This window comes from Apteryx mantelli, chromosome 1 (genome assembly GCF_036417845.1).
Source record: "Apteryx mantelli isolate bAptMan1 chromosome 1, bAptMan1.hap1, whole genome shotgun sequence".
NCBI classification, from domain to species: Eukaryota; Metazoa; Chordata; class Aves; order Apterygiformes; family Apterygidae; genus Apteryx; species Apteryx mantelli.
The window spans coordinates 156623598-156695686 of record NC_089978.1 but is presented as its reverse complement, the minus strand read 5'-3'; the positions used below and the strand labels follow the sequence as shown (position 1 = coordinate 156695686).

The 72089-nt window shown below is 40.1% G+C and overlaps 1 long non-coding RNA gene across 1 annotated transcript; it reads right to left on the bottom strand.

Annotated features, from left to right (window-relative positions):
- Positions 1-46691: 46691 nt before the first annotated feature.
- LOC136993623 (uncharacterized) lies at positions 46692-71822 on the bottom strand. Its single transcript, XR_010886014.1, has 3 exons — positions 71681-71822; positions 69997-70059; positions 46692-46773 (listed from the first exon to the last, which is right to left on the bottom strand). It is a non-coding gene; the product is annotated as an uncharacterized lncRNA (long non-coding RNA).
- Between the last annotated feature and the right edge of the window lie 267 nt (positions 71823-72089).

Genomic DNA, 72089 nt, shown 5'->3' with positions numbered 1-72089 from the left:
TATAAAGTGCCACCTTCTTCAGCGAACTCTTTCTTCAGTCACTTTTTCTTCAGTGAAGGTTATGTGTGGGACTGGGCTTTCAGCACTGTAAGGTTAGCCTGTGGAATAAGCAGATCTTGACAATGCAGCATCCTTACTTTACAACATCCTTACTTTTGTTTTCCTTAACAATAGCCAAAAGACCATTGCACTATCTGATCCAAGTGTTCCAGAAAATCAGTTCTCAGACTACAGGACTATTAAATTGTGGAGACTGGCTTCCTAGTATGTGGATTAATTCTGAAATCTGGTCATTTACAAACTGATGGATGCTTAGTCATCAAGACAAAGTTTAGGCTTACCAGAAACGAGTTATTAGCTTGGAGTTTGGGGACAGTGATCCATTTCCATCATTATCATATTGATGATGATTTTAGTGGTGCTTCACTCCTGAAACATTTATAGAAAGTGTATAAGATTGTCCTTGGACACCTGAGTGGGCACAGCCCTGAACAACTTGTTCTAGTTGACCCTGTTTGGGGCAAGGGGCTTGGACTAGAGACTTCCAGAGGTCCCTTCCAACCTCAGCAGTGCTGTGATTCTGTGCATTTCTTTTGGCTTGACATTATGTTATTTGAGGATGCCTTGGTGCATTAATGATGGAGATTTGCAATGCTAGTGGGTATAAGAGATGGAATAAGGATGCAGTGGCAAGGGGCAATATTAGAGAACTATTTTGTTTAACTTTGGGATAAGGAGGGGAATCCTTCAGAGAAGAACTCAGGATCTCATAAATGAAGCTGCTGTCAGTGCTTTGCCAGTCCTCAAGTTTGTTGCAAAAGAAGTGGAGTTTTGGTGGTTAATTAACAGTGTGATTGTATGGTCTTATGTGTTGCTGGGGCTTTTTGCTAATGTTTTCTGTCAAAATGGAAACCAGGTTGACCCACATATTCTTGAGTAGACTGTGGAGGAGATTCCCCATAATACATTAGGGTTTTTAATGAGATTTCTGTGATGTCATACTGCTATTCATCCTGACTTCAATTGTTTTAAATTCCATTCTTTTTCTCCTAGCTACAGTTCCATGCAAAGCACAAAAATATTTTTCCATGGAATATTTACATATAAAAAATATTTACTCTGTGATATCTGTAAGGTAAATGTCGCTTTATAAATTGGAATATTTGTCACGCCATGGAGTTGTTTACCCTTCCCAGAAATATTTCTGCAGTACAATGAGAGTATTTACCCTTCAATTTACCCTGCAAATATTTGTAGGCCACCATCTTTTATGCCCACCAGCTGCTCTCAAGGCATCTCATTGCCAAATTATTTTAACTCTCATTTTTTAAAAACTTTTTGATAAGTTGTTTCCTTTAATATTTTCTTCTTGACCTGAACTGTCTGCTACCCATTTTCACCAAATTTCTGTGAACACAGCACCAAGAAATAGGGGCAGGTTTCTACATGGTTGTGGCAGAGCAACCCAGAGGATGACTTGCCGCCCTGTTCTATGACCACTCATCTCTGCATTTGCAAAGCAAAAACCCCCAAGATAGTGTTATTTTGTAGGCACATGGCATTACTGGCTCAGGTAGAATTTGTTATCCAATATCCTTCAAGTCTCTTTCTGCTCTCTGACTTTGTAGGTTATTCCTCCAACTGAATAGTTGTTGGAGGCTATTTTTTGCCCTTAGATAAGTTTTTCTCCATTCTCCATTTTTGGAAAGCTCTCATTTTGCTACCCTTATTCATGTACAAGTTGTTCTGCTTCATTAAGAATACTTAACTAAACTTTTTTAAAATGTCACCTATATTTTTAAAAATAATATTCTCTGAGCTCTTTTAGAGTTCTTATACAATCCATTCACTTCCTAAAAAATGCCAATAATACAACAGCAACAACAACAACCTATATGCATAATACTCCAACAACTCTACCTGAATTATTTCTAAACCACATTAATGAAGACCATTATATGCTGTCAAGTTAGAGTCCTAAATCCCTTGGTAGAATCTGAAATTGCTGTTCAAGAGTTTAAAAAACCACTGATGACTTATAAGCTGAAGGTTTCCTTTTGCTCTTCACTAGAATCATGGTCTCTGTGACTTTTTGATTTCTGCTTCCAAACCAGAAAGAAAAACTCTCTCCTATTCTGTGTATTGTTCATCTGAGTCACATAAAGATATTTTCACTGAACAGCATTTATAAGTCTAGATCAGTTCTAATTTAAACAGAAATATATCCTTATATCAAACTTCACACTTTCTACTGGAGCTTAACAGTAAACTTGTTATAGGATTGCCAATTCAGAAATTATTTGTTTTTTGGACAGGTGCAGAACTAGTGACCACAGAAGCATTTTCACATGCAAGACAATGGCAGGAACTATGCCTTTTCACTGTTCATCAGAAGGACACCCAGCCTACAAATTCATCCAAGGTACTGTATACTCCCATCGCTTTAATCTGAGCACCTTGGAAATGTTGGTAGACTTCTCCTCCTAGGATGTCTGCTCACCTTTATGGAACTGAAGCGGAGAGCAGGAGATTATGGGCCGGACCCAGAAGAGAATTTGGGGCTGACTTCTGGCGTGAAGGTCACAGTGGTGAATAAGGTGCTGATGGGGAATAGGGAGAGCCGAGTGCCTGGTCACTGGCCACAACAGTGAACATCCCAGATGTGTCACTTTTACACTGGAAAACAACTCATAGAAAATACTGACTTGCTTTCCTTCTGTCCAAAAGTTTTTTCTGCTGAAATTTAACTGTATGTGTCTGTATGTGTATGCCACATTAGGGAATGCCTCTGGTTGTCCTGTTGCATCATGTAGAAGTATGTGAAGAAGCATGTAGCTAGCTGAAAAGCCCCCAAGAGGACACCTGAGTATGGTAGGGAGGACTTTTGAAGGGGATAAGAAAGGCTAAGACAAGGCTGCATGCCTTTGGATGTCTGTGAAGGATTGCAATCTACAGCCTTCAGTGCAAGAGGCTCAAACAGTCCCTTATGTTCTGCTAGCAGAGAGAAATTGTCCTAATTGAAAACGCAGAGACACAAGCATCATTTTTTGCAACAAAGAAAAGGAAATATTTATAAATAATATATAGAAAAAATAATATTTTATCTGACCAGCTAACACATGCAGATTCCCTGATATGTTCCATTTCTGTAAATGGCATAAAACCCTGAAGCAGAGATTCTTCCCTGATACTTTTCCTGTGGTCAATAGGGAGTTAAATGTCCAAGAATAAAGAAAAATGCCATCCCTTTCCAATTTAAAGAGTGCTGAGCATGGAATATGAAGGCACAGGGAATGGAGGAAGGAAAGAGATGCTGTGTCAGGGTGTGTTACCTACCTAATAAGATTCACTACAGTGGGAAAAAATTATTCTTTTTTGAAGGAATGATCCATACCTGCTTACCAGCTGTCTAGGAGCAAAGCCTCCAGCACCAATAGCTTGTCTAGTAAGCTTTTAAACCAGTTAGAGGACATAACTGGTAAAGACTTTTAAAAATATACATTTATAATGTGTTCAGGAGAAGGAATTAGCTTTGAGTTGCTGAAGAAAAAAGCACTTACTGTGCTGCTGAATAATGGAGATTTTTGCCATTTCAAGAACAAGAGACACTGCTTTTGGATATGTGATTCTGATCTAAAATGGAATGCTTCAGACTGGAAATGCTTCAGACATTTAATGGTGTCACATTTTGATCACTCCAAGGATACTCCAAAGTGTGATATTTTTAATCTCACATTTAACCATTCACAAGCCTTCTAATATTAATAGGAGGCTCAATTCACTAGTTAGGAAGAAAATCTGATGTGGTAGAACTAATTACTTAGTTCTCCACATGTGCTTCTGTTTGTGCAAACTTTTCTATTATACAGTAAGTTCCTGTATACTTTCAACAATGTATAAATACTTCAAAGATCTAATAAATTTCTTGCCCAATAACCCTTCCTAGAAGGATTAATCAGGAATGCACCAATTTTCTAAATGTTACATTTTTTCAGCAGTTCTCTTCTTCTTCTTCTTCTTTTTTTTTTAATGAGGATAATTCTGGAGATTTCTTCATAATTATTTTACATATCTGATGGTTAGAAAGTCAAAAAGAGTATTTACAGAGGCCAAGATGTGGCTAAAACAGAGCTACCTTTGTCTAAAATGTGGTAAGTAGCACCCTGAGGAACAATTTAAGACAGTCGGTATAACTATTCATCTCCCTGTTATGCAATAACATGGTTTTGGTTGCTCCCAACAGGTGTTGTGCCTGGCCAGACATTTTCTGCAAGACAGCTTAAAAAACAAATTTCCTAACACCAATGTGATTTCAGGTATCCCTGCTGCTATCTCCTCAGTCCTGTGATCAGTTATACATCTGCAGCAATTCACTATCTTCTACCTCAAAATAAATCACATTTGACATAAGTTGGAGTGACATCAAAGACAGGGCTTACCTCTATTGACTTGAAGTCCAGGTTTTAGTCTTAGCTCACAAAAGTTTTCAGGCCATACTCTCTCATAGTGTATATGTTCAGGTCACTGAATACACTATGTTGGCTATCCTTCAGTGAATGCATTGTTCTTAAAAATCTCTCAGGCTTTTGACCTGAGACTGCCATCTTAAGTGAAGAAGGAAGGGAAGTTTTTTTGAGGATGTTCTCCCTGAAGAACAAGTCTCCATATTTTCTCTCATTAAAACCACATATTTCCAGAGGTAACAGCTGACAGCTTTCTGTTAACAGTAGTTTCCTCTCCCTTGACAGTCTGCTGTGGCCTGCACATGTGGGAGGTGAGCCTAGTCACCTCAGAGGGACCATCCACTTTTCCTTTTTGTTTATTTGTGACAAAGAGCGGCAGTCACCCTGCAGCTGCTTGCTGGAGCTAGCCAACGAGCTCCACCATTAAGAGCCTAAATCTATCCCTTGCACATGCATAGGGACCCATTCTTGTGTTGGCCTTGCCAAGGAGTGAGCAGTTTGAGCTATTTCTGGCAACAACTTGTGAACAGAGCACAGAGTGCCCTGTTCACCTTATAGCCAGAAACCCATGGTGGAGAGCATTTCACTGAGAATCATTCCAGAGGTTTTGCTAAATGAAAGCTCTGATATCTGTGAAGTTACCTTCATTTTCACCATACTTCTTGTGATGCACCAGCAAGCATGTAAACCATACCCACAAGATCATATGCTCACCATAAATCATAGAATCACAGAATGGTTGAGGTTGGAAGGGACCTCTGGAGATTGTCTAGTCCAACCCACCCCTGCTCAAGCAGGGTCACCTAGAGCACATTGCACAAGATCACGTCCAGGCAGGTTTTGAATATCTCCAGAGAAGGAGACTCCACAACCTCTCTGGGCAGCCTGTTCCAGTGCTCTGTCACCCTCACAGTGAAAAAGTTCTTCCTCATGTTCAGATGGAACTGTCTGTGTTTCAGTTTGTGCCCGTTGCCTCGCATCCTGTCGCTCGGCACCACTGAAAAGAGTCTGGTCCCATCCTCTTGACACCCTCCCTTTAGATATTTGTACACGTTGATAAGATCTCCTCTCAGCCTTCTCTTCTCCAGGCTGAACAGGCCAAGCTCTCTCAGCCTTTCCTCATATGAGAGATGTTCCAGTCCCCTAATCATCTTCGTAGCCCTCCGCTGGACTCTCTCCAGTAGTGCCACATCTCTCTCGTACTGGGGAGCTCAGAACTGGACACAGTACTCCAGATGTGGCCTCACCAGGGCTGAGTAGAGGGGGAGGATCACCTCCCTCGACCTGCTGGCAACACTCTTCCTGATGCACCCCAGGATGCCATTGGCCTTCTTGGCCACAAGAGCACATTGCTGCCTCATGGTCAACTTGCTGCCCACCAGGACTCCCAGGTCCTTCTCAGCAGAGCTGCTTTCCAGCAGGTCAACCCCCAACCTGAACTGGTGCCAGGGGTTATTCCTCCCCAGGTGCAGGACCCTGCACTTGCCTTTGTTGAACTTCATGAGGTTCCTCTCTGCCCACCTCTCCAGCCTGTCCAGGTCTCTCTGAATGGCAGCACAGCCCTCTGGTGTGTCCGCCACTCCTCCCAGTTTTGTATAATCAGCAAACTTGCTGAGGGTGCACTCTGTTCCTTCATCCAGGTCATTCATGAAGTTGAACAAGACTGGACCCAGGACTGACCCCTGGGGGACACCGCTAGCTACAGGCCTCCACTAGACTGCGCCAACTGATCACAACTCTCTGAGCTCTGCCATTCGGCCAGTACTCAATCTACCTCACTGTCCACTCATCTAGCCCACACTTCCTGAGCTTACCTATGAGGATGGTATGGGAGTTAGCGTCAAAAGCCTTGCTGAAGTCAAGGTAGACAACATCCACTGCTCTCCCCTCATCTACCCAGGCAGTCATTCCATCACAGAAGTCTATCAGATTGGTTAAGCATGATTTCCCCTTGGTGAATCCATGCTGACTACTCCTAATCATCTTCTTTTCCTCATCACTCTTTGGTTGGGGGCATCTGGTGGTCACATTTCTAGCTGACCAAAGACACTGGTCGAGGCAATGGGTTTGGCCAGGAAGCAGGGAGGATGTGACATAACTCACAGCATTGTTACTGGTTTGGCAACAGCCTGGCCAAGACCCTAATTCAGCCCTTCAGGCTGGCTGAGAGCACTAAAGCATGAAACAGAGAAACTGGATGAAAATTGATATTTTCTCTGATTCTTGACTGGACAATGGTTTCCTCCCCACCAGTATTGGAGCAATGAGAACTAGAGGGTTGAGAGCATTTTGAGTGTGTGATCAAGTGATGAAAAAATGGAAGGAGATAGCAGGAAAAATGATATAGTGATTGACCTGCTGGCAGATCCCTCATTTACAGGCCAGCTGTTACCTGTAAATAGCCTTCAGCTCTCAGTGGTGGCATAGGGTGGTACCTATAGTCCCTCCTCAGGGAGCTGAAAAACACCTGAAACATACTGATTCAAAAAAGAATATCACCATTCAAACTGTTTGTCATCAGATGAAGGATGATATTGCTTATTGATTTCACTCGAGGTTGATAGTGAATCTACCTGTAGGCTATTCTACAATAGACTGGGAATCCTCTTCCATCTTACTTATCTATTCTATCAGTAAATATCTGAGTAATATTAGACTGAATGGATACAAATATCCCAAAGTGATATTAATTTAGGTGTTTCTCTCTCAGAAGTACTCTAGACTACTTTTTTCCATTTTCTCTTCAGAATCCTTAACAAAACTGAATCACCTGATTTGATTTTGAGTCATTTGCACTGGAAATCTACCATCTTTTCTGGTTGGAGCTGAGCTTATCACACAAATACAAATAGCACACTCTAAACAGGCTGCCGAATTTTAGCAAAATACATTTGCATGGATTTCTTTCCCAGAGTAGAAATTCCTCTGTTTTCAATTGTGTACAATTTATGACCATCTAGAAAACATGAGCCGTGTTCTCTTCTCTTTTATACAGCATAAGCTTCAGTGAAATCAAATTACGCTGATGTAAAACCATTGTAAATGAGATCAGAATCAGAATCTACCTCACCCAAGACAACACTGTTCTGTGGCTAAATAATTTCACTTTGTGATTAATTCAATATTAGTGATGGGGCCCAAATATGTTCTGTAAACTGTTTTATGAATAAAATTTCATTCTCACAGGCCAGTGAAATACAAATGAAAAATATTCTATTATCAAAGGTGCTACAGTTTTTGTGACTATTTTTATTACACAAACTTTCTATTCTTGCTGACACCTGAACATTCCCTTTTAGAGATCCATTCACTTAAGGTGTAGATTTTGATTTATTTTTTGACTCTGCAAACCCATTTAGTTAGTTAGTTAGATGATTACTGCAGAAAACATTCACTGTTCTTGCTGTGCCCTCCTAGCTAAAGCCAAGGAGTTTTTTAACCAGTAAAAACAGTTCATATGTGTAGCCTGATCTCTCACTTTTATAATTAGCCAGCTAAACTAGCAGTTTATAAAATCACATTGGTGCACTGAAAATCTGCTTGGCTACAGAAGGACATGATGTACCCTGTGTTTGCAGAATACTAATTGTGACTAGAATAAATATTGATTATGCCCTTTATAAAATGACTGATAAACATTTCAGTATTCTTTGAACACAAGCTGTTTGTTCCTGATAGATTGCCATACTTTCCCTGAGGAAAAGAAGGGCCAAAAAGTTGAAGAAAGCTGCACTAGATCAGGAAAAATACTTAACAAATGATCTTGTTAATGGAAAATTGTGCAACCTTTACAAAATTTTAATTAGAATCTTATTTTTATTCTTTCCAAGCCTGAAAGTACATAAAAAGAGATGTGCTGGAGGAATTTTCATAAACTGCAAGCTGAAGATCAGACACTGTTCTACAGGAATAACTGTATCATGTATGTTAATATCAGACTCAGATCTGGTTTTGAACTGAGAAAAATAATATTAAAAATGTAACCTTTGCCGCTGTAGTTTATAATGCTGAGAGAAGTAAACAATGCCTTGCCTTTTGTTCTGTCCTGGTGTAATTAGAATGACAATGTATGTGTCCTGTTTTCTTTAGAAACTCACCATTCATACAGGTTTTGCCCCCTGACAAGCACAAAATGCTGGAAGATTTTATACAGAGAGAGATCACATTCTTCCAGTGATATTAAAAAATGTGATCTCCTTCCTAATATTCTACTTTTATATTAAAAAAGATTAACCTAATCTTCACTTGTGCTTGAAACTGAGGCATCTGTATGAGCTGTATTTCTTCCCCAAGTCAACAGGCTGCAAGGCTCCTCAGGTCAACCTCACCATCGAGAGTTAAACAACTGAAGACAACCTTCCAGAACACACGTTAGTAAAGTTTTTGAGGATTAAGGCAATTTTGAGAGAGAAAAAAAAAGAAATATTTCTGTCCACAAATTCATTGTCAGTCTTTGAATGTCCTCCTTCCCTGTTTTGATTTGATTTTGAGATAGGTTAGTGACCTTCCTTGCTGGGTTCCTTTAACTGATCACCATTTTGCCTTTTAAGAAACAACGTTCAGATCTCAGCATCCTCTCAGGCTCATTGAGTTTCAGCAGATCATTCACCATTTCCAGCTCTGAGCATCTAGATTTTATTTCAGGATGACAAGTTCCCTGAGGGGGAAACATGTGGTTAGAAAGAGACTTCAGTGTACAACAACCATGTATGCTGAAGAACTATCCAGGCTTCTCCAGTCCTCTGGAGTCCTATCACATAAACGCAGGACATAACCTTTAAAAAAAGTGCTTATTTGAATGTATATAGTTGTTTATTTGTGCTCATAGCACAGGAATGGCAGACAGGTATAAAGAGATATAAGGTTGTACTCATGGTTACATAAGTTGGGTCAAACCTTTCAAACACCCAGAAATCCAAATTTTATTAATAGGAATTTACAAAGATACAAATATATTTTGTGCATTCTTATGTACTAGAGAATGACACAAAAGGAAAATTAGTGGTTTCTTTAGTGTTGCTACTCCTAGTTGATATTCTGTTTAAATGAGGAAGGACAGATGAGTGGGATCCCTATATCTGTGTTCAAGGTTTCCAATATGTGTTGCTTCTGCTAAACTCACTGTAAAGGGACTGAGTCTTCCATGCAGTAACTTCTTCAGCTGATGCTGCTCCCGCCACTGGACATGATTTCTTTGTCAGTCTCCCAGAGGATCTAGTGAGAATTATATCAGCTTCTGAGAACAGAGATGTTTTCTTATTTTGTCATTCATAACCTAACAGTTGGGAGAACAGATTAACTGAGCTCTGGATAAATAAAACAAGGCTAAATTGTTTTTTGATCTTATTTTTACTCTCCAGAACACATCCTGATTATCTACAGAGATCTCCCACTTTGAATTTACACTCAAATAATAAGCATAGATAATACTGTGCAATGTGAGTAAATGAGAAGAGTCCTCCTCATAGTGAGGAGGTCATCCGGTAGGTCTTTTGCATAAGAGAAAGAAAACTCTACCTCACTTTACACCACAGTTTCCTGTTCCTTTAGCACAAATAAATAGCAGGCCTGGTGCTTTCCAGAGACAAACTGCCAACTACTCTTTCAGTTAACTGGAACCAAACCTGGCAAGGAGAATATCATTTTTGCTGTCTCTTCTTTCATGACAGCAGAACTGAGGGAAGAAGATGGCAACTGGCTCAGGAAGAACGAGACTAATGGCCTTATGCATTGTGGGAGGTCAGTGGGAAAACAAACACCAGGAGAGATGCTTGTGAAGAAAAAAGCTTGTTAAGGATTTTGCTTCAAGATCTGTCATGACTGGCTTTGCAGACATTCTGGGCAGAGCTGGGTGGAAGTAGTTTAGAGAAACCGTCTCATAGTCGCAACTCACCCTATTTCTTCTGCACTTTCCTACAACAGATGCCTCAAACTGGACTACCTGGACAGCTCTCTGCTATGGCCCTGCAGAAGCAGTGCAGTCCTTCCACCTGGCCCACTTTGGCAGTAACAAATATATTCATCTAATTGGGTGACTGGACAAATGAGCCAATAGAAGAGGTAACAACTTATGAGAAAGGGAGCATCTCTCAGAAGGGGACAGATAATTGGGATTTTACTGCATTCAGTAGTTAAAGAACAGTCTGAATTTAATATAAAAAACAGCACTTTTTCTCTGTCACTGACATTTAAATCAGAGAATCTGAACTCTGTATAATATCAAGTGAAACAGCAAGTTCAAAAATAGCTTTAAGAGGCAGAATAGCCAATTAACCTTGAATAATGTGGACTGACCAAAACACAGAAAACCTATGAATTTCCCCAGTGGAGCCAGTCAATGGCCACCTAGGCTAGTTTACTGTCTCCAGTGATACCTAATGACCAATGTTTCAAAGGAAGCTCAAATTCTCATGAAGCTACTAATTACTCAGTCCTGAACTGTGAAGGCACAGCTGACACAGTTTCTCATCTGTTTATGCTTGGTAGGAGAAAGATTGGTAGCCCCTTGTACGTTTTTCTTGGTTAGTGTAACTGCATTTTTTATTCATACTGAAGACTTGTTTTTAAAAAATATCAGTACTGATAATAGCTGTTTATCCTGATTTTGAGCTTACCTGAAAAAATAGAAACCCTGTTTTGCTTTAAAAAAAATTAAAAAGGTGTTCTAGTTACACTGATACTGTGGGAAATTGAAATTACAAATAAAAAATTGTTTCAGAAACAGCTCAGGTTAAAACTAGCTCAGAAATCTTTCCGATTTGGTTGCTGACTGCAAACCATTTCAACATGAATATTATTTAAAAAAAAAAAGATACTGCTCTTAACTGTTGTTAGCTACCTCATATATTGAAAGATGAAAAAAATTGGAAAAAAGATTATTTTTATGACTCCAGTTAATCTCTTCAGAACAAAATTAAAGCTCATAGAGCTCAAAAATTAGTTTTCTGCTGTCTTCAGCTTGTTGTTTGCTTATTATTTGGCTTTCACATCTATAACTTGGTAATTTGGCTCCTTTCGTGCAAATAATTCATCACATGTTCCTCCTGGCACTGACCAGCATAGGCATCCAGCTTTCTCAAAGAAGGTAGTGAGTGAAGGTCTTCTGATTGTGGGAACTGTTATCTGCCTTCATCCATTCATATGGCAAGACATGAGGATCTGAATGATACATTTGGTTTGCTTGACTACTTTGGAGAGAAGAGGAGGTTATCTCTCTGTAGGTTTTACCAAGCCCATATGCTACTTTTACATTGATTTATATCAATTTCTAAATGGGAAAGGTTGCCAAAAGTACACCAACAGATTCTTCTGTCCAATATTCATGTTAAAAAATATTCAAAGATGTTCAGTTGTGGTCAGAGGCTGACCAGCAGCTCTTGACAGTATAACATTCAGCATTTTACATACCACAATGCTGAAGTTTTAATCTATCGTATTATTTTCATGGGACAGGGAGAGGAGAGGAAATGTGGAATAAACTATTAAAAATCTCTAGCAAAAAGCATCAAAGAATGCCCCTCATACAAAAAAAAAACAGTTGGGCAGTGAAATTCCTAAGATTAGGGAGCTATATTATCTCCTGGGAGCAATATGAAAGAAAGTTGGTGGGCTTTTTTATTTAGATTTTTCAGTGAAAAATAAATCTTATATTCAGAAGTTAGAATCTGTAGTTTCAAAAAGAATTTTTCTTTAAATCTCAAAACAACCAGCTTGTAGCTCTTCTGATGGTGAAGGAAAAGCACATTGGTGTGAGTAGTCAGAAGGTCTTTATAATGCCATTGAGGGATATTTCTTCTTTGAAACATACAATACATAAAAGAAGGATTCATTTTTCCACTATCTAGCAACTTTAAAGTATTTTCTTCAAACATTCTGAAGAAAAAAAAAAAATTCACATCACAATAGGCGTGGAAATTTTTCACCTCAAAATCAGGTATGGAAAAGTTGCAAACAAGGGATGAGGCAGGTTTAATGTGATAGCTGGAATTCAATCTTAACTCTGCAGAGGCCATTGAGCATGCCCATGAGGATACTGTGCAATATTAGAATAAATCATCTGCACTAGATTTGTCAAACTAAATAAAGAAAGTACATTTTATGATGTGGGAATACTGATTTCTTTGTATTGTGTTTTTTGCTTTGTAAACATCTATAATTTTCAGTCATTCAAAAACAGTGGAAGATTCACCACAGCTAAGGAAAATGAAAAAAATCTCACCTGAAACAAATGGAGTAAAGGCCATTAGAATGGCCATAAAGGCCATTCTAGAAATGTCTCAGAACTTGATGTAGTACTCAGCTCTTGTCTGTCAGCTAAGTAGTAAACCTTTTTCTTTTCACATCCTCCTTCCTTAAAAAGTACTAGCAAATTTCAGTATTCTCCATACTGGCCACCAACTTAAAAGAGAATAAAACAGTAGACATAGACCAAGGCAGATATAAGAAACCTGGGGATATAAAAGGCAAGTTTCACTAGGGTGTGTTCGCAGATGGACACATATGGCGTTCTTTCATTACTAAATTCTATTTGAAATTATAAATCAAAAGGTACCTTAGCAAGGATCTGGAGAATGTGAAAACATTTTATAGTGTTATTCAAAGAAGATGCTGGTAAAAAAGAAATATTTCTGGTATCATTTGAGCCTCTATAGACAGAACAAAACTAATCTTTCCCATTCGCTGACCCAATAGTAATGCAAACTTACACATGTTTATGTATAAATATACATATGCCTAACACATGGAGGACCTTCATGTAATGACAAGTAGAACAAACCGAACTGTTTGTTCCATATGGGTTCAGCCATGCTGCATTCACTGACAAACACAAAACAGTCAACGCTATAATAAACAGTACTGGAAGGAAGGACAATCCTGGAAGCTGAGGAAGGCTTCCAAATGAGGAGAATGGCTCCCAGAAAGGAATGGGAAGAAAAAGCCACTATATTAAAAGTATTGGATATACATCATATTGCCACATAAGAATCCTAGAAAAAGTAGTCAAGATGTGAGGTAAAGTAACAATGATATGCAAAAGCCACAAGGAAGGTATGGTTTCTAACACTCTCCAAAAGACAAGAATTCATCTTTGATATGTTAAGTACAGGAAGATCCTTAAAAATAAAAGTGTTTTATTTACAATCAGGAAATTCCTGTGTGGGAGTCAGGTGATCCTTTCATCTTCTGTGTCACGGAAATCAAAGAATATATTAATTTCTCCCTTTAAGACTACTGAGCAAAAACATTAGATTTGTTCTGAACATTCTTTCCTATGTTTTCTAGTTCCCTACCTCCAATCTCTTCTTCTCAATGTACACTGCTCTTCCTGCTCTTCTGCTGTACTTCCTTCCTTTCAAGTTGCTCCTGACCCTCTTCTATTTCTCAATACAGTGTTTGCTAGCCATCACACTAAAGACTCTGCTGTACACCATCACCCTTCTCTCTATCTTTTTGTCCATTTTGTTCACTTAGATGTAGCTTCTTTGTGTCATGGACTGCAGCACACATCATGTTTGTATTTTTCTAAACCAACAGGATCTCTGATTCTGTTGAACTAGCTGATATTTGACTGTGAATAATAGATAGTGATATAGTGGCTGAGTGCTGGCCTAAACCCTTTTGCAGAGGGGGCAGAAGAAAAAGGAAATGCCTCAACCTGAATTAGCACAATCTTCAGGAGTGTTTCCCTGCTCCAGCTCCAGAGTTTTGTGGAGCAGAACTAGGAAGCTGACAGCACCTTCCCTGTCCTAATTTCATATTTACAGTGGTGGGCAGAATTGCTACTGTTCAGTGGTTTCTATCTTTATTTCTCTTCCTCTCATATTCCTCCCTTTGTAAAACGATTACTTCTTGACCAAGACAGCCATCTTGGACAGTGATGACGAGAGACAGAAAGTAAAGGGCTAGGAACGAAATGGTCTGCAGCTTTCTCTCCCTGCCTGCCTGTTCAGTTGTCCCATACACTCTCACTGCACTCCAGCCACAAACTTTGAGAACTCCACTGTTTGATGCTTCCAGCTAAGATTCACTGGATCTTTTAATTAATGCTGGGTAAGTCTTAATAACTAACTGAGATTTGATAATTCCAAAGTATAAGAATGTGCACTCTCATCAGTATATTACTGAAAACCTAGCTATTATTTATATAAATGAGCGATTTTCTTTCCAAACTCCACACTATAATTTATGATTAAGTTAATCTTAAATTAAAATTTAAATTATTCATGCTATTGTTAAATAAATGCACAGCAAAAGCATTCTGCAAATAGGATTAATGTGGAAGTTAGAACCTTTCATGAAGCTCAAGGAACAGAATTACCTACTAGACTTTCATGGATTAGCAGAAGTTAGAGAACCCATTTCCACCATTCCCCCTACAGCCTCCCCCAAAAAAGATGAAAGGAGAAATGAGTGGTAGGGGGGTTAATAGAGTTTCTCCTGCACCCTCTCCACCTGAGAGAGATCAGACCCAGAAACATCTGCCCTGGATTGTATTTGATAACAGAATTCTATTTTATATGAAATAGATCATATAGAGATGTCACAGTCCTCATCATCATATGTGGCATAGCAATAAAGCAAGGAAAAGCTAAAGATCTTTGGGATCATCTTAACTGAAATCAAGTTGGAATTCTTTTGTTACTCAAGCCACACATATACTTATATAAATTAAATATATATCGGACAGGAAGAAGCTGCCAGAGTTAGAATGAAAGACAAGGAGCTGATCTGTTTCATAGGAGAATGGTCTTTAAGTCAAAAAATATTCTGTGTACTCAAGGCAATGGCAGGGAGGAAACCAACAGAAAACTTATTTTTAAACTGGATTGAGGAAAACTTATCTTTTCCAATAAGCTATGCTGGAGCTGTTTTATGCACTTTACTGAAGCTGATAAATTGCATACCCCATTTATGTCTTTTACGAATATTCAAGCTTTTTCTACATCTCTTTTTAGCTGTATCCCATCTCTTTTAGGTTCTGCTTCAGACTGATTCTAATTCAATAACTGCAGAAGCAACAACACTAACAAAAGTATCTGTGGTTAAATGTTATTTCACAGTCACAGCAGAAACTTATTTCCAAGAGTCACACTCATACAGTCAAGATACAGAAACAAATACCACATTACCTATGTTTCTAATCAAATGTTACTGACATCAACCAAGTGGAAGTCTTTGACTGTCAAATCATTAAAATGAAATACTTGTAAACAACTTTCAGAACTGTTTGTAGAAAAAATACAATAAAAGGTTTGAGACAAAAAATCAAAAAAAAAAAAAGAAAGGTGTAGGTTTTGGACAATATGAGGAGAGGGGAAAGCAAGCTAAATTAGGGAAATTCCAGTTTACTCAGTTCTTTTTGTTTATGAACCAGGCTATTCTAAAAGGTAAAGAAAGAAGCACCCACTCTGAATGTGCATGGTTTGTTTAAAGAAATTCAGTGCAGAGTACTTAAGATAAATGGAATTTGCAAAACAATTCTGATTAATCAAGGTCTGCTTTCCTCAAGCATGTGTGAAATAATGAAAATCAATCAAAGCCCAAGACAGCAAATTTTCTTTAGCAGTATAATTTTCTTCTATTTACTTATATAACTCACTGAGGACTAAGAAGATAGTTTGGTTTTCATTCATATTTCAGTTTCTCTAGCGTTAGCTCCCAGCATTAACAGATATGCCAAGAGTTTTTGGATTACGTAGACAACTTCTCACTGGACTGGCACAATACATTCAGCATAGCTGTTCAGCAGCTGTCAGAGAGAGACAACCTCTCCCTCCTTCTGGGCCTGAGCCAGATCGGGCATTAATTTGGACATGCCCTAAAACACGCAGGGTCTCAACACTCCTACAAATTGCTTAGCCTCTCAAGAAGCAAAGTAATAGTAGCAAATAAAGTCTGTGAGGAGGAATAAAAAAAACTAAGATAAACATGTAGGAAAATGATATTTACAGTCAGCTCTCAACTATATCTTCATAGGCTCCATCCACTCTGAGAAGTAAAACACAGTTAGTTCACATACTTGAGCACTGACCTCCTGGTCACCTACGCTGAGCAACTGTTTGTCCATTTCCTGGCTCCAATTCATTCTCCTTGAAACAAAAAACAAACAGAGTTTTGGTGAACAGTCTCCTCCAGGCACATCTACAAAGCCAGTGGCACAGGCTAGATTGTGCTACCTTGCTCACTTTATTTGGCATGATCCTCCAAAGCTATCCCAAATAGGCCTTGAACACAGTACCCTAAACCAAACTATGTGCTTTCTTTGTTGTCTCACTATAATAGTAATAATAATAAATAAATAAATAAATAAGTCCTGGGGGCTGAAAATCAGCTCCCTTGTTAATCTGGCCCTAAGAAACTTGTTTGTTAATATATCGAAAAGAAAACCAGTGGCAAGTAATGAAATGGTGGCAGTTTCATGGAGAGAACTATGGGAAGATAAGGATCCCCTGATAGCCCTCACTCAGCTGGTGTTATCCATACTGAACACAGGCCTTCATGATCCCCAGTATGTTGTTAATGTGGACTGTTTGTAAATGATCATACTGATGGCTTCACACACCTCTGCTATGTTCGCGTCTGCTGTAGGCATACCAACCCCGTACCGGTTCACCACTGAAGAGTCAGGGATACCAAGCCTCGTGAGAATGGTAGCCTACCAGCACAGGCTCCCAAAAGAGAGTGTGCTTGTGCTGGCTGGATAGAGCCAGTTCCCCACAGACGGCCTTGAAATTGGCCTTCTGTACATGACTTTTCTGTAGCCCAGGACCTATGGGTCTCCCAAGCCCCAAACCTCCTCTTCACCAAGGTGGAAAAGGCAAAGGCAGCAGCCAGGGCATTCAGGGCTGACACCATCAACCTGATCAGAAAGTTCATGACCTTGGCAGCAGTTTCCAGAGTTCCTGGTATGTCCCCTCCACTGCCCACATTCAATGTGATATCTCTGGTGAGTTGTAGCTTACCTGGTCCCATCCCAGAGAATGGATGAACCAGAAACTCATTAAAGACCTTTGGCAGGTAACATATATATGCACATACCCACTGACCTACAGAGCTCCCCAAAAATCTCTTTAAATTTTTTCTTACTCCTATTCAACTAACCTATTGATCACATTAGTAAAAGACATGCACTTTATACTCCTGCCAGCATGCTATTCTCCTGCTGTGAGCTTCCATAGGCACCAGTAGGCCCTCTGGTTATGGTCCTTGCAGGACTTATGTTGTAAGCCTCTTCCAGGTCCTGCGAATAAGGAGCTACATAAAAGGAATATAGAAGGTGCTTGGGCAGGGAGAGGATTATATAATCATCTTAATACAAGCAGATAACATTATATGGGAGAAATTCTGGTCACAGGGGGAGCATATCACAGTCTTTTCAGGCATGTAAGGTGATCAGGCAATGCACTGGACAGGGCTGAAAAAAATGAACAGTATGAACTGCTTATGGAAATTCCATATCCAAAGGTATAATCTTTTTAACTGTGTGAAAACCCACAGGTTGTTTGGGAAAAGAGAGGGAGTAAAGCTTCCTGAACTGAAGGTAAATATTCAGTCAAAAGATGCATGAATGTACTTAATTGTTCACAGTCTGGGCTGTATGCCAAGGCACTAATTTAAGTTAAAAAAATTCATAAAGGTGGCCCTTGAAGCTGGATGAAACCATCTACATTTCAGGATTTGCATGTATTATTGCATATATAGACCTGCATTTAAACAAATCTTTTAAAAAGAGAGGTGATAATAATAACCCTTGTTGCTACGGATATACAAGTATATGTTTGTATAGATTCCAGTGCAATGGGGTCTGGGTCCCATTTACAGCTTTCATAGACTATTGTGGAGTCAGTATTGAATAATACTAGGCAGCATATAAATGCCAAAATTGAGAATGAAAAAACTTGATGTGCCTCAAGGGTCTGTGTTTTGAAGGTGTCAGAGACATTAAAAAAAAAGAAAATAGAAAGAGCAATATGCCAGATGCACACATTTGCATCAGTTCAAACCCAATCCCCAGCCCCCAAAGCTGTCAAACACAAGTTGCAGGAGGAAAGAAAGATTATTTATTTATTTAGCCATCTATCTATGTATACAAAGCTAGAGAGAAAAGGGCTCTGGGGGAAACTTTTCATGGTTGAAGAATGTTCTATTTTTCCTTACTGTACCTCAATTTGATCCTTTTCCTCATGTTTTCTGTAAGTCTACCTGGTTGTAGATCAGAAGCAAACCATACATTCTTGCGGTTTCAGTGATATTTCCCAAACACAATGAGTGCAGTGTGGCACCATGCTTTTCATGGGGATTTAATTCTAAATTTCTTCAAGACACACACAAGTGATTCAGAATCCTATAAAAAATACTTCTTTTCCCTAAAAGACACAGTTTAGGTATAAAATGACCTGTGAGTGTGGGCTGAGGCATCACTTACGGCCCTGGTCCCGTCCCACATTGCTGGAACCCAGCTTTGGGCTTATCACAGCTCCTGGATGGCCCAGAGGTTTGGTTTTGGGGAACCAGGGAGGAAGGGGAGGTCCTGCTGCATGGCCTGCTGCAATCTATTTATTTTTGAGTAGAGATACCTTTCCTTCCCATTAACAGAGTGAAATGAGAGGGCACATAGCTTTACCCTCCCCAAACCTCTCATTCTCCAGATCCTTGAAGAGAAACTTTGGCTTTCTCAGCTTTCAAGCAACCTCTAGAGCACATTCTCACTCTGAACTCTTGGGCTTCATGTCAGGAGCAGAAGCTAGCCCTGCACAGTGAGATCTTCCCACAACAGGCAGCTCTCCCCCAGTTGCCAGTTGTCTCCACATCCTCCCTCAATATGTTGACCCTGAATCACCGTTTGGTGGAGGAGTCAGAGCAAAGAGGAGTAAGAAAGCTCTCCATGCTTCCAACCCAGACTCAGAAGGGCAGAAGCAAGAGGAGAGCTCTTCTCAGTACAAGGGCTGAGACCTGCACCCCTTCCTCAGAAGACAGGTAGCAGATGGACCACATACAGACAGATGTGGTCCCTACCAGTGCCCCCAGCCCTTCTCCTTGAGTGCAGATATTTAAAACCTTCATGGTACTGATAGAAGAAAGAGTTTAGTAATATCACAAAAGTCTGTGATTAAAGCCTTTGGACAGAGACCAGCAATACTTGGGGACTGGAGCATTGGTGGGGGGCTGTTTCACTAGGCAGTTGAGATATCTCCCTCAGAGGAAGCTATAGCACGTGGAAGACCTGGGGCCCTTATTGCTTTTTTGCTCTTCCCTTGATACATCAGACCTTCTGCTCTGGGCAACCCGTTCACAAACGTCCATGTGCATGTCACATATCTCTGCTCAGCGATACTCCTCAGGCCGAGGAGCACAGTCTGCCTTTGGCCCTTTGCTTTCCTCACTGCTGAGGTGGGGAGGCCATGCAGGTAATGCTGCTCCAGCTCAGTGGGGAGTCTGGGTTGTGGGAACTGGAGGACAGGCTCATAGTGAGACTTCTGACTATTACCACTATGGTAGTAACTTCACCTGGGAAATTTGTCATCATTTAACATTGCAGTGCTATGACATAATACCTGTGTCAACACAGCATCCATAAGGAAAGCCCTGGGGTATACTGGAAAGTCCTGATGGCTTTTTTGTACTACAGCATAGAATAGTGCTAGTTTCCCTGTCTGTGGTGACACATGCACACAAGACTTTGCAGAGGGAGCAACTGGCACTTGGTCTATCATTCATTTTACAGGACATTTGAGTTTGTACACAGTCAAGAGCTGAGCGAGAAGAGTCTGAGCAAGAGACCTATATGCAGAGAAAGAGGCATTTGGAAAAATGATATTGGAAGACTGCTAGAAAATGCCCTAAATTGCTATTACATAGTCTAATATATTTATATGGCTATGCTTCCTTTTATTCTTCCTTATGCAAGAATTTTCATTAACAGCAAAAATGTCAGATTATTACCCTTTTGCCTTTCCTAGGCAGTAATCAGCACTTCTTGGTGGGCAGTGAAAATTAGGAATTTTTTTAGTATTCAGTTTCTATGGTCTCATTTATCACCTAATTCCACTCTACTGTTGCATCTAGTGGAATTCTTACATGCTCTTCAGAGGAGATGGAACATTTATACTCCCTTCCTTCCCCCATTCTCTACCTGTTAGGACTGGAGATGTGGTGCAAACAACAGAGTTGCTTAGATCAGGGCGCTGAGTATTTCATTACAATACTCGATGAGCTCAATTAGCTAACAGCAGAAGACTTGAATTTTTAATATTCAATTCCTTACTCAAATAATAAAGTGTAATTAACTTGACTATGTGTGCTTAATAAATTTTACTCATTATTTAATCAATATTCATTGCTAATAAATACTGAAAATCACTAAATAAATACAGTCAAGATACTTGTATATTTTTATTACAGATGCTTTTGCCTGCTCCCTCTGCCAAACTTCAATAAACTATTGAACATCTTTCTAAACTCACTTTTTCTTTTGTTCCTACAAAATACTTTTGAAAGCATCTCTATTTTCTTGCCTTCGGGACAGGGGACAGACACAAGCCAAGACTTTCCCACTGCCATGATTCTCTGGATCTTCCACTAGGCTGACAAGGGACAACTATTTCCCTAATGGTCACAAGAAACTCTTCATGGTCCTAAGTCCCTCCACAGCTCTCATTCCCAACCAGATGTCCAGTCAAGCCCGTCTCTGCTCTGAGAACCCAGCTACATTCTTGGCAGAGGTAGTTTAGAGGGCACCCTGCATGTGCCAGCTCTCCCATGTTCTTGAGCAGCTGTGGAGCTTCTGGAAAGCAGATATGCCAAAGTTCTGTCTACCCCAGACTCCTCTTTACCACTGAACTGTTCCCTCAAGCGAGGAGTTATTCTTTGCAAGGTAAGTTCAGATGTGAGGATGAGAATGTTTCTTAATAATTTGCTGATGCCTTGCAAAAAGCTTTGATGAGTATTGAAGCTGGAAACAATTCCAGCTGGAATTGTTTTCCATCACTCACTGAGAAAAAAAGAAATATCTACATAGAAGTTATTTCTTTATTTCTGAAGAGTTCATCTGCCTCTGCTACTCATTTCCCCACTTGAAATGGGAATAGAAGTGAGACAAACTGAGCTGATCTGACTTAGCAAAAAAGGAGGAAGAGATTTGCTTTTCCTTAGGTCTTCACAGCTTGCACCAAGCCCCTAATCTAAATTTTATTTTTTTTAGTTGATTGCTTGAATGGTCCCTAAAGCTAAATCCTTCCGGGCAGGGTCTGTGAGATATGATATTCACACAGGGCCCCATGTAATGAACCCTCTGAGTTTGAATGAACCCTTCTGAGCATTGCTGCTGTGCAAGTAACTTCTAAGAAAAGTTTTGTTGGACCTGCTTTGTTTTGGCGCATGTCCTGTCACATATGTATAGATGCTGGGGTTGGAGAGAGAGAGATTCATATTTTTTCAGACTGAATTTTGATTTACAATCACAACTGATAATTCAGAAAGTAATACTGAGTGTTGATTTGAAACTTTAATGTCAGGTCACATTTTCTCTTGCCCATGAATTCTGACTTCTGGTTTGTACCCAGTTTCACTGAGCTCTCCCCAACACACAAAATCCCTCCTCCTTCTTGATTTTCCAGCTAGCATATCCTCCTGGTACATCTCACTGCCCCTAATTCCCAGTGATTTTGAATTTCCTTGATGCTGCCCTACCCCATATGTTTTTGACTGAAGGTGACTGCAAGGTGATTGAATCTGAGGGAATGTGCTTGGATGAAAATGGATTGCTACAGGAAGTATAAAGGCAGCTATCATGAAGAAAATTTCTGTCTCCTGGATAATTCCCAGACCTCTTACTTTTGAGGGAAAACAGTATTTAACTCAGATTAAGCCCATTATCACTGTATGTGATAGGTGTGTGTGTGTGTGTATATATACATATATATATATATAAAAAATATATATGTGTGTGTGTATGTGCTTATATATGTAGCATATGTAAGATGGGTGTGTGTTTGTATACATAAATACACATAAGCACACAGCACTATATTATTTTTCTAAATGAAACTTTAGTCAGTGTGGATTCAAGTTGCACTGTTCTTGCAGGAAACCAGTGGTGTCGCACTGGGCACTCTTCTCTCAGCATGGGGAGAACTCTCGCTTGCAGTCCTGCTCATCTCAGCTATCGCTGTTTGTGCAGACCAGCTCAGCATAGGGATCTTTATTTCACTTGCTGGCTCCTCTGAAATCCTGAAGATCGATGTTCTTTAAAAATTTAAATACAAGGGTCAAGCCAAAATATCTTGACTGCCTCCGTGTGCTGCAGCATTACTACATAGAGAAGGTATGGTTTTATGCTTACACACACAGCAGCCATAAATAATGGGCAGCCTAGGCCATAGAGCTAAACTGCTTTCTTTAGACAGCCAGGAAAGACACAGTCAGCTCATGCCAACTACTCTCAATGCTGGATCACAACATGAACACTGCCTCGACATTCAGTGTTTAAACCTTCATTCAGAAGCATATGAAAGAACGGAAACTTGCACTATATTCTAACCAAGTGCTTCATCTCCTGGTCGGTTTTTAACCAACCGTATGAGAAATACAAACACCTTAATATTTTTATGAAAAGCTAGAGATGTTCTAAGTTTCCACTGTGAATTTTTTTCAGAGGCAAAATTAAAATCCTAGCTCTGAACTCCATCCAGGCCAGCAATAGGGCATCCTAATAGAAGATAAAATAGGCAAGAGGATGTTTATTCATCCAAAAGTTTGGGGAAAGTGGGCTAGGGAAGTTGATTCAATTCTACTACACAAGTGAAAGACAGCTTGAAGAGATCGCAGGGCAGAAGCAGTACTCAGAAATGCCTTAGCTTCAGGAACAGCTGTTCAGTGTTGTGAGAATGTGCCATGTCCGATATTTGAGGAGACATGGGGAAGAAGGTATACAGAGAGAGGAGTGAGAGGCAGCAGGGGAAAACTGGAAAGGAGAACCCAACAGTTCAAAATCCAGCACCATGCAAGGACCCCCAAAACTAAGCCTGTTTACTTGGAATTTGCGTGGCAGACAGAATTGCACATGACACTGAATATCATTCTTGTGACAAGCAGCTACCACATTGTGAAGTGGTAGCTGAGAATTGAATTAGGAAAACAGGAGGAACTGTTCAGGAGAATTAAAAAGCAGAAGTCCTCCCATTTGCACACTATACTCTGTAGAGACTGGACTCAGCTGGGCCTTTCTTCAAAGACAATCTAAAGATGTTAAAGTTTTCTGGAAATCAGACTGATTTCATAGGTTTCCCATGTTCAGTTCAAACTGCAGTCACAGTTTAGAAGCATTTCCAAGGGATTCCTGCTGCTGGGACCAGATGGAAGCAGGGGAGGGCAGACAGGTACTAACCTAATGTAAACAATCTCTCATGAGATGCAAATACAGAGATCAGGGCAGATATCCAGATACTGCAGTGACACAGTGGATAGAAGTATATGCATAGATCAAATGAATGAGTGCTATTAGGACCATTGTTTAATAAGTAAATAAGAAAAAATGTGCTGTGATGTGATTGTTGTTCTCAGATACTGCTTGGATAAATCAATCTAAATTTTGCACACTGACTGGGGTACTGTTAAAGAAGTCATGTCCTATGTAGATGCCTATCTATTCCTTCTTTTTAGCATTTCACTGTGAAAAACCTATTATACTACCTATAATTTTTACTGTCCTGCTTCTAGATATTGCTTTGATTTTGGTGTCAGCAAGCAAATGTAGCCTTCCACTTGGTGACAGGGGAATATTTACACCCATTTCAGAAGCTATAACTTGGCCGTCATGCGGGATTTGACTTGGATGATCAACAAACTGAAAGGTTTGTGTTTCTCTGTGCTACAGTAAGCAAACAGGTGGGGGAAAAACACAACCCAGTTGATCGTTTCAGACAAATGCAAGTTCTTAAGTGATGTACACTTATTGGGGGATATGAGATAACATACCTCACTACTGTTTCTGTTTAATGTACTATTACATTTTATTCTTATTTTATTCTTATCCCCTGTGTTCCTTAAATTTATGAAGCCATTAGCCTCAATTTATATCCAAACCACCTCCAATATGTTGTGAAGCTTGGCCTGGCTTGAACAGAAGCAGCAAACACAGTGGTCTCAGCAGTGCCAGGATATGCAGCACCACCAGGATTTGCAGCCGCAGCGGGCAAAACATTGCCACAAGTGCCAGCCAGGGGTTGCCTACACCCTGAGGGCACAGCACCATTTTTAGTGACTGCATGCAAAGAGTGACATGGTGCATGTGTCCTACCAGACAGACGTGAGCAAACAGGCACAAAGACAGCAGGACAGTCGTCATGCCAGGGGTCCTTCTGAATGCTCCGGAGCATGGACATCAGAGCACCCACGTGCCACCTCACCTCGGGGCCAGGGAGGGCTTCCTGGGGTGGATGCTGCCAGCACTGGAGATGTAACTCTTCAAAATCTTTTGCTCTGAAAGAGTGACTTTTTGAAAGAGGTGCACAAATAACGGAAAATCATGGTGGTCTTGTGTTTTAGTGGGTTTCTGTAAGGGAGTTGCTATTAGCTTAGAGGTGAGGTTCCTAGGCTGGGGTTTGTTTGCTTTCTCCAACTGATACAGAACTGTGTTCCTATTAGACCACCTGCATGCAATTTAATGCAAAGAGCAATAGCAGCTGCTGCCACATTTGTGAAATCTCTAAGGAGAGCCTGAAAACAGGATGCTTTGTCTCTGCCACTTCCCTCCCTCCCCTGGTAAAGTATTTCAAGCAAATAAATGAGGAGGGTTTGTTAGCACGCACTGGTTAAACAATTGTTAAGAGAAGACTCAAGGGCTGTGGTTTATGATAATTTTCCTTGCCATAGCCTAGGGAACCTAATATATTAATCTTTCAAGATCATACAGATTACTTTCCTTGTGCAGATTAAGAGATAATGTCATCTATTAGCTTTCAAAAAAAAAAAAGACACAAATTTCAAAATGAATTAGTCTTTCAATAGATTTTTTGCCAAACAGTTATTAGTTGATTTGAAAAAGCAGGTACGTCCAGGTTTCTGCCACCTCTTCACAGAAGAGAAGCAATAAAAAAGATATTTGTTTTCCACTAAAATATGACAATGTTCAATAAATGTTTGTTTAGAATATTCTGTAATACACTGCACATTTCAGAAAAAAAGAAGGTCCTGGGAACAGGGAGTGTGTTTACATATTACAGATCTAATTAAAAGGGGATCACAGTTGCAGAGGTGCACAATTGCACCCTTCCCTAAAAAAAAACAGATTACTGTTAAACATAAAAAAAGCAGATGCTCAAGTCAGTTCCCCCAAATGCCTTCCTCACTCAGTTCAAAGGTAGATAGGACTCATGAGTACCTCCTCCATTCTCAGATGTACTGAGAGATGCTTCCTTATGGAAATGCCTGCACAAGAGCAAAGGTGCTATGCACCTCTTTAGAGAGTGCTTGATCTGGTCTACTTCATATGCCCAGCTATCTTTTCACGCAGACTCTCTTCCTTTTACAACATCTGCAAGATGTTAGTCAAATAATAATAAAATCAGTTAATAAAGATGGGAACATTATTAAAATATAATAGAATATTGAAATATATATATTTACTGAAATAAAATAAAATAATTTATTATGGAAATATTACCAAATTACCAGCTGATACAGGAAAGCAGATATGACACAGGAAACATATCTAAGACCCTCAGGCATTTCCTGTGACCTTTCCACTGGGCTTAAATTCCCTTTTTCTGGCTTGCACAGAGAGAAATTTATTCATTCTTTAGATAAAAAGGAGTCACCCTTCATTCATAGCTCAGGTGACTATCTATTGTTTGCAGTTAACCCTGTGAGTTTCTTGATTTCTCTGCAGTGCAAGACTACACTTCCCGGCAAGGTCTTCTGTTCATTTTCAAAGGAAAGTGTTGATGAAAATCTAACATGCCTTCCTCTGGCCTGCTTATAACTGCTGCATGGCTCTATATTGATACCAAACATCAGATGACATTTTCTCCTGTTTGAACCTTCCACAGAAATTACACTTTTTAAGCAGAGAGATGTACATTAAAATTATCTTAGGTCCCATTTCTCAACGCCCCAGCAAAAGCACAAGAGAGGCATCAAACACTCTGGAATTTCTTTCATCTACATAGTACTTTCATTCAGTCAAACACACAAAGCTGTTTACATCTTCTCTGTGCCTTTGCTTGACTAAAATATAACTCCAAGTTTGGTGGTTTTGTTTCTTTTTTGTCTTTATATTAATGAGAGTTTTCAAAAGAACAAGATCTGGGAGACTGTTAATTGACATTTGATAGACACAACTCATTGACCATCAGTCTTCTTTGCCAAAAATAACTGCACACTAAACTTTTAAGATTCTAAAATTTAAGGACCTCTCACCAAAAAAAAAGAATTCAAAATCATCTTGGAGTTGAGGGTACATGCTGTCACCTTCAGCACGGTCCAGTTAAAGTATAGTAAAGCAAATCTAAACAAAAAGGACCATTAACTCAACTGTTCCTTTCTCAGTTTGTGCTTGATGGCACATTTATGCAGAATGCAGCACGTCTTTGAGATAGCCTAAGGCCTTTCTGGTGCATATTCCAGTGTGCTGGTTGATACAGGATCCTGAAGGCAGTTGGCTGGAAGCAGGAGTGAGGGCATTCACAGCAGTACCGACGCAGACCTGAGAGGTGGCAGTGACATCAGTAGTACTCTGAGGAAGACTGGAGAGCACCTGTCCTGAGGGGAGGTCATGGGAGCATTGCAAGGTCTTGACCTTGAGTCAAAACGTGATGCCACAGGTTCCATCAGTATGCTTGGGGAACTCAATCTGACATGCAGCATGTATGTGCAATTTCCTGCTGATTTCCCTAGTTCAGGTCATGCAAGTGGCATATGGAGGAATGAATGCTTTTGTCATGGTTTGCCCCAGGTATGTCCCTTGGGCCACCTTCAAAATGCACCAAAATCCTTTCATCCAGTCTGTCTTCAGTCTCTCTCCAGTCCCTAGATGAAAAGGGTCCCTATGAATACTGATGTCTGCCTACCATCTGCCCAGCAATGGGCATGACCTCTTCCCAGGTTCCTGTGCAGCCTCAACACTTCCCCTAGTGTTTTCTGCTCCTTTGCACAACTCCCTGTCTGCTTGAACCTAAACCATGCTCTACACTAATCACAGAATCACAGAATCGCTGAGGTTGGAAGGGACCTCTGGAGATCATCTAGTCCAACCCCCCTGCTCAAGCAGGGTCACCTAGAGCACATTGCACAGGATTGCATCCAGGCAGGTTTTGAATATCTCCAGAGAAGGAGACTCCACTACCTCTCTGGGCAACCTGTTCCAGTGCTCTGTCACCCTCACAGTGAAAAAGTATTTCCTCATGTTCAGACGGAATTGTCTGTGTTTCAGTTTGTGCCCGTTGCCTTGCGTCCTGTCACTCGGCACCACTGAAAAGAGTCTGGTCCCATCCTCTCGACACCCTCCCTTCAGATACTTGTACGCATTGATAAGATCTCCTCTCAGCCTTCTCTTCTCCAAGCTAAACAGGCCCAGCTCTCTCAGCCTTTCCTCATAAGAGAGATGTTCCAGTCCCCTAATCATCTTTGTGGCCCTTCGCTGGACTTGCTCCAGTAGTGCCACATCCCTCTTGTGCTGGGGAGCCCAGAACTGGACGCAGTACTCCAGATGTGGCCTCACCAGGGCTGAGTGGAGGGGGAGGATCACCTCCCTCGACCTGCTGGCAACACTCTTCCTGATGCACCCCAGGATACCATTGGCCTTCTTGGCCACAAGGGCACATTGCTGCCTCATGCTTAACTTGGTGTCCACCAGCACTCCCAGGTCCTTCTCAGCAGAGCTGCTTTCCAACAGGTCAACCCCCAGCCTGTCCTGGTGCATGGGGTTATTCCTCCCTAGGTGCAGGACCCTGCACTTGCCTTTGTTGAACTTCATGAGGTTCCTCTCTGCCCACCTCTCCAGCCTGTCCAGGTCTCTCTGAATGGCAGCACAGCCCTCTGGCGTATCCGCCACTCCTCCCAGTTTTGTATCGTCAGCAAACTTGCTGAGGGTGCACTCTGTTCCTTCATCCAGGTCATTGATGAAGAAGTTGAACAAGACTGGACCCAGGACTGACCCCTGGGGGACACCACTAGCTACAGGCCTCCAACTAGACTCTGCGCCAACTGATCACAACCCTCTGAGCTCTGCCATTCAGCCAGTTCTCAATCTATCTCACTGTCCACTCATCTAACCCACACTTCCTGAGCTTGTCTATGAGGATGTTATGGGAGACAGTGTCAAAAGCCTTGCTGAAGTCAAGGTAGACAACATCCACTGCTCTCCCCTCATCTACTCAGCCAGTCATTCCATCATAGAAGGCTATCAGATTAGTTAAGCATGATTTCCCCTTGGTGAAGCCATGCTGACTACTCCTGATCACCTTTTCCTCCATGTGCTTGGAGATGGCCTCCAGGATCAGCTGTTCCATCACCTTTCCAGGGATGCAGGTGAGGCTGACTGGCCTGTAGTTCCCTGAGTCCTCCTTCTTGCCCTTTTTGAAGACTGGGGTGACACCGGCTTTCTTCCAGTCCTCAGGCACCTCTCCTGTTCTCCAGGACCTTTTAAAGATGATGGAGAGTGGCTTAGCAATAATGTCCGCCAGCTCCCTCAGCACTCGTGGGTGCATCCCATCAGGTCCCATGGATTTGTGGGTGTCAAGTTTGCTTAAATGATCTCTAACCTGATCCTCCTCCACCAAGGGAAAGTCTTCCTTTCTCTAGACTTTCTCTCTTGCCTCCAGGGTCTGGGGTTCCTGAGGGCTGGCCTGAGCAGGAAAGACTGAAGCAAAGGCGGCATTCAGTAACTCTGCCTTCTCTGCATCCTTCGTCACCAGGGCACCCACCCCATTCAGCAAAGGGCCCACATTTTCCCTAGTCTTCCTCTGGCTACTGATGTATTTGAAGAAGCCCTTCTTGCTGTCCTTGACATCTCTCACCAGATTTAATTCCAAACGGGCCTTAGCCTTCCTCGTCACATCCCTGCATACTCTGACAACGTTCCTATATTCCTCCCAAGTGGCCTGTCCCCCTTTCCACTTTCTGTATGCTTCCTTCTTCTGGTTGAGTTTTGCCAGGAGCTCCTTGCTCATCCATGCAGGTCTCCTATCTCCTTTGCTTGACTTCCTACTCATAGGGATGCACCAATCTTGAGCTTGGAGGAAGTGATGTTTGAATATTAACCAGCTCTCTTGAACACCCCTTCCTTCTAGGGCCCTCACCCATGGGATTCCTCCAAGTAGGTCCCTGAAGAGGACAAAGTTTGCTCTCCTGAAGTCCAGGGTTGCGATCCTACTTATTGCCCTGCTGCCTCCTCGCAGGATCCTGAACTCCACCATCTCATGGTCACTGCAGCCAAGGCTGTGCCCGACCTTCACATCTTCAGCCAGTCCTTCTTTGTTTGTTAGTATGAGGTCCAGCAGCACACCTCTCCTTGTTGGCTCCTCCACCACCTGTGTCAAGAAGTTGTCACCAATGCTCTGCAGGAACCTCCAGGACTGTTTGTGCCTAGCTGTGTTGTCTTTCCAGCAGATATCGGGGTGGTTGAAGTCCCCCATGGGAACCAGGGCCTGGGATCGTGAGGCTGCTTCCAGCTGACCGTAGAAGGCCTCATCGACTTCCTCATCCTGATCAGGTGGCCCGTAGTAAACACCCACAACAGTTTCACCCATGCTAGCCTGCCCTTTGATCCTTCCCCATAAGCTCTCAACTCGGTCTTCAGCCACCCCTAGGCACAGCTCGATACATTCCAGTTGCTCTCTCACCTAAAGAGCAACTCCACCACCTCGCTTTCCTGGCCTGTCTTTCCTAAAAAGCACGTAGCCATCCATGACAGCACTCCAGTCATGCGAGCTATCCCACCATGTCTCTGTAATGGCAATGAGATCATGGCCCTGCGACCGCACACAGATCTCTAGTTCTTCCTGTTTGTTCCCCAAGCTGCATGCATTGGTGTACAGGCATTTCAGAGAGGTGATCGAGCATGCAGGTTTCCCAGGAGGGCTAAAAGAGGATCCTCCACAGCCACATCCCACGCGCACTTCCCTGGCTGCATTCACCTGCTGGAGGCATCCCGACCTGAGCAGTCTTTTGCCAGCTACCCTGGCACTATAACTCTCCCCTTCCCCCATCTTTCCTAGTTTAAAGCCCTCCTTACCGGGTTGGCCAACCTGTTGGCAAAGACCCGCGTGCGATTTCCCCCAAAGACCTATTCTCCAACTTGATGCACTTCTGCTGTTACCAGACCCAGTGTTAGCATAAATATGCATTTTATAGCAGTACACCACTTCACTGTGACTTTAGAGAAGCATTTAGAAAAAGTACAGATCTGTTATTCACCAAAATCACAGCACTATAACCAGGGGGACCTGCTGAAACTAGCAGAAGGTTAGTTTAAAGTAGACTAAAAAATAAGCACCTCTTTATAGACTGGGTAGTGAATTTGCTGCCACAGAAGGTTGTGAACGTGGATATTACCATCAGGTTCAAAAAGGGTATAGATAAATTCATGGACAATGGGTCCATAAACAGATAGCAAGAGGGAGTAGGCAGGAACGCACCTCTAACATCCCTAGTGTAACAGTTTTGGTTGCTGGAGAAGTGTGAGGGGAAAGGACCACAGAAAGGGACCAGGCTCACATGCTCTCCCAAAACTGCATCTCCCTTTTGCTGCTATCCATGGCAGAATACTGGGGTAGATGGACTGAAGACTTGGCCCTTTAGGCCATTTCTCATGTTCTCATTATGGAACACACTTTCAGGATAACCATCGTTCTAGCCTAACTAGAAGCAGTGGACATTCAGGCAGTGAGACCACAGTGCAGATGTCTAGTAATGGGAAGTGAATTGCATCTAGTGCCAGATGCCCAAGCTGTGGCTGTTGCATGCATAGTGTAAGTATGCAACACAGTTATCACATTTCTAAGTGCAAACATCTGGATGCTGACACTTTCCAGGTGTGGACACCATGAGTCTTCTGTGAACGTGGGAGACAATGCTGAGACAAATCATATTCACACACAATGACATCTAAAACACCTTAGTTGCAGTTAGAAAAATCACATCCTTTACAAATGGGCACATATTCTGCACATCTGCTGAAGGTGGTATGCTGCTCAAACAAGTCTTTTCTGTCATTTATCTTCTGTGGCTTTCAGCTGTAACTCCAAAGTGTTTTTTAAGGCACAGCAGGATGCTCAGTTCCTAACAAAGAATAAAGCTGAAGAGTTACCCTCATTTCTAAATTTGTTGTGTGCAGCATTCAGACACCTCAATCTGTTAATTACCATGTCTGCAAAGCCTTGGCATGCATATTCATCACCTGCAATTGTCATGTTGCCAGCTCTTGCAATTTTAATCACCAGCCTCATGATATTTGGAATTTTTCTTGAAGTCAAATCCCTCAGAGTTGTTAGGTGTTCTGAGAGTCTGTCTATCTCTTTTTTTAAATCTAAGTTTCAGGCTCTGTGTCAATATCTGGGAAAAAATGATGATTTTGGAGAAGAGTTGTAAGAATAAGAGATCTCTGAAATATGACTTCAGTGAAATTTAAGTTCACAAGCAAAAAATTTGAAAGAATGAGTTTATATAAAAAAGAGAAGTTGAGATATTGAAGGCAAAATAATAACTGTATAAATAACAGGTTGTTATTACAAATGGAGATCAAAGGAGCCAACATGGCTCCTGGAGGATGAATTCAGAAGAAGAAATTATTTCCAAATGTTATAAAATGAACATTATAAAAAGCCTTCTAGCTGTTAAGATAGAGAAACATTGGAGCTGACTGTCTGCAAAAACTGTGGAAATCTCTTTTGCCAGAGGTCTTTAAATGAATAGGTTAGGCAAATAGCTATGAAAGAAGTTCACAGTATACTTCATCCTGCCTTAGAACATCCATGAAGCCTCTTCCACAAATATGTTTCTGTAATTCAACATGCCTTGTTGCAACAGCAAAGTTCTGACAATATGCAGTATGTTCTTTTAGCAGAGAACAACAAAAATAAACAATCCTGAAGAAACAGAGCTCTGTTAAAACATGCAGAGACCTGTGTCACATATTCTTTCCATAGTGAATATTATTTTGTATTCTCCTAGGCAGTATGATCCTCCTTGTGCAGACTATCACCCATCCCATCACACAGCTGTTCAGATTTCCTGTGTACTTTGCAGAAAAAGAGTCTGAAGCCCTTGTGCTTGCCTTGATAATGTTGTAAATGATTTTTTAAAACTATAAGGTTCTGAAAGATAAACGATGGAATACTACTGGCAACTTTTGGGAAAGGCCAATATTTTACTCTCTACTTCAATACTTGCCTTACTGACAAATCTTTTATTGCTCCCATTATCCACTTGAACCAGGAGCCTTTAGAAACAGTGCTTCACGGTAAGAAACATTGCTTTCAAAATGTTGATTTTATTCTACAAGCAGAGCAAAGACTTGGTGGGGGCATCTTCAGGTAGGAAAGACTCAAAATTTCTTGTAGTTGAAATCAACAAATGAAACTCACTGCCAGTTTTCCTGAATGATCTTCGCAGAAAAGGACAGCCAAAGTCATCTGCGTGACTGCTTGAAATATTGCTGCTTCAGGTTGCCATTAATTTTGAAGAAAGATTCTTCAGGCTAAAGAATCAGGTATGGGGAGAAGGTACCAATTTCAAAGGGAGGAGACATTCTCTGGTTATTCAAATTGTACATCAGAATTTTCTCTTCCCCTGTAGCTTTTTCTACAGTATGATTTTTAATAGGGAATGAGATAACATCAGGAAAACATGTGCAAGTAACAAACAATACAAGTGTGTTTACCTCATCTAGGTGACTTTACTATCCTATTTATCCCTAGCTACTACATGGATAAGAACACATTTGTCTCCCTCTAATATTTAATAGCAACTTTATAAACATGAACAACTGGAAGAGCAGTACTGAATATCTTCCTGTATGACATGTCTCTGTTGATGCTTGAGTATGAATTTATTTCAGAACAAAATAGGAGAAAGTTTATAAACAATTTAGGCATCACTTACACCACTTGCAAAATGGGAATGATACTCACTTTCCTCATAGGAATATGGTAAAATTTAATTAACTTAGCTTGTAATATAGGCTAAAATGTACAAGTGGTGTTCCTGGGAAGTTAGATGAGCCCATGAAGAGCTCTCCTTCACTTCATAACACCTTTATAAGAGAAGAAGATGAAAAGACACAAGTGAAAAATGACAAAAAGCAACTTCTTTTCCCAAAGTTACTCTTTTGTGTTGAAGAGGACTTGCTGTGGAATAAAGCAAATGTTTATTTCATTACTTTAATATCTTCATAGGTAACTGTGTGACATTGCTATAAGTGCTCTTACAGCAAAGACATGTCAAAGTGAGCTACAGATCAGCTGTGCAAGGTTACTCCTTCATCCTCTTCTCTGTTCCTCAGTTGGCTTTAGGGCAAGTTCTCCAGGAAGTGACCTCTTGGCTCAGTACTACATGCTCCTGTTACTTTTGTACCTGGAAGTCTAGATTTGAAAGCAATCCTGGTTATCAGAGCAGCAGGGTTCTATTTCCCACTATGGTCCTTAGGCCTCAGAAATTAAGTCAGACAAATTCTCAGCTTTATAGTTTGAGACAGGGAGCTGATTTCTAAAAATAAAAAGGCTCTTTATAGCTTAGGTATTTATCTACCCATCAAAACTCTGTGTCCATGACTCTGATTTCAAAACCCTAAGCGCTTTCAAAAGAGAGTCATACAGCCTACAAGCACTTGTATTTCCTGCTTGATAAAGATTGTTTTGAGGAGATTAGAAATAAATCTGATATAACCATTCAAGAGACACAGAGGAGTGGTTAGGGCATTTCACTCTGTAAGACACTGGTTCAAATCCACCTCAAGTCAGCTTTTGAGTGGAGTAGTGTCTGAGTTCCCTTTGGCTGTTAGGACAAGTCAGTTGCTAATTTAACTTTATCCTCAAAAAATATATAGACACATCATATAATCTGTCATCTTTTTGGCATCCTTAGGAGAGAGGATGGGAACTGAATAGCCTGGAGGCAGTTACCCACATACTACAGAGATCAATCCTTTGGGTAAAAAGAACAGTATATAACAAACTACAGATCTATCAATAACTACTGACTTCAACAGGAATCAAATCTAAGCCATTCTTCTCCAGAAGTATAAGACTATCATCTAAAGAAAAGATGTTCTTCAGTTGCAGAAGAGTTACAAGCTATTGTAAGTAGGTAAGTAAAGGAGGAAAGTCTTAATTCATGTCAGGTACTTGTTCACTGGTATTTGCAATACTCCTATTTTTGTTGTACCTGCCCAGTGGGAAGAGGCCATCTGCTCTTCAGCTGATCAGTCCAACACTATTTTGCTATCAGCATTTTTAATTTAAATTATAACTTTGGATGACCACAATTTGTAGTTAGTAATCAAGAAATACTGCTGCCACTTGAAATATCCTGCAGAATTGCAGGAATAACAAGTGTGTTTGATACTGTTCCATTTAGGTTAATGTGAGATCTGTTTTTGACCTCAGTGAGTTCACTGGTACCTGTAGTGTAATGATACTCAGCATTAGCGCTAATAACTACATCTCTCTCTCTCTCGGCTGGTGCTAGCAGTTTCTGTCAGCCTAACTTTTCCTGCTTGGTACCCCAAACAGTAGCTTATTTTAAGTAAGCAATGAAAGCCCTGACTGTCTTCCAGCTCCTACTCATTTAATGATTTGGATAAAAAAAAGAGAGATCTACATCTACTTTCATTTTTCGCTTTCCAAAATACCATAGTCATACTCATAAAGCTAAAATCGCAAGGGAATTCCTACATATCCCAGGTAGGATGAAACACTCCCATTCATGTTTCATGGGAGACGGAATGTAGGTCTCTGACATACAACAAATAGACTGCAAAGGTAGAAAACAGCTGGTGCTTAGGCTGCTGGTGGGAGGGTACATGAAATTGATGGGCACAGGTTGTGTATATCCCTGAGCTACTTCTGCTCACATGTGCTTCACAGCTCTTGTTCCAATGATGCTTAAAATATGCCCTGACAGTTTATCTTTCATCTTTCTGAGTTTCTGAGTTTCTCCCCTTGAAAGCACATGTTCTGCCTCAGATGGAGTCTCCTACAGTTCCTACCTCACTGCCCTGCTGCCAAAGATATATTGCCCTACCCTGGATGCATCTCAGATCACTGTGGTGAGGAGAAACTGGAATGACAGTTTCTTATTTAGAAGATTCATCACAGATGCAATAGCAGCAACATTTTCAGTCCCTGTTCCCAAAGAATTTTGCACTCAACCGTAGCAATGGACATTATGTCACTGGTTGGCTCCCGGACGTGGCCAGATCTTGGCTCTGCCTGAGAAAGTAAGCACAGAGCAGAAAGGGGATGGGCATTCTTGCCCATCTTTTCTGCTTACCCTTCTGATCAGGTAGGCTCAGGCTATTGTCATGGTCCTAGTGAGCCAGCAAACAAAGACCGCCATAGAGGAAATGGTTTACTTTTATATAAAGTAAAGAATATATAGAGTTTTAGAAATAGGCTGATCACAAAAAGGAACTCACACCATCACTTAGAGAAGATGGCAGCACTCAAACTGCTGCTTAAGTGCTTTGCAGCCCTGCCACATGCTGGCTAAATTTCCAAACCCAAAAAGTCAGGAGATTTCTCAGCAGTGTGCCACTGACAGTCAGATCAGGTTATATCTGTTCTGACCAATTAGAGCGCCAGAACACTGATCAAGGCTGTTTGGAGACTGCACAGGTTCAGGAAACAAAACTATCGAGGCAAGAACCCCCCAGCACAGACTGAGAAGGCTCTCTAAAGAACCTGAATAAGATAACCTGCCAAATTATAATAAAAATTAGTCTAGGGCCTTTCTTTTCCCTCTGAAATAGAAAGGGGCAGTGAAATGTGGTTTTGTCCTAATCTTTAAGAAAAGGAGTCTCACTCCTAAAAGAATCATTTTATGCAATCTCAGATGAATATTCTTTTTTCTAAGAAAAGTTTCAAAATTCCTATTTCCTAAAAAGCAGCTAAATAATATAAAATCCTTCTCAGGGAGTCTGGGAAATTCCCATCTACTAAAGCTGATATTAAATGCTTCATCACTAATCCAGAAAACACAACTGCAGCACTTGATAGTTTTAACTTGCAAGTAATTCTAGTAGCACATGAAGTGTGAATATAATTACAGTTTCAGACTATTACTATTTCTATTGTGCTGGAACTCTGTTCCACACACCTTATTCAGATAAGATAGAAGTGGCTGATGTGAATACATCTTGAATTAACATTGCTGGCAGATAATGGAAGGCACTGACTGGAAAATGCTTATCAAGGTAGAAGTGCTTGAGAACTAAAGAAAAAAACGTGTTTGGTAGACTCAACTATGCTTTCAGTAATGTCCACAATCAAAAAGTGACAACATAAAATTCCAGATGGTAGAAGCAGTACTTAGCTGTACACATGCAGATATATAAACAAAAAATTTCATTTCTACTTCCTCTCTATAGGAAAAGTTAAGATGAAGTGTCTGGTAGCTTAATTCTTTCCTTTCTTTTTTTTCTTCTTCCCTAAAATTTCTGCATCCAGTAGGTATGGGAAGTACTGCCATGAATTAATAAAGCTGTAATCAGGAGAGAACATCTCACTTTGATTTAAATATTGTGCAGTGTTTGGAACCAATTATAACATTTTTCCAGTATTTGCAAATTTGCAATGTTCTCAATGCACAGGCTGTTTTCTTCTGCGTTTGGGGAACCTCCAGTATGTGTCAGATGCTACCCCATTAGAAGAATATTGAAGTGTTGATTCCTGATGACTGAAGTTTCCTGATGCTGAGGAAAAAAAAAAAACATAGTGAATTAAATTGTGCATTTGCCTGAGTCCTCCCTGGATGATGGCTGACCTAAGTTTAATAAGCACATTTGCCTCTGATCATGAACTGCATGTGAAGGGATGCAGCCTTCCTGAGACTGAAAATGAATTCCAGGGAAAGCTGGACTGCTTCGTTCACCTGACAGACATTAGGGCTGACTGCTATATAAAAATATCAATAGTAGTATAACCTATCTCACCCCTGGTGACTTTGGAGGAAGACATCTTGTTATGAAATGTGCATATACATAATTTAGCAAATGCTAAGTTACACACTGTGAACTTTTGCAGCCAATGAGACTTTCTGGAAAGTAGAAAAGAAGAGCAAAACATTCAAATATATATCCCCTTCAAATTTGGAGTCAAATTAACTTTAAAAGAAAATATAAGCAGTTCCCTTATGTGTCTAAGCTAAGTCATATGGACTTCATTACTTGAGTGCCTAACACATGCATTCTTAGAACAGCAATTAGGTGAGACACTAGAACCAGACATTTAAACAGATAAGTACAGGCCAATACAGGCTCCACAATGCAAAAAAAGAATAAACTATTTCCTTTCTCCTTGCCTTTTTCCTTGTGCACTCTTGTCTCCTGGGTCGCAGCCTTAAGGCATCATGGTTTGATTTCCACAAATGCAACAGGGAAAGTTTCTTCATCCCCTTTTTTTACATCACTCTCTGAAAGGCTATTGGCCTCTGTTGAAAAAAAGAACACTAGAGCATCTGCAGCAGCTCTGATTTGATGTAGCAACCTCCACATCATTGCAAAGGTAACAGGGAAAATGTGTACGTTGTGGTGCTCAGAATTAGCTATTGTGACTGTTACATAGCATGATCTTCAGTGTGGACCATCATAGAATAACTTAGTTTACAAACCTTGAAGCTCTCTGATATTCTCTGCATGTTAGAGGAGGTTTAAGTTGCTCATGGGACCTAAAGTCTTGACCAGCTTTCTGGCCCAATGAGTGTAGAAGCAGGCCTCCTCTGTGCAGTACAGCATTAAAAGGTCTGCAGTCAAAACAGAGAAGACAGGCAGCAAAACTACCAGAAATATTAACAAATATGACTTACAGGTAATTGACAGACTCTGGTTTTGTTCATCACTCCCACAGCTCTAAGCACTTGGGGCTGTAGTTTCATGTAATCTCAGTTTAGGGCAACAAAAAGAAACATCCAGCTTCTGATTCTCCATCCTCCCTCTGTCTCTCTGCTGCATGTTTTCCCCTCAGCTGACAACTTTTTGTGGGGCCATGCTGCAGTTTGGATCAGTGATCTGATTGCAATGAAAAATATCTTTTTTGTTGCAAGAGCAGCTCCATGAAGGTGGTGGGAAGAGAGGGCTGCAGACCTGTGGCTACTGGCTCCACGCAAACTAGAGATATTTGGCACAGAGGCTAAGGCCTGCTTCCAGGGAGCTGCATGTACAGTTTCTCTCAGGACTCATGATCTAGATAGTCCCAAGTTATCTAAAACAGAAACTGAGTGCTGTGTCATGTCCACCTGATCATTCAAGTCTATCTGGGCATGGACACGCATTGTGATCAGGTTCGAGAGCTCCTGCATCCTGCAGAGCTCCTCAGTGAAGTCATCTGCAGCCCACCATGATCTGTTCTTTTACTCTGGGTAAGTTGTGGATGAGTACTGGATCCATAGATTGGTCTGAGGCCTATCATTCAGATGTGTCTTCAGAGGTCAGTAACAACATATCAACACTTGCTGGATTATGGAGATGGGGAATATGTGCAGTGTTGGCCACACTTAGCCTTACTGGGGCACTTGCACCTCAGGGTCAAAACTTGGCAACTTTTATCTGGAGAGGAGGCTCACGCCTTTGCAAGCTATCCCAGAAAGATTTTCTAGCAAAAATCTCCACACAAGCTGTTCTACCAGGTCCTGGTATGTGTTCCAGCATCAGTGACATACAGCAAGGTGCCAGGTCCTTCACAGGGACCTGTGAAGTTCAGGGAACTCTAGGTTGTTGCTTATGAAAAAGAAGAGGGGAACTACAAAACACTTGGAAGGGAAGAGAAAGGAGGAAGCAATCTGTTTGTGGCTTTCTGGGGGGGGGCCCACACACTAACAGTATATTTCCTGCTAGTGGCCTATGCTGAGAAGCGAGTTGACAGAGAAACTCCTGCTGCTTCAGGTGACCCCCTGAGAGGTGAAAAAGTCGGGCAGCAACATTTTTGTGTGGTGTACAGCTGCTTCCCGCCCTGCTGCTCCCCAGTCAGGTCGGGGAGAAGGCTATTGTCCTGTGTTCTTGGGGTATGGTGAGCACTATAATTTTCCTGCATTCCATCCAAAACCATGTGGATTCCCTGCTGTCTGAGAAATGTAGCTGTATCATCTCTTCTGAGATTCTCTTACCTGGCAAATGATAAAGAGACTAGTGGACCCCAAATCCTTGCAAAGCGAAGAAGAGAGGCTGCTGCAGTAGGAATCCCTACCTAAACGTAGCAATCTGTCCAATTTTTGGCTTGCTATTGTATCTTACAGGAGAAAAAGAAAGAAAGAAAAAAAAAGCCTCTGTCTCCTGTCCAGGAGGATGGCTAAGTGTCTCTCCACCCTTGATAGAGTGCCAGTGTGATTGAGGAACCTGCCAAGATAAGGTCAGAACTGTGAATAAATGTTTCCTGTGTCTGGACAATCACAAAAGAGGATATTTTTTAATGGGATGTCCAGCATCTGGGTGTTGGGTGTCAGTGCAAGGGCATTTTGGAAAGTACAGAAGATCATGTAATGCCTACTGTGATACTAGAGAGGGCTGTAAGCAAGTCAGGTGCAACTGCAACCCATACTGTCTGTAAGGATAGAAAGCAAGAGTTTTCCAGCCTTTCTCCTGCACTTGAGCTGCCTCACCCAAGGGGGACAAAACAAAAGCACAAAACAGAGGCTATATATACATCAGCAGATGAACAATTTGGACATTAGCAGAGTAGGGACCCTGTGCAAAACTGAGTATACCAAAATGAGAATATACACAGTGCCTTTGTTTTCTGCTGAGTTACAAGTCAGTTAATTTTAACCTTTCCACTAACAATAAATAAGGTCCAACTCCACAGACATATTGTAGATCTTTTTCTACTTGAGCAGTTGTCTGACAACTTGTAAAGTAGAAGCTGAGTTAATGACCCAGAGATGAGGGTACTTGAAAACAAGCCAACTAAAGTACATTTACTTTTCATATAGATCCAGGGTTGAACTGTTTTACTGTGCTGACTCAAGAAAGACTCGAAGAGTTCAGGGTCCATGTTGGAGGGGTTTCTCATATTTTGATAATATGATGTAACACATTTTGGGGTTTTAATCTCTTTAGAGATTGGCATTGCCTGAGGAAACTGAGGAGAATGGGAGGAAGGGAAGAGAAGAAGGAATTTTGTTTGAGTGAGAATTTGGGGCAGGCTTTAGGAAACAAATGTGTTTGGACATCTAAATCCAGGAGCTGAAAACCATCTTGCTTCTGGCAGATGTGTGAATATTTCTCATGGACTCATTTCCCTTCAGGAGAGCCAAATTATTCCACTGGGATCCATGAATATGTCCTAGACAGCCTTGTCCTGCTCCACAGAATCTGTGGGTGGCAAAGCAGAGTGCTATAATATTGACACAGGCATTAAGCTGTAAGCTGGGTAAGCTGTCTTGAAGCCTGTGGCCAAGCACACGCAATTTCCCTTCAAGGAATATTCCTTGTCACTAAGAAGACTTTCTTCTGGCTTGGCCTGAACTGAAGAGTCTTGAATTTCTAAATATATATGTGTCACATATATACCTGCTGCAACTCAGAATGGCAGGGATAAACCCTCCCCTGTGGTTCACTAGTCTTTGCCAGATGAATGAATAGTATCCTTCTTGATTAATCTACTCAGACATTATATTTGGTTCTTATCATTTTGGTATGTGAATGCCATATATGGCCCACATACTTGGGAATTCTGCACTGAGCAGAAGGTCATGGGTGGACAGAGGGACTAGTATCCTGAACAAGGTGTGCTTTTGCTGCAGGGCAGACACAAGCTTCCTTGTACAGGAAGGAATCACCCTTTGCATCTGCAAGCACTGCCCCCTCTCCTGCTCCCTGCAAGCTTTGAGGGCAGAGTGGTCACAACAGTGACCCCAGTGTCACCTTGCCCCCGCTGTCACTCAATGAACAGCAGAGGGAGAAGAGTTCTGGTACAACTCCAGCTGAGGGAACGTGGCAGCCAGGATACCACTCAAGGTAGTTCAGGGGCTATAGAGCTACTATCTCAGTAGATCAGCAGCATGAAGGGTACAAATGGCTCCCGCCCTCGCCTGCTGCTCCTGGCAAAGGCCTCCATCCATACAACTTGATGCTATGGATACTGAGTGAACAAGGTAAGAGCGGTCCACAATGTAGCACACCAGGATGGGAGATGCAGAAGTGTGTGGGCAGCTGATATGTTACCCTCTAGAGACATGGACAATAGTGGCCTAACCAAATGACTTGAAAAACTCAAGCCCCCAAAGGGCGCTAGACATGCTACCTCCACTGAAATCAGAAAATCAGGGTAGGATATGCGCTCAAGCTGCTGCTAGACGTGTGCTCTGAATTCAGTGGCAGTCCGATAATACCCAGCTGGGATTTACAACTGTGATGGTCCAACCTCCAGGGCCACACCACTGCACGTTTGTTTTGGGGTTTTGTTTTGTTTTGGTTTGGTTTGGTCTGGTTTCTCTCAAATCCAGGCTCTGCAGATGTTTAGTACAAGGAAAATCCTCCAGCTCCCCAGCCTCATACGACAGGATGACAAGAGGCCATTTTCAACCCACTCACATCACCATACTCAGCATACAGCCCAGCCAAATACACCCAATCCTCACATCTAGCACATACACCATCAAGATCAGCAAGTTCTGTAAACAACAGTGAAATTTGTCATTCCTTCTCCATTCTGATAAACTGAATATAACAATAGAGGATGAATAATGACACTCCTAGTTACTCCCAAATTGGTAACATGAAGAATGCAAAGAAAATTTAATAATCTCTGCTACACCTATCCAGAAAAGAGGGGTTAACGCTTCATCAATTCTGAGCCACTATTAGAAAGATGAAAACAGAGCTTAAAAAAGATTGCACTTTTTGGCAGCATGGTCCTAGAACAGATTACTATTAGTTAATTAGAACATAAACCTGTTCACAGCAGTTACCTTTGCTTTATAGATACCTGGATTGTTTATTAAGCACCCAGAGCACCATTCATGCTTTAAGAACAAATTAATTACCATAAATCAATTAATAGTACTCTATTCATGCTGATGGGCAGACTGGATCATCAAGCAAGCCTTTTCAGAAATTCTTTATGAATAATATTCCTCCTGGAGTTAGCACAATATTAGTTTGCAAGCTTTTCATCTTGATTTCCTTTGTTCAGTTTTATTTTTAAAGTATTCTGTTAACACAGAGAGATAGACATTTAGTCTCTGGCTGGCTTGTGAAAGGTTCACTGTCTATTTTCATTTTTTCTGCACCTATGTTAAAAGTTTGGTCAGTTGAATTACCTGCTGATGTTTATGTTCCCTGACTTGATTGATTCTTTTTAAAGGAGAACATCAATGATAAATAGAAAATAACCAATAAACACCTTTTGGCATGATTTTTTAGAGTAAGAATAACATTCTGGGATATGTGAAACCAGTGCTTGGAGATACTTTTTTGAAATCCTAGCAACTCTCAATATCTTGGAACTAAATGGAAATCAATATGCCCTGAAACTAAATAAACTTTGTACTTTTTATTCAGGTTATGTATTTGTGGAGCAAGTTTTGTTTTGATACAGTTGGTGGAACAAATCATCAGTGGCTGAAATCACTCAGTGCTAGCTGATTAGAGAGCTGAACAAGCCAATCGTAGGAGTGCAGCACAAATAAATGTGTGTGTCATATTTCATTCTCTCCCTAAAGAAATACAAAACACTTGGTTTCTATTTTCACAGAAATACCAGCAATTCAACTGCTAACCTGAGTCAGTGAGCAGTACCAGGCAAAAAGCAGCAGGAATTCTGCAATGAACTCACTTTAGAATTATGTCTTCATAGAGCAATGAATCCTTATGAGGGATTTAGTTGGGGGGCTGATTCTGTTTTGTTTTGTTTTGTTTTGTCTAGAAGAGAATATGTTGAGAAACATTTGCTGAATTAGAGGACTAGATTCAGTGGGGTCTGCACTGCATGCATTTCTGTTGCTGGAGAAAGTGGCTTGTTAAATAGAAATTCAAGGTGCTTGACCAGGAGATACAGAGGGGTGTGTGTGTGTGTGTGTGTGTGTGGGTGGGTGGGTGGGTGGGTGTGGGTGTGGGTGTGGGTGTGTGTTTATGTATGCATGTATGTAGTGGTTAGAAGAACTGTATAGCTTATGCAAATGACAGCTGGGCCCCACAAGAGGAGCCTTAAAACTGTGGGCTGCTGTTTTCTGACAGGCAGTAGGCAACAAGGAGAAAAAGAAAAGTATTCAAAAGCAATTGGCTGAAGACCCAATTATATGACTCAAGACAAAATTGGTAAATCCTTGCTCTAGGACCCTCTTCTGATGACAGAGCTGCTATAACATTTTTGCATTCCCCATGAGGACACATCACATATATTGGCTCTCTAGAGAACAAAACAATTTTTAATCATGAGAAAACCTTCCTGTGGGATATTAGTAAGAGAATTTAGCCTTAAAACAAAATGTTGTGTGAAATCATATCAAAATATGTGGACAAACTCAGTTAGCTATCAGATCCCCTTGCCTTCCACCTATCCAACCCAAAGGCCATCAGGAAAGTGTCTTTTCGTGCAACAGAGACAGAGAGGTGAAGGGGCTCTTCTGCAAAAGGTTTGCTTCCTCCTATCAGTAAAACCTCTTGTTGACAAATGGACTGACAAAAGGATGACAAACAGATGACAGGTTTAAAAACTCATTGTTTAGTTCCCTGGAGCATGAAAAAAAATCAGTCCAGCAAAAGGTACTTTGTCAGAGTCTTCAATGCATTTGTGACAGCTGGTGATGGCTTCATTTTGAAATCACATTTTGAAAGGACAAAGCTTTGCAGGTTTCTCTTAAATCTCTGATCCAACAGGTCTGCCATCAGGGCCCAAGCCAACAGCAGGCAACATCACACCTTTTATCTCACAGCCTTATTTTTACCAGAGCAGGTATGTCCCATGGGGTGTCTAGTCTCCCATCACACTGGTCCTGTTTTCAATTATTGTCTACCTGCCAGCAACTCTCAAATCCTCAGAGAATTTTGCTAGTCTCCAGGGAGAGTTTCAGTTTTTTTTTTTTTTTTTTTCAATTAGGTTGCACAGCATAACGATGCTCTGAACACAGGGCTGTTTGTGCAAACTTAACTTGAGCATCTGATATGTTCCAATCATTTTCTCAACCAGTGCAGCAAGTAGTTTCTTTTCAGGACCAGCATACCACCAGACCCTACTGGGCTGAGTCACTCACTACACAGGTGAAAGAAGCCAGGTCAGAACTTCATTTAGAGATTTCCAGGGGATGTTTCAGGGAAATAATGATGGTGATAGAGCAGGGGACAGTTCTTTCCTCTTGAATTCAGGCAAGAGGATGACACAATGAGAAATACTGGACAGTCATGTAATTTTTTTCAAACAGCACATACATGCAAAGATTGGGATTATGTTCTACTTCTACTACTGGCCTAAATAAAGATCTTCAGGCAAATAATTTCACTTATCTAAATCTTTTTCAAATGTATTATCTTCCTTTGACAGCTGTGGACGAAGGGAATCCGTATAAAGGAAAAACTACCAGAGGCAAGTAGGGGTAAACATTGCAGAATTCAGATTTTAAAATTATTTTCCAAGCAGATTTTCAGAATCCATGTATTACTTTTTATTACTTAAGACATGCCTTTTTCTTCTAAAAACTTGCAATGGATATTTTCTTACAAAAAATAGACTTCTCTCATTTCAAGAAAAATAAAACGTCTACAAATGAAGAGAGGGCTTTTTTTATCCCAAAATGAGCAGCATAAATAGAAAGACAGGAATTCAAATGTCTTTTTGGATGAAACAACGTTCATTAAAGCCAAGCCAACCAAAACAAGACCCTTGCTGTCTGGTCACTCTAACAACCGAAGCCTTACTTGTTTCCTTTTGCTGCCAGATGAATGTCCCTCTCAAGAGCTTTCTCAAACAGCATGGGGACAGCCAGAGGGAGACGGGCAGCACACAAGCTGGCAGAGATGACCTTGTCAGGTATTTCCTCCCACCCCCTAACGTCCTTCTCTGCTGTTCTTATAGATGCTAATTCAAATATGTAAATTATTAACCATGCTCATCAGGCATCTATTCTACACATTTCTGATAACAGACAAAGTGCTCACACGTTTTATTTACAGTTGTTTTCTTTGCTCAGAATTTGCTAGCTGTCCCTAGAACTAGTTCTTTCATCAACACAGCCTGATGTTTTTGTTTCGGTACATGGTTTATCCTCAAGTCAAGGTAAGACTGAAGTGAGCAGAAAGTGTGTGTGTGGTCATACAAATATATCCTTAGAGATAAACATTTGATCAACTGCCTCTTTCACATATATAATCATCAGCTGCATAGGTGGGTGTCTTACCTGATAGAAGCAATCAGACACATGTGTTTTTGTCTAACCATGGAAACCACTTCACAATAACTAAGATTTTTAGTGAGGAGGGGACAGTGGCTGGCTGCTATTAACTGAAGACAGAGCTACTGCAAACTTGAAACAATTTGTTTTCGTTACAGTTTGTATTTGCCAGAACTTAAATTGCATGCTTATCTATTTTTCCAACATTCACTTTGTTATCCATTGCTTTCCACATCTATATGGAAAATAAATCTAAACACTATCCCCAAAATCCCCCACTGAATAGCACCTTACTGTTAAAGCTTATCCACTTGGTTTCTCCATTTCCTCCCTGAAGTCTTTTTCTTCCAATTAAGCTTCAACTGAAGCCAACACCGCAGCAGTGGAGGAATTATTGTATAGTTTAGAACATTAATCTAAGTCAAAAACAATATTATAACATTGGTGCAAGTGCTTACATCAAAGGATGTTATGAAGTATTCTGAACTACTTCTAAGTCCTAAAATAAGACACATAGACATGGAAATTTAAATGAACATTTTTAAACAAAGAGAGAAGAATTTTCTTCAGAACAAAGAACAAAAACAACCTTCCTTTTTGCCTTTCAACTGTGACCTGAAACTGAACCAAGAACATACTTTGTTGCCAGAAGATCTGGGATCTTGCTAGGTCTTATATTCAATTCAAGAGTAGCGTCTTTGTTTTATTTGGATCCTGTGCAATTCCAAATGTTGTCATTGCTGGTGGTCATTTTTTATCAGTTCGGTTGTTGCTAATTCTGCTGAAATAAAAGCATTTTTGTGAATTATAATGCAAAGATGCTCTAGTATTACTGGTTCATATTGTTACTTTTTTGTCCTTATTTACGAATTCCTTGCACTGTTTTATTTGCATCATGATGATGTATTTATTTCTCAGAGTAAGTGTATTGGTCAAAATGTAGATCATAGGAATTTAGAAGTTGCTGTTCCATAATTCAAAGTATGTGATGCCCAAGCAACAGAGTGTATTTTGTTTACTTTTTTCTCAAGAAGAATATATCATAGACTCTGAAAATAAATAGATGTATTATAATCTGTGGTGCTATTCTTCATCTATAAATAAGGGCTCTGTCTTGTCTCTGAACAAGTAATCTTGCAAGGGGAGGGCAAGAAACATCTCCCACTGTAATTTTTATGCAATATCTAGCATGTTGGGTCCCTAATCTTGTTTGAGGTTTCTCAGAGTCATGATACTTGAAATATCATTAAACTATTCATTCGTAACCGCTCATTTTCTTTAAATGCGCTTTGATATTTCTTGTGAAAGAAAGATAACATGCACAGAACAAAAAAGTGTAGAAATCACATTGACGTTGTCATGATGTTTTTCTACCTTCCTATTAATTTGTGCTCAGAAAGTTTATAGGAAAGTAGACAAGATCATGGAAAGAAGAATAACTTTAATTTAAAGACTCCTCTTAAACGAGGTTTTTGGTTACTGAATCAATTTATAATACACATTTAGGGGTATTTACAGTCCAATACCAAACTGAATTTTTATATGATTTTATCTTGAACTCTATTATCAATTTCTTATCATTAAAAATGTATAAAGACAAAATGCTTCTGTAGTTATCTGTAGCTGCATAAGACATCTGTATAATTAACAGTACAATGCCAGCATACTGTTACAAATTTCAGCCTTGATATTTTTGTTAGTTACTTGGTCTCAGAACTCAGATCCCCTTATTTATATTATAAACCTGAGGGGAAAAAAACAAAACAAAACAAAACACTGCCTTGTTAAAAATGACAAAATAAAACAAAAGACAAGGAATGAAAACAAACAGCACTGCTACAATATCAAATGCCTTACTGAAGAAAAGGACTTTAAAAAAATCACTTATTTTGTGGGGGGAGTTTCCACATTTTCTTCATGCTGCCCAGTGATAATGCAAGTGATGAAATCCCACAGATATCTATTTTGTTCGTTTTAGGGAAGTGAGCCCTTACAAACATGGTGATTGTCAGTTTAAACTATCATTCTGTCTCCATGAGTCCATGAAGTCTCCATTTTTCAGTGTGTCCATGTTTCGATTGCCCCAGGGAAAGGTACAACAGGACTCCTCAGCATATTCCCAGCTTCTAATTCCAGGTGGATGATTTACACTCAGAAACATGATGTTTTACAGCTCTCTAGAAACACCAAGCTTTAACAATATTTATTATAGCAATTTTGGATAGTCTTCTCTACTACATGGTCTTATTCAGCCCCTCTGGGATTCTGCTGAGCTCCTGGTATTAGTACTACTGTGTGTCAATAAGTTCATCGGATGAGTTTTGGCAAACTGAAAAGTAGTATATTAATTTTTTATGTATTTTTATATTGTTTTTTCATGCTGCCAGCCTTAGCCTGGATCATTCTTTCCTGCAGAATAATTTCAAAGAGCTGAGGAAGTGAATTTCCCCAAAGTTTCCCTGAAGACTCAAAGCATGATTCGACACAAATTCAAACAGCAAGCAGAAACAGGGAATTTAAAATGCTCAGTGTCTCTTCTGGCACCCTTCTAACCCTGCTACGACCTACTTGCCCTATGCTGGGCTTCCCTGCAGTTTCCTCCCAGCTCATTAACTAACAACCACGTGGCTAACAACAAAGCATGACCCAAAGGGACAGGACAGCTCTTCTTCAAATATCTTCTCCTCCAGGCTGCCACTACAACCACCTGGGACTCGCAGAGACACCTCCCACCTCCCCAAACAAGGAGTCTGAAATGATACTGAGGTGCCTTACAGAAGGCTGACAGTGGTGCAGGAGACCCCCTTCAGAGGTTTTAGTAGGATACATTCAAAGTACCCTTCCTTTTTTTTCAAAAAATAGAACATAACCTTCGCTTGACAAGGTTTCCTCTTCTATATGAAATTGAAACCACGATAGCACATTTTGAAAAATCACTACTTCTTATATATATGCATTTGTTTTTCAAAACAAAGGCACAACCAAGCCCTTTGAATTGCTTCTGTAGTATCTGAAGTCATTTTCCTTTCTGGAATACTGTATTTATTTCTATTTAAAGACCTTTGTTCTCTCATTGCTTCACATTGTCGTAAGAGCCCTGAAAAAAAAGCCAAAACCCCAAAGTTTACATATTTATGAGGAAAAAACAAACAAACACATATATAAGAAAACACACAGAGACATGCTCTGTTATAAAAAGCCATAGTAAATGGCATTTGAAATAATAATTAAAAAATAACAGTCCAAGAATCCAGGACATCTTTTTTGTTATCAAACAACTGTGCAGGTATCAGAGAGCCCCTTTATCCACTAGCCATCCTCTGTTTTGCAAAATGATGGGTGTTTACAGCCATTCGTCTAAGGAAAGTGCAGAGAAGTAAGGACCTCAGCATGACCAACAACAGAAGAAACAGAAATCTTATTATTCCCACAGATAATCACCTTAGCCTACCCCCTCCCACATCCTTTTGGTTTTGTGTCCGTTACTTGCATCCACATCAGTGCCTGGGAAGCAGGCTGTACCACTGGTATCCTAGAAGGGATGAGAAAATCCCGAGAGTCTTCTCAGTGTTAAAGCATTCATCAAATACAAATACAAAGGCAATTTACTTCTAACGTTTCTCAGATATTTTCATTTGACTTAGCCTTGCTGAAATCAGCCTATTCACCTTCTCATAAGATCAAAAAAGAAAAAAAAAAGGAGAGAGAGAGAGAGATTAAAGAAGAACTTGAAGAATATTCAGTGAAAGGGCATGGAAGGGAGGAGAGAGGGAAGGGGCCTTTACATCTGGGGGATGTGTGTCACCCTCCTCCACCCACCAAAAATAGGAGGTACCCAAAAATAAATGGTATCCTACAAACAAACAGTATGATACCAGCCCACAGCTAAAGTTAATATTGGGCTGCTCAGCCCACCATGTCCCTTAAAAAGAGAATTTGCTTTGAATCACCTCCCTGTGACTGCATCACCATAAGTCAAGATTCTGCGTTAGCAGAAAGATGCGTCTCTATATATCAGGCACTACCAGTGACAAGGGTGGGGAAAGCTATTTATTTATATAGTGCAGTGTTGAATAGAGGTAATTAGTTCTAAGGGGTGACACATCATATCCACCATAGTTTAATTTTAGCACTGCACTGCTGCTACTAGCATACGATAGAAAACATTTGCTACTGTGGAGTTTTAATTAGCAGGCTGGAGTTCACATCAGTGGCATTATTCACTCCCAGCTCCCAGTTTTTGTTTGTTATACCATGCCTCTTGTGAAAACACCACAGTCACCAAGTTTGTGGGTCAGATGTTTTTAATTTTTCCTAACTGCTTTTCACAAACCTCACTGAAATGCTTTATCAAAGGGTGTCAGGAATATTCTGTGAATGATGGATGAACATGTTGAATTACAAATGAGGTTTGAATTTCCCTTTGGTAAGCAATGGGCTAAAAATCTACTAGATGGTGTTTTTATGTCTACCTGGTGCAAGGTAGAATCTGGCTCTGGTGCAAGATTCATATGAAAGACAAGTAACTGCATACAAAATAAAAGGACCAAGCCCTGGAAAATCACAGGACTGAAAGTAAAATCACATCTGGGCCAATACTGATTACAAGGCAGAATATGAGAATGTGAGGTCATACAAGATCTCCAAACCATCACTGATATGAGGACTGTTACATAGCCTCTCATTGAGGAAAATGCTTAGGTTGCACTGTGACTTGTTGCACATTGCAGAGCCTGCTACTGTTTCAGAGGCCTATGACCAGTCCTGTCTGTGCAATAGTTGGAGAAGTTCTCAGTTTAAAAATTTCTAGTTGCTGCCTGCTGGAAGTTGGAGATGGTAGTATCTCAATCTCTGACAGTGTCTTGCATCATTCATTAAATGACAGGCAACCACTCCCATGAGTGGATGACAGATGGTTCCTGTCATATCCAAAGGGATTTCTAATCAGCTTTTCTCCATCAAAAGGATGATAGTTTTACCTTGAATTCTTAAAAGTATGAGGTCAAAAGCAGACAGGAAGAAAACTGGGATTCATGGGCCTCAGACCAATGGAGTGTTATGTTTTGCTTTGCCCCACAGCGTGTGTCAAGCAGGGACACTGATTATGATTTTTCCTTCATCTAATTGTCATAATAGTTTGGTTTGATTTGTTGTTAAAGACCTTAATACTTTATTAAGCTAAATACAGCCTGACTGTTACTCCACTAAAATGAATTGCATTGTCAGTTTGGTCTAGAGTGACTTCACAAAACATGGTCACGCTATGGATTTGGATTAAATAATTTTTATTAGCTTGTTTTCTTGTTTTTTTCAAAGGGAATCAAAAGTCTTGGGATCCGTCTGCTGTTTTCTGTGCTCTGATGTCCTTGTTAGATCCTTATGTAGTAAATGTTCCTTTTGAGGATGTTAATTAAAATAAGCAAGTTGGTGCATTGCCTCAGCTGCTGGAAAAATGACAAAACTCAAACATTTAAGCAGAGACTTCAATTGGATTCTGTTTCAGATTTTCCCCTTGATGGGTGTAACCTTTCCAGTTGTGACTCAGTACCTTTGGATGCTTTGGAAAGGAATGTCAGATGCACCAATATTCCACAGACACCACTTTCTCTCTTTTATAAATGGCTTTTGAAAAGGAAAAATCAAGATGCTGTCTTGGCTCATGCATTAGCCTTTTTTGTGAAACAAACTACTTTGTCTCAGGAGTGAACCTCAAGGACCAGCTTGCTATATAGGTTGGACTGCAATAACCTGTCTTCTCAATGCTGAATCTCTGTGTTTCAGTGTTATGGAAATACGGATCTATTTTGGGATTGCCTGTTTAAAGTACTGGGACAGAGCTATGGAACTTGATTTTAAAGGAACAAAATATAGAAGAAGGACTTCTGAGAGAAGCTTAACACAGAATTACAAAAGGCATTTATCACTGACCTTTTAAAGAAGAATAAAAAACAAAATCACAGACATTGCTAAAAGGAACTAACCTGCCATGGGAAACTTCACACATATTTCTTCAAAGCAAAAAGATACCCTTATTTTATTGCCCCTCTCTGCCTACTGATGGCAGGAGCATACTAGCTTTTTTCTATTTTAATTTCAATATAGTTAGTCTACAAACTGTCAGATAATGATTAATATTTTCAACATTGGTAATATATATGAGGCTTGGGGGTTCTTTTGTGTAGCAATTAATCTTTTTTGTGAGTTGTATAATTGTTAAAATGCACAGAGCAAACAAAATGTCTCAGTCATCAGGAATATGTTACTATAAATTTCAGTGTCTGTGATTAATTCTCTAGAGAGGGAGAGGTCATATGAAAAAAATAAGGACTCAGATTTAGTATCAGATTTAACATTGAATTGTAAACCCCCAAATCCAAGCTCAGCTGCGATTCAAGCTCCAGATCATTAATAAAGAGCTGCTTGTGGTTGGACTGAATCCAACAAAATATGTTTATCTGAAGCATATTTTCTGAAAAGCCATCTAGGCTCAGGCTGAATCTGTGACTGAGCCAGACAGGCTGTCAGTAAGCCCAAGTGACTAGGTTTACAAGCAAAAGAAAAGCCCCATTCCAATAAATGGTTTTCTTTAAGGAAATCATGCTTTCCTTAAATCATACTTTAAAGAAATCTGCTTTCTCTAAGCAGAAAGATGTAATGTTCATTTTTTTTTACTCTACCAAAACTTAATTTGCCAAGTTCCATTCATTTTGCACATCTAATTTGGTGAACTAATAACAAAGTAGCCAGCACAAAATCAGACAGCCCTATAAAGCACACAAATCAGAAGATAATGTGCCCTTTGGTTGATATTAAACAAGGATAATATTCACAAAGAGCACAGAGAATGAACCCCAAGCCATCCAGATGGATCTGCGTGTGCTGCAGTAAAAAGAGATAAAAACAGTATGTTATGCTGTCCCTCTCACCATTGGAGTTAGTCCTACTCTTCTGAATGAAGAAATGAGGCCCATAATCACTTATACACTTAGTAGGAAATAGACATCACAGTGTTAACCTCTGCGGACTATGCTTATCACATTTTGAATACCCAGATTTCATTAGGAGAGAGCAGCATCAAAGGATTGTTTGAATACATTGATTTCTGTCATAAATAACACTCAGCAATCCAATGAAAAAGGATAGCTTATTAAGTAAATGCTTACAGTAAGTGTGAAAAGAGAGAAAAATACCTTCAAATGACTGCACTGATATATTTGCAGCCTATCCATCAAGGAAGGAGGGAGTAATCCTGCAAAAGGCATTTTGTGTTCTTTGACACGTGCCGTAATCATCCCAGGATGTACAAAACACAGAGGGTTTCTAGGGTAACATGGAGGGTAGAGAAATTATGCTAAAAAAAGTGAAAAAAAGAAGGAAAGAAATTTGTCAGCTAAACTTTCTTTGCTATATGTGTGTTTGTGTGTCTTACAATGCTAAGGCTCATATAGTAGTCATGTTATTGATTCAATCTGTGAATATCACACACTCTCGCTCCAGCCACATCCTAAAATACTTGTTTCATTTTGACGCATAACTGTTGCAGACCATAAGTCCCTGCTTTTACTCATTAAAATAACATCACTCACCACCTCTGTGGAATAAACAGGCTGATGCTTTAATTTGTTAAGAGAGGCTTTGATTTACTAAAGCTACATGGCTGGGCTCCTAGTTTCCAATCAGATACTCTGTCTCCAAGTGATAAGAGGGCAGCTGAGGGCAGCGAACCCCAGCCCAAGTGTCAAGAGGATGATGGCTAAGCTTCCTTCAAGCCAATTGATTTGCTGTAGAGTTCAGCTGTTTACTTTTACCCTTACCATAACCCTAAAGACTTTGTGAATTCTTCCTCAGCGTATTGAGTCATTAGAAAATAAAAACTAAGAATCTGTAATGGATAAGGAACGGGACAAAAATAAGACCAAAACTAATACAGGCAGATTTTCATTCCCACCCCTTTAAGGAAACTTTCCAGGTTTCTAACGGCATTGCTAGTACAAATTAATGTACAAATGTACATTACATTTTCCTGATCATAATGAAACAATCAGATGGTGAAATGGACATGCAGTATGAAATCATCATTCAAAGTCTGGGCAAACTCAAAGAACTTCTCAAAGACAATATAAAAATAAGACATCCACATCATACAGTGGTAAAATGAGGGGGAAAAATCAATTAGCGTTATTCATTGGTAGCTTTTCTATTCAAAGCAGCTGCTGTGGACAAACACTTGGACATCAAAGCTCTAAAACACAGAATTCCTGTCACTGCTGTTCAAATGCTACCCTTAATTCACACAATAATAATAATTAAAAAACCCTCTTGCTAAGAACAATGATGCTTTTTTTCTTCTTATTTGAGCTGGATGGCTTGAGAGAAGAAGTAGAGATTAATGGTAGAGAATGCCTTTAACAGGCTCATTCCGGAATGAGGATGCCAGTGTGAAACCGTTCAAATACTGCCAGTTCTCCAGTATCTCTCATATTTCCCCGTGGGCTGTGCTCTCTTCCGTATACTTGGTCCCTGTTCCTGCTCCAACCATCACCTCCCAATCACTAGATCCCAAGCTAGATTTATCATGCAATTTGCAGTACCAGCATTGTCACTTCTATAATGCTTCCCTAGCACTGGTGAGGAAATATGTTCAGGAGATCATTTTCCCCACACCCTGACAGATGGCCAAAGGTTATTACTCTGCTCTGATATATCTCTGATATGAGGTAACAATTTCTAGGCCAGGGCCCCAAATCCACATTTCTTTTGTGCAATCTGTAAGAAACCTTCTGAACAAGGGTTCCACTGTATATGACATTAGTGCAGGTAACACCAGAAGACTCAGATATACAGCAAAAAAGCCAGGACCACAATACTCCAGTCTCACAATTCCTTCCAAACATTTTGTGAAGTGGTTGACTGGGTGACCAGTCAAGCCTCTTTTCTCTTTGGATAGATTAAAGGCAACAGGCAAGGTTGTAGCATAAAGCTGCTCTCAAAACACCCTCATTGCCTCAGTTTGGAAGAAAAGGCATGTAAAGGCATGAAAGCTGCATTACTACAGGTTATGAGACATAGATCTATGCTTTGCCACCAGCTGGAATACAGAGACTAAACATAACCTGAAGTATGCCAGGACAGGAGAGGTATATTTTTACAAGCTATTATTAATGTTCTCCAAAGGAACAAGCAGATTAACAGCACGCTGCTACAGAAAGTCAGAAAGCAACTCCACAGTAAGGACCAGGAGATATGTCAAGCCCTATTCCCCAGATCCCACCACTTCACATGAACATCACTGCTGTGGATGCAGAAATGGGAGTATAACTTGGCACTGTCATCAGTCCTGATGGAGCCGGGCCAGCCTGAGAGGCTAAATGCATGTGAACAGATCAGTAAAGGCAAATCGACCTTGAGAAAACATCTTGTATTTAATCAAACTGACAAATGTAATAACATAAGACTCCTGTGAGAAAAGGTCCAGAGAACTTCTTCCCAATTCATCTTTCCTGGGAAAAAAGAAATAGTTACAAGAAATGTTTTAACAAGAGTATTGAGCATATTGACAAAAGGTGGTATCTGAGCTTGGTTATTACAGCTTTAAAAGACAGCTGTAAATCATTGTTAAAGTATCTTTATATCCTCACTGGTCTGTCATAAAAGGAAAGATTGGAGTCCAAACCTAACTAAATGCATCAGTAGTGCAACTGGAAAAAAAGGAGTCATATTCCTGCTCCAGCAAGTCATGCAACCTGAAAACCAGGGTCCCCAGGCACAGTTTGGGCACTTGAAACTGAAAAAGTTCCACAACACCCAAGGGCTGAAAGGGAGAGGATGGCTATCAACGGATGGAAGCAGCTCATTAATCTCTTGTCTGCAAGAGAAAATATTCATATGAATCTGGTTTATGAATAAAATGTGTATTTTAGGACTAAAATAATCTTGTTGCTCCTTCATAAACAAGCTTTCAAAATTCCTGCAGAAAGCTCCATTTCTCTAAGGATATTTATTTGTCAAGGCATGGTCCTCACCTGAGAGATTTAAAGGACAGCTTTGGTATCCTTGCCTGCAGCAACTGAAAAGCTTTTACAAAACAAAAAAAAAACAAACCTGAACTTGACATTTTATTCTACAGGAAACCCGTAGGGCAGTGATGATTAGATCCATCTTCCATTAGCCACCTCTAAATTGTAATGCTGAATTCTGGATCCACTGGAGTTGGCTGTATATGTTGCAAACCAGCGGCTAGAACAGACCCTAGCTTATTGGAATGATCAACTTAAAAACGGAAGAAATTTGTGCTTTTGTTACTGATCACATTTTCTGCACCCCTTTCAACATCATATGGGACTATTTACTGGTACAGATATCAGATGACATCCCAGTCTTGAGAGTGAAGTGTGTTTCCCTTCAGACTTTATTTTGACATTCTACTGCTTTGGGAATCAGGGGAAATGGAAATGTTTGCTACTTTTGGCTGAGATGGCACCAAAAGCTGAGTGTTCATTTCATAGAGAGCCGCATGGGCTATGTTTTGCAGATGTTACTACTGCAGAATTACTACAGATACTTGCCATCATATGGTTCCCGTTGAGTGTCTACTATCATTGGAGCACATGCCCTGTAAGGAGACGCTAAGGGACTTGAGCTTACTTAGCTGGAAAAGAGAAGGTTTGGGGAGGACTTAGTAACAATCTGCTAGTACATACAAGGAGGTCCCCAAAACAGATGGAGCCAGGTTCTTTACTGAGATGCATGGAGAAGAATGAGAGATAATGGTCATAAATTTGTGCAGGGGTAGGCATGTCTAGATAGAAAGAAGAAAATATTCCTGTGAGGATAATCAAGCCCAAACTGATTGTGGAATCTCTGTCCCTGGAGGTTTACAAGACTTGACTGGACAAACCCATAAGCAATCTGGTCTGATTTCAGTGTTGACCCTGCTTTGAGCAGGAGATTGAACTCAAGGCCCTTTTCATCCTGAATGGTTCTATGATTCTATGAATTATTTGCCTAGATTTTTTTATCTGGTCAGAGGGGCTAAGACAACACTTTTGAAAGGTCAGAGAAGCAGTTTTGTTGGAGAAGTGCATATTAGAGAGTTATTTCCTTGGGGCTGGAACCAGTGTGCAGAATGGTATATTTTTCCTCTTACAATATTTTGATAGTTACTTTGAAGTTCACTGACACATTTACTGGGAGGCTTATGAAACAGAGGGTGTGCTCAACCTTAGGTAACATTAAAATTTTGCTCTGTGTTGTCTGTTTTAGGACTGCAAAATATCATTTGTTTATTACAAAATAGCCAGTTTTGAGATAGTATAAGTTTCTCTAAAGATGGCCTAGTTCAGATTGTAGGAGGACTGTAGCATCAATTCACAGCAGATATTTTGTCTTCCAAGACATTCATTGTTCTTTTGTTCTTGTATGACTAAAAGACCACTCACATAAAGGCTAATGAGAGTCAGGATGGAGGCACCAACTCCGTTTTCATCTCCTTTCTTTTTCTAAGTCATCTATTTGCATCATGCATTTTTGTTCTTCTTTTGGTAGCAAAGATTAGTGAGGCCATGCAGTTTCCAGCATTCCCCTTTGTAGGACTTTGAAGGGGTGATCAACATAGTTCATTTCTCAGAGAGACAACTTTCACAGCTTACTGTGATTCCCATCGTGTCCTATGTTTATAATTGTTATCCAGGGGAGGGGATATACATTTGATCATGAATACTACAGAGTAGTACACCTGTAACTCCAACATTTCCCATTTGAATAAATGGATCATTTAGCCTGATCAATGACCAAATGGGAAGGTCAGGTTAAGTATCTGGGGAGAACAGATGAAACAGAAAAGAGAGATATCATTCTGACCACAATTAATGCAGTGTTTAAGTACTGCCTTTGCTACATCATTTTCTAGGCCATGTGATTTATTAAGTTCTCCATTTTGATATTCAGGAGGACAAACAGTTTTTAATGGTGCTTTCAAGTGTAATTGGTTCTCTGATTATACTGCTTTATTCTTGGGTCAGATTTCCAAGTCAAAATGATGCCCAGACTTTTCCATCCTGAATTACTACATCTTTTCTCTCCCCTATTTCCTGTAAATATTTTCCAGGTGTGCCAGAGGGAATTGTTATCTATGACACTGTCAGTTTTTGTTGTGCTTTATAACCTCTATGCATTTTTATTCTGCTGGGAATATTGACTTGAAATGCTACAGTATCATAGAAAGCTGCATTTAAAGTTAATGCCACATCTGGCTGTGTTTTAAGTAACAGAAGTCTCTCTTTTTTTTTTTTTCTTAAAGCATACAGCTATATTTTTACCAAACAGCATTCTTCCTTTACTTTTCCTGCCTGATATGCAATCCTGTTTTCCTAATAGCAGAGTTAGGCACCCCTTTGCTTCTCTGGGGAGTCTTCTTGGGAAGTCTTTCCTGACACTAGAATTACCATTTTCTGTTTAGCATCAAATTCGTTCAGAGACATATTGATAAGGGTTTTTGCAACAGCGATTTTTCAAGGATTTCTTCCCTGTCATTGTAGCCTCATCACCACCTGCACATCTTGAATACTTGTTACAGTGGCATTAGTTTCAGGTAAGATCAGTAAGAGCAGATCAGACACGAATGACTGGAATTTGTCTATTACTATACATGCTTCACTAAGATCTAATTCCATTAAGACTCTTAATGTGATTTACAGAGTCCAAAGGCTATGTCCACTGTACTAAAAGTGAAATAGGTACTGATAGCCCGGTAGAGGACAAGGTGGTATGGAGCTCCTTTATTGCTTCCTTCATGGATAAGATTGTAGACACGATTTCTTACAGATGCTATGCAGTTTGTTTCATTCATTCAAAGGACACTGCCAAAGGTTATGTGCATCCTTTTTTACTTCGTATGCCTGATTTCTTTGGTGAGGATGAAACTCAGCCTTCTATGAACACCTCTATTCGTCTCTTCATGTACAAGAAATTCTTCCCAGTGCTCAAATATTCCTGATATCTAACTGAAAATTGAAGTGGTGTCCCTGCTTCCTTATGTGTACTGCATTTATACTTTTTTGCTAAACAGAATATGATCTCAGTAAACTTATGAATCCTTGTTCTTTACTTTGATTTCAAGGATAGCACAACTTCCCAAGCTGATTCTCACTGGATTTCATTTTGTGATTGGAAGCTTCCTCTAAGAACTTACACAAAGTAAGAATGTGACCTACTAACATTTAAAGAGTCAGTTCCCCAGAAGCTGAAAGAGTCATCAGAGAAATGGCACGTGACTCTTGTAGAGGAAGGGCCTGTTCATATTAGCAAACTGCTGGAAAGAATTTTGGAAGAAAAATGCCCTACTTGATAGGAAAGTATTATAGATACAGCTGTCCAGGAAATACATGTACTTGAGAGAGATCAAATAATGGCGCATACAAGATAAGCAGTCACCCATCAGATAGATAATGTCATTTAAGAAGGAAGCAGACACAGGCCAACAGAGAACCTACAAAAGATACAGAACTTAAGACACAAATCGACCAACAGCACAGATCCAGGGTACAGATACGGCACTCTATAACCATAGATAGCTACCAGGGCAAAGACGGTTGTCAAGGATATCCATTTAGAGACACACTCCATACTCAGGACTCAGACTGTTGAGAAAGAATGTGTATAAAGGACTGGAGCAGGTTTTCATTTCTACTGCTCCCAAACTTAGAAAAATAAATAGGAAGAAAACCATTAAAAAAGAAGCAGGGATTCATCATTCCAGTGAGGAGGATTAAAACCTTTTGTTTCTTAATGAACCCATAGCAGGAGATTTGATGTTGGTATGTACTGCACAGCCAGTTGCAACCTAGAGACTTATTTGAGGTACAGATGAGCAAACATAACAGCACGTTGCACTGTTTAACAGCTGCTCATCCTCTGGGCAGATGTGGCAAAAGTAGCACAGCCTGAAACATCTTCTCAGTTATTTCCTTTTATTTTAGCACTGTGATATACTTCCCTTTTCATTTTAATCAAAGAGACTGTGATCAGCAAGAGAATGCTTTCATCTCAGCCATTGATCGCGTCACAAAATAGGTAGGATTTTTCAAGCCCCTTATTAACATCACTTAGGATTCCCCTTCTGCCCCTCAAACACATGGCATGGAAAGAAATAACTTATCTTAAAACTATAAAACATATTAATATTCTAGGATTACATCACTGTTTGTACCTCTTTAACAGTTGTTAGGGCATTATACTGACTCTTCGTGGACTACTCTGACAGCAGTATCACCTTATAACTGAGCTGAAGGTACATCAAGTGACCCTGACAGTAGGCTATGCTGTCGTGAAGGTAACGTGAGAATTTTATTGCCCCAAATGATAAAACGTTTATGAAAGCGTTCTTCGTTGAAACATGATAAAGACTTAGGGGCATCCAAGAAACATATTCCTTTAAGTCAAAGGTTTTCATATCCAGGTCAACTAGTTCAGGGAAAAAAAAAAATTCTCAGATAACTTTGGGTTTGTATGCTTGCTTTTACTAGACCCTTTAAAACTCATGATAGAGTGATGAGAGTTGAAGTTCAATAATCTGATGCTTGATGAATGAAGACACTGAAATTGAAGGACCACAGGTCAAAAGAAAACATGGAAATGAGTTATCAATCAGCAACATGAGAGCATTAGATAAAGGCAACAGTAACCTAAAAGGGGGAAGAGGGGGCAGAGGCCTAGCTGCAAGCATCACAATGCTGTGTCAGACACAAGTGACTATTTTCTTTTCTTGAGAGATCTCTTGCCAGAGAGGTAGACAATGCTATTGACCAGTTTTAGCACAAAACAAGAAATAAATATCTTATAAAAATCAGAATTGCCCTCCAAAAATAAGTTTGGGCTGCTCCCCAAAATAAATTTGAAAACTAGTAATTTATTAGGGTATTATGGATGCAAAGATAGGAATTTTCAAAGGGAGCTCTAGCTATAGATGTGGAAGCTCTAACTACGCTTTCACACTGAAGAGCTCCTAGAACATTCCAGGACACCTTTTTCATAATTCTCACAACATGGGACAATTTCTGTTCCTGTAACGAAATGCATCTATTTTTTGTTTAAGATGCTTCTCTGTCCTTTATTCCCAGAAAACCTTTCCTCTTCTTACCAGTCCCAACTCTGGGTACTATTAATTCATTTCTAGCAGACAACTACTCTGTGAATTTCCTCTAAAGCATGGCTAGTTTGCCTTTAGAATGATTAGGCTCCACCCAGAATTAGGTTCTTACATTGGCTTTTAAGATTTTTGGATTACCAGAAAGAAATAACCTAGACAGCATCCTCTACAAATGACAAAGTCTGACTGCTGAATAAATCTGCCGAGTGCTCAGCACTTTGTCCTGACCTTTTCAGTCTTCTGTTACAGAGAAAAACATTTCCTTTTAAATAGGAATTAGAGTTGCTCATCCACTTCCTTTCCTTCCAAAAATCCTGCTGTATAAAGCATCTTGAAAGAAAAAGCTAGCAGGCAGGAACTTCTGCCCTTTCACTTTCGTATCATGTGGAGTAATTATTTAGTTAATGACACCTGCCCCAGGCTTCAGTGATTGAGGCCTGAACCTGTGGTGATTGATCAACTCCGTATGGAGACAGGTGTAAGCAGGAATGGCTCTACCCTTTCCCAGCTGGTTCTTAAAGTGGGATTGCACATCTACAGTTTAAACTAATAGTAGTGAGAGCAGCAACTATTTCTGATAACTGAACAAAGGCTCTGACTCTTCTTGAGTCCTAGAAATTATGTCCCACTCCTTTAGCCCTAAGAGGACACTATAGTGATACTGACAGCTTCTGATGTGGGGGACTCAGAAGTAATCGCACATTCCCAGATTTGGGTCCATACCCTGACTCCATCCTGACCCCACACTGGGGAAACATTTTGCTGTGCATAAGCCATTTCTCCCTTGCACCTCATACCTTGATTTCCACAGGAGGCATCAGAAAGGAAGCACAATGTCCTCCAGCCACATTTCTGACCAGAGGACCAGGACATGCTGTAGTACAATTGCTGAGTAATCTAGACATAGCTGTTATCTGGTGCTCTGAGAAGAGATATATCTCAGCCAAATTGCTAAATTTAAACTTTGTACTGGGTAGAAACTTCTTACTCCAAACCTGTTTTGTGGCTGCTTTAACCTTCATTGGGGTTTGGACTACACTGCTGAAGCAAAACCCCATCAGTGTTATAGTACTCAAAATTCAGACAATTTTTTGTAGTTTAGGTCCATCTTATAGCTTTATGTAATAAGCCGAACAGAGACTGCGGCCATTGTCCATATTAACAGTTGTCAGCATAAGCTGGATAGTCTACTGGATAGGAAAGCTGATTCAGGGTATAAGACAGTAACCTAAACCAAAGAATACCTGGACCTTAGAAACAGCATTAATCTATGACACTGTGGAAAGGTCCTATTCTAACCTGTGCTTCCAGTTTCCATCTGTGAAATGCTGCTAATGCTTTCCTCCTTCAGAGTCTGTGAGTTTATTAGCTGTTAAGGATTGTCATCAAAGTGGTAAAGTGCTAAAAGAAACATGGAGACATAAAAATATGGCCTGTTGAAGAGCACAAAAAGTCAAACCTTTTCCTGTGTGCTCAGTTGCAAACAACAAGAATGCAGTCATTGCCTTGGGGAAGACACAATTCCCAGTGCTTCTTTCCCAGGTATTAAGATAAAATGCACAGTTTTTTCTTCCTACAGAAGGTATCAGGGGAAGACAATTTCTCCTTTTTTTCTAACAGTCCCTGTATTCATGTTTTCCTAGTCCTCCCATTTAAAAGTCCTCTGTTCACTTGTGCTATCTTCTGCCCAAAGAGGCATCATCCTTTATCATACTATCAGCCTTACTGGCTTAAGGAACAAAGTATCTGGCCAGTTCCTCAGTAAAATATAATTGCATGACTGCAAGGAGGCAAGTTCTTAGCCACACTGCCACTTTGCTTGCCTAGTATTTCGAGGAGTAGCACAGTCAGATATGCACTTTATTGCCTTCAATCCAGGTAGAGACACCTTAGCAGCAGCTCAGACTGGCACACTAGACAAAACCAGAGTTCCTGATGATAGTTGATTGCTTCCAATGAGACATAGACTCTGTGCTGAGACTAGCAGGAGGTGGTCCACATGCATGCAGAGCTCATTGTAAGAGCCTGTGACAAGGTAGAGAGAGTCTTGAACCCATGGCGCAGAAGGAACAGCAGCTTCACCACTAGGCCTTGCCAAACAACCAGCCAGAGAACTGACATGATTAGTTTTTTGCATTATCCTTCTATAGCCGCCCACAGGAACAGAAGGAGAAGCTTATTTCCCTATAGCCTAAGTCTAGAAAAGCACTGTTATACTTGTAACTACCAAGTCAATTCAACAAGCACGTATGGAGCTCCCTTCTTGTACAGCACACCTGAGTCCCAAATATCTGCCAAGCAGCATGGTAGGTGCCTTTTGCTGTGTATGCTAGCGTTGTGAGATCTGTAGCACTGATGGCCAACATATGGATTGAACAGACATTATATTTTATGAGAGAAGAAAAAATAAAAAGAACTGGGATTTAATTCCCAGCCTCTGAAATTGTTCCTTGTTAGGCAATCTGAGTTGACAGACTTGAGATATATTCACAAACGCAAATGCACACAAAATCCACCTGATGTAGGAATAAAAAAGAAAGATTGGGTAAAAAATTTATGGAATCTTTATCTTAAGAAGAGCAGATTCTTTGATTTGATTCAAATTCTTTGATTTAAAAGAATAAAAAGTTCTTGTCCTTCCTATGAATTTCAGCTATTAGAATGGAGGGGCTGGAGAAAACTTTTTTATTCAGTGTTTATCCTGGCCTGCTCCAAATCCCACTGAAGTTGATGGGACTCTTTCCATTGCCTTTGAGGAGCATGGAATCTGACTTTGATCATTGTGCTTCCCTAAATCAAGCTCTTTTTGAATCTCTGTATTGATAGTCAGAATGCACAAGTGTTGGTTGCTGAAATCTGTGTAACACTTTCTGTTTGTCCCTGAGAGAGTTTTCAAAATTATTAAATAGCTTCATAGAGGACTGCAGAAATGTCACTGATATTTTTAGGAAGATAAATGCTGCCTAAGGGATCCCTCTTAAAATCCTCCCATGCAGATCTCCTCAGGGCTGGCATAGCCAGTTTGCTGTTTAATCACTAACGAGATGCAAGGTGCCTAAAGCTTCTGGTAAAAAACACAAAGTTTCAAACTGAAGTAGACCCAGGCAGTCTGCATGGTTGTGTGTGGTCAGAGACTAGACCCTGTGCTTCTTTAATCTCCGTCAGAGTTGAGGTAGGCTCCAACATTCCCATTAGAATTTCAAAGTAATGCCAAATGCAGTAACTTAATTCAAGGAGTAATAAACACTGTGAATTGTGCATTAGCATTCAATGCAAGCTGCTTAGAACAGATTTACCAGCCAAATCCGGTTAATTTGTTTTAGCTGATGTCTGCTTAAAGTGGCCAGAAAGAAAGAAGCAAATGTATGTTCAAAAAGCAGGAGAAATACCATGGAAAGTATCCAGAAAAAAAAATTCCAGTAAGGCTTAACCAGCAACACAATCTGCAGACTCAGATGATTTGCTTTGGAAACTAGAATCATCTGGATTTTCCAGTGATGCTGTATGTGTGCTGCATTCTAACTAGAACTTGCTGTGGTTGTATTTAAACACCACAGGAAGCCAACACCACCTGTGTTTTCTAATGAGTGCATTTGCGCCGTATGTGGCACAGTTATTGCTGGTTTTCAGCAATCTCAGAAGTTTACAGAAAGCCTCTGGAGATTTTGGAGGAGGATGAGTGAACTGCTTAGCCACTCATTTCTCAGAAAGAGAGTTCAGATCTCATGGAAGGGTCACAGTGGCAGGCAACAATAAGGTCCCATCTAGATCCATAGCGATAGGCAAATGCCCATCAGAGAACTGGGTCATTACATCCTATTTGCTCAAGGAGGATTTGCTCTTGGTAAATCTGTGTTGACTGCTCTTGATTACCTTCTTGCTATTCATGTTTGGAAATGGATGTCAAGAGAATGTGCTCCATGATTTCTCCAGGGACTAAGGTGAGGCTGACTGACTTCATAGCTCCTAATTTATTTTCCAATTTAAATGAAAAGCTGCAATTGAACAACAACAAAAAAAAACATTCTAAGTTCGTCCTAGAGGGCTAAGACATAACAAGCCTAACTTCTAGCTTCTGGTCCCAGGAGTTTTTGAAATATAATCAGTCAAACCATATCAGCCTCCACTGGACTTCCAAACCTCTTGAACCATTTAAGGTTCATAGGCAGACCACATATTTCATTTGCCTCACACTGTTTTTAAGCTGGCAATCTCTGTAGTCTTCAGTTCCATCACTTTAATCAGTCCAACCTTATAAATGGTATTTTCAGTGATGATATCACATCTTTGGCCGCTACTGATGGTCTCAGGATGAAGAGTGGTTTGGAAATCCCCTTTCTTTATCTATTTATTTAGCCTCTTTAGAAGTAATGGAGATAAAAATTTCTAATAGGTGTATTAAATAATTATTAATTGTGTATTAATTATTACATATCAGTTACATATTAATTATGTATTATTTAATACACCAAACAGTCCACTCAAGGCATAGCCATTTCCTTTCCTTTTTTCCTCTTTACCTTCTCTACTGATGCTACACTGGAAAACCGGAGTATGTGTCATTTTCAGTTGATACTTTTCAAATTTTGGTAATGCAATAAAATTTTCTGACCATCCACTTAGACAGGCAAATCACAGAGAATAACCTATAATAGAATTAAAGTTCAATAAGAATGTAGGTTTGACCTTCTTGAAATAAGAATAAAAAAAGAAAAAAAGAAAAAATATCTACCAATAAAAAGCCCGTTTATGGTAAAATCCTGACTGATTAGAAATATCATTGTTGTTCTTTAATATATATATAACAGACATCTTCCTATTGGTTAGGTGTCAACATTTAATGTATTTGGGTCAAAAAAACCCAATACAAACAAACAATAAAAAAAAGTTTGTAGGTATCACTCTATTTTACATGGCTGAAAACAAGTCCAAAGAAAAAGTATAGCATGTATTGCAAACAAATATTATTATACAGACAGTATTTATTTTTATACACCTAATCCAAAAGTTAGCCTTATAGAAATCCTTTACCACTTAGACCTGATCTTAAAGTCTGGATCCTGGAAAAAATATATGTTTTGTTCACACAGTTTCTAAAAGTATTTTAAAGATACAGTATGAAACCAAATTTTCAGTATTCATGTAACATGTTTTTGTGTGTTGCATCAGGTGGTGGCTTTAGATCACAATACACATTTGTCATAAGGGCTTTATCTTAATCCAGTTAAACTGGTGGTAATCTGTCACTGAGGACATGGCTAGAAAGAATAGTCTAAGTATTCTCAAAATACACATGTACATATCTGTATTGGTATATCTATATATATTCTAGTACTGCAATGGTAATACATATATTAACATCTTACTAATATATACCTTCCTTTTTTTGTGGCATGCAACTGTTATAAACTCTGTACAATCTCATCTTCTTCTTCTTCAAGGAGTCCAAATAACCTGACTTGAAAGGGGAAAAGCACTGTAGTCCATAACTCTTTTCCGGGCACACTTTTCCATTTTGTCTAAACATAGTATCTGAAAATCAAAGCAGCCCTGTGAGTGATTCCAAGAAGCATGTCCAAAGATCATGTTCAAGGTCCAGATCACTGGAACTGAAAGGGACAAGTAATGTATTTCAAAGAAGCACAAGAATCCAACCAGTCAGAGTTCACTGCAAAGCTTGCCCAAGTTATGAAACATTTGTCCCTGTAAAGCATATGGGCACTCTTCCTGTCTTTAATACAGCTTGTCCTGTGCTTCAGGGGAACAAAAGGACATGAAATTGATGGATCTGTCTAGCTGAGATCTCTTTGTCCTAGATAGGACCAAGTAAGAATTACTTTCGTAACTACTTCTTTGCTTTTCACTACCTCTCCAGCCTGTCAGACCAGCACTGGGGGGAAAGACCAGGTCACTATTACACACTATTACAGAAAGCTTCCCTGGTTATTTAGGGCTGTAGCCAGACAGCACACAGACAGGAAGCTGGACTAGGTTCCCGAACTGGGAAGCTGCTAAAGGATCTTCTGTTTCCTTTCTACTGTCATCCGAGTCCTGTGCCTGCAAGGAGAATCCAGAAATCTGCACCCCTGACAGTCAAGTGGACAAAAATTAAGGTAGAAAGAGCTTTGTCCTAGAACTGAAATTGCAATATTTTGTGTTCTGGTGACCAGGGAAGAAACAGCAGCAGTAGTGACAAGTCATATCATGCAAATAGATTCAAAAGCAATTTTCAGTGGAAGAAGAAGGAAGGGGGGAAGGGATTATTAGCAGAGATTAATCACAAATAAATGTTATGCTGCCACTGATTTGGGTTCCAAACTGTATTTATATATGTGTATGTGATAAACAAATCTTAAGCTGAAAACTGTAATGTGATTTCTCAGAACATCCTTTGATGTTAGATACAAGCTGAAAAATAATCACTTGTAAATCCATGTCACCAAGTTTATCAAAAATGTGCACTGAAATAAGAAGACTCAGAGTTAAAAATAAGAATCATAAAAGAGAAACAAGCAAAAAAAAAAGGAGGTTGTTTCTCCACCCCTCTTTGCCCCCTATCTTCAATTATTCACAAAAGTTTTCCTCATATTGATGCCATCTTCAGCATTTAATAGTGGGGAAGTATCAAACTAAGTTTGAACAAAGAGAAAAAAATCAGTCTTTTTATTGCTTTTTCATACTCAGTAAATAATCGGCATGAAGAAAAGGCAATCAAGAAAGTTGTTACCAAAAGAAAAAAATAACAAGATGAAATACCATGTTACCTGTTTTCACTCCTGCAGTTGTATTTTTCCCAAAGCTCTGTCCTTTTGAATTTGTGTTGTACCATGAGTGAGTGGGTTCACTAGACCTATTACCCTAAGGCAGGCCTCTTAGTGATTTTTTGTTAACTTCATGAAACTTACAGATAATGTGCTGTTTGCTAATCCTGCAGGCATTCTAAACCAATATCTTCCCTTCAGATATGTGAGTAATAAGAATAAACAGGCATTGCAGATCATTCTTATACCATGGCAATTTATGGAAGCGCCAATGGGTGCAGGTCTGTGCCAGCATGTGCGTATGTATATTTCTTGGGTTTTGCATTCTCTGAGTTCTAGGCTGGACACAAGGCTCAGTGATGCCAGGAGAAAATTCCTTATAAATAAGCCATGAATCTTTGTGTGTGTGTGTGTGTGTGTGCACTGATAGAAAGAACTTGTTTAAAGACAAAAGCTCAAATCCCTTTAGTGACAAATCCCAACATGTCTGAACTATGATCTTAACTATGACATGCCACCACCTGGGAAAGAAGGGTAGCTCATTTGCCATGATATTTCATTTCTCTGTTAAGGACACTGGGACACTTCAGCAATTTAAATAGCTATATGTCTGGGTATAGAGATATTCATAACAATGCACACTGTAACTGATTGTAACATACACGTGAACCAAAAACAGAGGAATCACTAAAGACGAGAATTAGCCACTGCATTAGAGAACACATATCAAATAGAAAATACAGATAATGTAGGTTTTGCAAATCCATTTTAAGTCTGTAGGAAAACAAACAAGCATGAAGTTAGCTAATAGTAAGTATTTACATATACATGCCGCGGTGCTGAAACGTGTGCCTCTTGGCATCAAAACTGGCTGGTACTTTTTTTTTTTTAACATGCAGGTTTCAACTTGAGGTCTAAAACTTCACATTCCTTTCGAACAAATATGAAACACAAGGACAGACAAACTTTGCCATTGGCAGGGGAGGAGATAAACTTCAGAGTATGAACTGCATGTAACTGGCAGGACAGCGTCTTTCTGAATCAGTAGGCAATCTGAAACAGTGAATTTTGAGAGAGGTGGCATTTACCATTGTGCCAAATTGTCAAAACTGGACAGTGGTGTGGGGTAATTGAACTGTGAGTGACCCAAACAGAAATACTTTAGAGGCACTTCATTTTAATTCTGCCCTTCAAAACTCCTTTTTGTTCAACAATCAGAAAAATAAGGGCCCCAGATCACTAATGAGTTTTTGGAAACTTGGCCTCAGAGGCATGAGGAGGGCAATTTAAATGTCAGCATGGCTAAGTATTACACTATCCAAGAAAGGAAGATGTTCAGCCGCTGAAGACTTGCCCAGCCTTATTTTGGTGTTGGGCTATGGTATCACATTTATTTTTTATAGATCATTGACTTGCCTGCAGATGACTTACTTTCCCTTTACTCAGAAAATTAAAAGGCTCCACAAATTAACTGTCACTTCTGACTTGACTGTTTCCTCTTATATTTAGCAAATACTGTTTTGTTGTCAGTGTTTGATGCACAGCCAGCATGCTGAAACAGCTCCGATTTTGCAGATACACTCCATTATCAACTTTTTGCATGCCAGTGGTTTTCATTTGCTGTCCTTCCTTGACTACATATAGGCAATGCTGGTGATAAAGCAATCCATCATGGATTAGATACCTCAAGAAGTTCATAATTGTCACTATAAACTGTTCTGAATGCATCATGCATTTTTATCGCCTGCCACTTCCAAGTCGTTATTGTACCACAGGCAATTTTCAGTCTAACTGGCTTCCTTATAGTTGTTCTACACTGGCTTTCCTTTTAATTATGACAGTCAGAGATGGGAAAGCAGTAGGTTAAAATACTTTCAGTTGAAATTAAGTTTCTCTAACTGTAGCATTTAAACTATTAAATAAACAAAATCGTTTGAACACAGTTGTAATAAAAATGAGCCTCTCAGAATTAGTCATAACTAGAATTTGGCAAGCAGTTCGTGCTAACAACGTACAATTAGCTGCTGGGATTTAACAACAGGTTTTTGTGAGAATTATTACTGAATTTGTTGTCTTTCTGATTAATGCTATTAACTTTTTTGATTGCATGTCCATGTTGATTCATTTCTTCAGATTCTGTTATCTTTCAACCTGTGAACTAGAGAGAAAAAAAAGAATTATTGGTCTTTTAATATTACCACTTCAGAGCTTGAATGTGAAATTACCACAAGCTTTGAGTAATAAATAGAACATGACTGTGCTGCCCTATGATGTCAGATGAAGGACTCCAATAAAATCTGATGATAAAATTCAGTTTCTGACTTCCCATCTACCCTGAACATAATGATGTAGACATCCCTACAGTTTGGTGCTGATTACATTCATTCAGGCATGAAGTTGGTTGCTTTGGCTGTTTCCAAGGTGTAGCTTTCATAGGGTTGGTGATGAAGAGTGCTGAGGGTTTGCAAAAAAGATGAAGCTGTCCCATTGCCTGTGATCAGGATGAAGGAAGTTCACAGAAAAATCTTTTTCCCCTCCAGCTTCCCAGCATGGACATCACGACTCAGACCTCCGTAAATATGAAGACCAACTCATCCAGTAATAGCTAATGATCTTATTATTGCACATTTTGTTGGGAATTTAAGGAGAACCTCTATGGCATCAGCAGCAATCTACCGAGAATCTGGCTCAGGCAACTTCCTAAGTCACGTCAGCAATTGGTATTTAACCTTATCTCTAAATATATCTATTCCAGCCATCTTCTTGCCACACACCAATAAGCGATTAGAAAATCTACATACTGATAAAAGCATTAATTTGAAATTATCAGCAAAAAAAAAGACAATGCGTTTGGTTTTCTGGCAATCAATCAGCTTTATTGCTTTGCATGTCTCCTCAGTGGACTGCTTCTAATTTCAACTGAATGCTTCAGCTAATCAATCCCACTATTTGCTTTTTTGCTTCATGTATCACAAAGCAGTAGAGATCATTTATTATACATTAAAGGGATGTGTGGTAGCTCTTGGTGTCTCTAGTGACCTGAATAGGTAAAAAGGGAAAATAGTCCTATTTCCACTCTTGCCTTGGAAGCCACTGGATTACTGCAGGGAGACCTTTGTAACCCTCTGGAAGCAACAGGCCAAGCAGTGTGAAGTGGCCTAACCAAATACTGAGGCTGGTTGCTGCATCCTGGTTCTGTCTGGGTAGTCTGTTTGGACAGCAATGAAAGGGGAAAAAACAATCCATAAATCCCCCCAAAAACTGAGTTATCGTAGAAGTGCTCCAGGTTGTGTTTATGGAGAAAACAGATGATAGACACCATTTTATTACCAGAAAGGAAGCTGAGATTAAAAATTAGGGATCTCTAGGGGAAACACTACTTCTCACAACCTATCCCACAGAAAGCAAAAGTTCTCTTTTCTTCCTGGTCACAAACCCAACCAACAATGGATAAGAGAGACATATGATGAGAGACTACCCTGGGCTGCAGCAAGTGCATTCAAGTGTCCCCAGCCCCCTTGAGGAGCAGTAGTATCCATGATCTATAAATTTCCCAGTTAGCACTGTGTGCCTTGGGGTAGGATGAGAAGAAACATAGCACAAAGATGTCAGTGCCACACTGTGTGTCCTCCCTTCAGTGTCCAGCAGAGACCCCTCGTGGGCATGTCTGTAATCGGGCAGCCCCTCTCAGCCCTCCAGAAGTGTGTAAATTTCCCACAGCACCATCTCCTTTGACATGTCCCTCTTGGTAGCCCAGCATCTGCACACTGCCTGCTTACCTGGGTTACAAGGAGGTCTGCCAAAAGGAGCCCAAGTTTGTCATCTTCAGTTCCCACCTATGGAAAGTCTCTCATGCTGCATTCAGAGCCCACTCTCTGACCTCGTTGTCCTGCTCAGGGGTACTGACACAGAGAGAGGATCCCATCACTACTAGAATAGAAAGCAGGTCCATTTTGGTACTGATGACATAGACGTGGACTTGACTTTACCACGTATCAACTGGGCTCTGTATGATTATACGGAGTATCTGAAGCTTAGTCTGTACAGCTCCTTTTGACTCCAGTAGGATATTGTCTGCAAAAAGCTCAATATGGACTAACCAAGAAACTCCAAATTTGTTCCACACTGTGTATTTGTTCACAAATATACTGCATCAACACATAGACCCATGGAGGCTGTGAAGCACAG